General features: G+C 40.1%; 1 protein-coding gene and 1 pseudogene across 2 annotated transcripts; one reads left to right on the top strand and one right to left on the bottom strand.

The window, feature by feature from the left end:
* Window positions 1-4,455: 4,455 nt before the first annotated feature.
* LOC114308196 (uncharacterized) lies at window positions 4,456-5,678 on the bottom strand. The gene is made up of 3 exons (XM_082889559.1): window positions 5,231-5,678; window positions 4,889-5,005; window positions 4,456-4,814 (listed from the first exon to the last, which is right to left on the bottom strand). The coding sequence occupies exons 1-3, from the start codon at window positions 5,676-5,678 to the stop codon at window positions 4,456-4,458; spliced, it is 924 nt and encodes a 307-aa protein (XP_082745685.1).
* An 11,952-nt stretch (window positions 5,679-17,630) lies between these two features.
* On the top strand, window positions 17,631-56,368 carry LOC114308197 (alpha-farnesene synthase-like; annotated as a pseudogene). Its single transcript, XR_014341314.1, has 5 exons — window positions 17,631-17,993; window positions 20,020-20,236; window positions 20,620-20,764; window positions 54,543-54,794; window positions 55,741-56,368. The product of XR_014341314.1 is annotated as an alpha-farnesene synthase-like (transcript).
* Window positions 56,369-72,089: the final 15,721 nt, after the last annotated feature.

Here is a 72,089-nt window from a genome sequence, read left to right as displayed (position 1 = left end):
AATTTTTTGTTTTTATTTTCTTTTGGTCCTTTGTATCAGGGGCATATTTTCTAAACCTGTAGACTTTTTTTTTTTTTTTTTAATTTACAATTGGGGGGCCTAGGGGCCTTGAATAAGGAGAGTTAATTTTATTCTATGGCCCAATTTAGATTTATTATGGAATTTTTTTTTTTATAAGAAATATGATTTTAGTATATATGATTAAGACTTCTGCTAATGAAATATTTTTCCTATTCTAGATAATGAGAAGATTTATTAAATAAAAATTTACAGTCAAGAATTTAGACTTCATGGTTTGTCACTTGGTGGTCCTTCATAACTTTTTTAAAGCAAATGGCCCTCCATAAATTGTGTACCTAAATTTGTTTTTTTTATGTGTCATCGCGTTTCCCATTAGTTTGAATTTGTTAAAGTTATGTAAAATTGACGCATTGCGAGATTAATTTGTATTTATCTAAGTAATTTAAATTGTTCATCTTATATGATAAGTTGAAAAAAATATACATATAAAAATTAAATTAATCAGGCATAATTAATTATATGATTAAATCACAAATATATTATAACAAATAGATAATTTATTATTAAAAATATGTATGACATATTGATAAAAATAATTTGATGATATGATAATTTGTGTTGTATCAATTAATTTTTTTACATAGATAATTTTTTCAATTAAGTATATGAGATGGGATAATTTAGGAAAATGTTTTGGACCTTTTTTTGGGGAGACCTCCACTATTCTCACAGTGATATGAATCAATGATGTATTTATATTGTTTTTTTTTTTTCTTTCTCTTTCTTACTTGGACTAATCATAAGTGAGTAGAGATTGTTAAGGTACTATTTTGTGAGGATCTGAATCATTACTGTAAGATTTGGCAAATTAATCCCAAGTCAACTTGAACGTCAAATGAAGACTCATTTCTCACGTGGTCTCTTAGCTCATACATACCATCGAAATTGTAAACCTAGGATAAACTTACGTTTTAACTATAACGCGCTGATTACGTAATGCATGCATAATTGAAAAAAAACGTCATATTATAAGAATAATTATAAAAAAAAATGTACATGTAATATTTATTATTCAAATAATAAGGGTTTGCTTCATGAAACCTATGAACTTGGTACATTAACTACAGTAATATTTTGAAAAAAAATATATATAAGATATAAATGTGTCAACACCACCAACAATTTTCATTTTATATATTAAAATAAATATTAAAAAAAGTCATTATACGAATTGATCTGATCTTTTTACAATTACTGAATATTCATGTAATAATGAGAATCTGAATTCATGAGTCTAGTTCCAAGTTATATCAATTTCTCTCAGATAAAGGAAACATAATTTAAAACACAAAATATACATTTTGAAGTTGAGATTTATTTTAAATATAATCCACACACTTAATATTGATTTTAATTACACAATACATTTGTGTTTTTAATTTGTGCAATTAACATTATTGGTAGACAAAAATAAAAGTTAAAAATAAATAAATTAACATAAAAAAAAAAAAAAACTAGAGCGAGTCACTCTATGTTGGTGGGAGTGGGGTGCAAACCACTGTTGGTGATTCACAATGAGAAGCTTAAAAACACTGAACCAAGCTGAAATTTAATTCACTCAAAAATAAATTTTGAAAAACAAACAGAGCACTCTCTTCTTGTTTTCTCCCACACTCTCTTAACACCCTTGATACATTTAGCTATTTATAGATAACCTAGACAATGTAAAAGCATACAATAATACAGTGTGAAAGCCTACAATTTATGCAGCCATTTTTGACCATTTAGGAACCGTGTGTTCAGCATGGTGGCTGCCATCCACTTTCAACCATGGTGGCTGCCTACCTTCAAACATGGTAGCTGCCTAACATCAAGCTTACTTTCAACTTCCCCCCTTAAGCTTGATTCTCCGTGCTGCTTTATTCCCAGCATTATCTTCATTCTCTTAAATAGATCATTTTTCAATGGCTTTGTGAAAATGTCTGCAAGCTGATCTTGAGATTTGCAAGAAATTAATTCCACCTCTTTATTTTTCACATGCTCTCGGATGAAATGATAGCGGGTGTCAATATGCTTACTTCTTTCATGATAAACTGGATTCTTTGCCAATGCAATTGTTGAGCGATTATCAACATAGATCTCAGTGGATTTTTCTTGTGAAAATCCCAAATGCTTCAGCATATTCCGTAACCATATTGCATGGCACACAGTTAAGTTGGCTGCAACATACTCACCTTCACAAGTCGATAATGTCACAATGGCTTGCTTCTTGGATGACCATGTGAAAGTTGTATCTCCCATAAAGAAAGTAAACCCCGTAGTACTTTTTCATTCATTCAAGTCACGTCCCCTGTCGCTATCTGAGAAGCCAACAAGACTGAAATTATCAGTTGGTTTATAGAATAAACCATCATCGATTGTACCTTTGATGTAGCGAAGAATCCTCTTTGCTGCATAAAGGTGTGACTGATTCGGTGTTTCCATATATCTGCTGATCAGTTCTACTCCATAGAGTATGTCTGGCCTGGTGCAAGTAAGATATCAAAGACTTCTAACTAGGCTTTTGAAATAAGTTGGATCCACATCACCTGCCTTCGTACCTTTTCTGAGCTCTACTCCACTGTCTACAAGAGTGTTCACTGAATTGCAATTCTCTATTCCATATCTCTTGAGAATTTCTTTGGCATAGCCACTTTGGGAAATAAAAATTCCATCATTTCATTGTGCTACTTCAATGCCGAGAAAATGAGCCATCAATCCAATATCTGTCATTTCAAATTCTTAGACCATGCTTTTTTTAAAGTCTTTGAACATGGCTGGATTGTTTCCGGTGAAGATTAGATCATCAACATAGAGACAAGCAAGCAACATGCTTCCATTAGCTTCCTTCTTCAAATATAGTGCGTGCTCATATGGACATTTTTCAAAACCATTGTCATGAAAATACTGATCAATTTTAGTATTCCATGCACGCGGAGCTTGATTCAACCCATAAAGTGCTTTCTTCAATTTGTACACTTTGTCTTCATGTCCATTCTGAACATACCCCGAAGGTTGTTCAATATAGATTTCTTCTTCAAGGAAACCATTAAGAAATGCAGATTTCACATCAAGTTGATAAATCTGCCACTTGTGCTGGGCAGCCAAAGAAATCATTAGCCTGATAGTCTCCAATCGGGCAACTGGAGCAAACACCTCCCCATAGTCAATTCCAGCTCTCTGCTTGTAACCTTTTGCTACTAACCTTGTCTTATAGCATTGTACTTTGCCTTGTGCATTCCTCTTTGTCTTGTATACCCATTTCACTCCAATGGTTTTGTGCCCCTCTGGTAGATTGGTAAGCTTCCATGTGTCATTTTTCTCAATGGCATGAATTTCTTCATCCATTGCTTTCTTCCATTTATCTTCTTGGATGGCTTCTGAGAAGGTAAGTGGATCACTATCTGCGAGTAGGCAGAACAAATTCAGATTTGCTTCTTCTGTAGCTTCATATATCTCCTGCAAATTTCTCATTGGTCTTGGTTGTTTGAAAAAACTATCATCTGATGATGTTGACGATGATGATGATGCAGCACTTCCATGAGAGATTGGCGATCTAGGTGCAGGAATTCTATGTGGAGGAGTTTGTGGCTCATCTTGAACTTCTCTTGTGATTTCAACTAGAGCTTTTGATGTTTTATCTTCAAGAATGAGTTCTGCATCTTTGACAACTTCATCTTGATTCCAATTCCAAGCTTCTTCTTCTTCAAATATCACATCTCTACTCATGATCACCTTTCTGGTAATAGGATTATACAACTTGTATCACATTGTTCTATCTCCATATCCGACAATGATACATTTTTCTCCCTTATCATCGAGCTTGGTTCTTCTTGCTTCTGGAATCTTGGTGTACGCAACACACCCAAATATTCTGAGATGGTTGACACTTGGCTTATGTGAACTCCAAGCTTCTTCTGGAGTCATAGAATGAAGGCTCCTGGTTGGATATCTGTTCAACAAATACACAGCACATGATACAACTTCAGCCCAAAATTGCTTGGGCAGTCCCTTTCTTTTTAACGTGTTTCTTGCCATATCTAAGATTCTGCGATTCTTCCTTTCAGCAACACCATTCAGCTGTGGCGTATAGGATGGTGTTGTTTGATGCTTGATTCCCTACTTTTTGCAATAATTCTCGAAAGCATTTGATGTATATTCTCCACCTTGATCTGATTGCAATGTCTTGACGTAGTAGCCGCTTTGCTTCTCTACAAAAGCTTTGAATTCTTTGAAGATACTGAACACCTCCAATTTTGTTTTAAGAAAATACACCCATGTCTTCCGGCTATAATCATCAACGAAGGTGAGAAAATATCTATTTTGTCCATTTGACATTGGCTTTAATGGACCACACACATCAGTGTGCATTAGCTCCAGCGGCTTTGTTGCTCTCTACTTCACTTCTTTGGCAAAGCTAGTTCTGTGATGCTTGCCAAGAATGCAGCTTTCACAGACTTCATTAGTATGAGCAATATGAGGGAGCCCTTTCACCATATTCTTGCTTGACAACAACTTCAAGCTTCCAAAGTTGAGATATCCAAACCTCAAATGCCATAGCCAGTCTTTGTCTTTGATGATGGCACTTAAACACTTCGTAGCATCATGTTGGATGTTCAATACAAACATCCGATTCTTGGACATTCTCACCCGAGCGATCAAATTACTATGATTGTCTTTGATGGTAAGATGACAATCGTTCATGCTGATGTCGTATCCTTTCTCTAGGAGTTGTCCATACTCAAAATGTTGTTCTTCATGGCAGGAACATAATAAACATTGGAGATGTAATCATGATCTCCATTCTTGAGCTTGATCAGAATATTACCTCTTCTTTTCACTGGAGCCTTTGCAGAATCACTAAATGAGACTTGTGCTTGTACAGTCTCATCAAGCTCAATGAACAACTCTCTTTTACCACACATGTGATTACTGGCTTCCAAATCTAGATATCAAACATTGTTTTGGTTTTCAGTGTCTCCATGGTGAACAAACAGGACTACAGGTCCAACTATGTTTGTTTCCTCCACGGCAAAATTTGTTTGCTCTCCAGCGTCTGTTGTTGCTCTACTTCGGCATTCATTGCTGTAATGCCCGAACTTGTGGCATTGGTAACACTAAATATTGCTTTTGTCAAATCTTGGTCGGTTGTTGTAACCACCTCATCTACCTCTTGCTCTTCCTCTTGGAGCAAAGTGTGGTTGATTTCTTCCTTCTCTGGCTGGACCTCTTCCGTCTCTTCCTCGAAAAACAGAACTTCGGTTATTGTAACCACGACCTCTTCCTTGGCTTCTTTGTGATGTTCCCTCTTGCTCGTTTCTATCATCTCTGAATGACAACTTTGATTGAAGAGCTTGCTCTAGAGAACTTGAGGGAGTCTTCTTGTTGATCCTTTGTTCATGGATCTCAAGTGTGCCCATCAACTCATCAGTGGTCATGGCACTGAGATCCTTGGACTCTTCTATTGCTACAACCACGTGCTCGATCATTGGACTGAGTGATCGGAGAATCTTCTCTATCACTTGAAGAGATTCCATCTTTTCTCCATATCTTCTCATCTGATTAACAATGGTCAATATTCTGTTAAAGTACTCAGAAATTGACTCATTCTCATTCATGTGCAGCATCTCAAATTCGCCACATAACACCTGGAGTCGAACTCTGATCGTCTTCTCAATTCCACGGTGTGAATTTCGTAGAATACTCCATGTCTCTTTAGAGGTTGTTGCTACTAAAATCTTCTCAAAACTTGACTCATCAATGCCTTGATAGAGTAGATACAAGGCTTTTTTTATCTCTCTTCCTTGAATCTTTTAACGTCGTCTTCTAAGCATCATTTAAATTTCCTTCATCTTTGAGAGTAGCTGGCTCGTCATATCCTCAATCAACTAACTCCCACAAATCTTGTGAGGCTAGCAGGACTTGCATTTGAATACTCCAATTTTCATAGTCCTCCTTGCTGAGTTTTGGAAACTAGGGCTGAAAGAAGTTGTTTGTGTTTGCCATTGGTTGTCTTTAAAAATCTGCAAATGTTCAAAATGGAATTTTCAAATTCTGACCATACAGATGTGTCCGGAATACTCCAAATAGTTGGAAAGCACTATTGGATCACCAGAAACAGACTCCGAATGGCTCAGATCAAGCTAAAACAAGTTGAACGGTTCAGATCTGCAGCTGCACCTTAGCCGCGGCACACTAGATTAATCCTCTATGTGCTGATGTTAGCGGCTCAGGTCAACGTAGGCTCGGCTCACGCTCGGTCCGGTCAGCAGCTCAAGTCAACGGCGGGGTGGTTCGGCTCGGTCAAAGCTGCTCAGCGGCTAGATGACGTCAGTGGATGACATCGGCTCTGGTACGCGCGCGTGTGGCGCGTGTTGAGCGTGGAATCACGCGTCGTCTTCCTCTGGAAGCGCATGGTAGCGCGTGGGAGAGTGGGCGCGCGTGAGAACGACATTAGGAGGCGTATGGGGCCCTTATGGGGCCTTCTGATCTGATTTTTCAACGTGGTTTTCACGGTTGTGCTCGTCTCGTCAAGAGCTTCAAGCTAATGTGATCAAAAATTGATTTTGACCACTTTGATTTCTGGACAATTTTGAAAACACACTCTGTTCTTGAAAATTTTTCAGAATTTTTGCAAATTCAAGCTACCTTCGGTTTTGATACCACTGTTGATGGGAGTGGGGTGCAAACCATTGTTGGTGATTCACAATGAGAGGCTTAAAAACACTGAACCAAATTGAAATTTAATTCACTCAAAAATAAATTTTGAAAAACAAACAGAGCACTTTTTTCTTGTTTTCTTCCACACTCTCTTAACACTTTTGATACATTTAGCTATTTATAGATAACCTAGACAATGTAAAAGCATACAATAATACAATATGAAAGTCCACAATTTATGCAGCCGTTTTTTACCATTTAGGAACCATGTGTTCTGCATGGTGGCTGCCATCAACTTTCAACCATGGTGGCTGCCTACCTTCAAACATGGTAGCTGCCTACCATCAAGTTTACTTTCAACACTCTATAAGTGTTTTGTGCACTTTTCTGTGGTTGGTTTGTAAACTTATTCACCATGCTTGTTTCCACTTTTCAGAAAATTTTACTTTCTTATTTTTCGTGTTTTTTTTTTGTTTTTACTAAATTTTTTTAATATTTTAAGCAATTTTTTTACTTTTTAGACACACCTAATATAAATACACCTAAAAAGTAAAAAATTGTAAAAAAAAAATCTTTTAAAAATTCACTAAATACCAAAAATACAAAAAAAAAAGAAAAGAATTCAGTACATTTTTTGTATTTTTATGTATTTATTAATTTTTAAAAATATTTTTTCACAAATTTTTTACTTTTTAGATACATCTAAGTAAGGTGCATCTAAAAAAGTAAAAAAAAAATGTTTAAAATTTTAAAAATATTTACTAAAAACAAAAAAACGCGAAAACTAAAAAAGTCAATTTTCAAAAAATTTAATCTAGAAAACTCAAACCAAACACACTGATTGGTTGTGTTTTGGTATTATTTTTTTGTTTTTAAATTTTAAATTTTTATTGGAAAGTACAATTTTTTTTTTTTATAAAGATCGAAAATAAATATATCATACCAAGGGTATTTCCCAAGACAAAAAAAAAAAAAAAAAAGGGGTGAAAGCCATCCAGACATTAATAAATAAATAAATAAATCTATTGACAAAATCAAAAAAGTGAAACAAAAAAAGTGTTTCACAAACAACTTTCAAAAACAAATATTTCTAATTTAGTAACCATATTAACTAGTTCTTGCACTCTCATTATTTCTATTTCTCAAAACACCAAATGCAAAAACGAAAATAGAACCGAAAACAAATACCAAAATGTTGAAAACAATGTTTTGTCAGGACATCAACGTTTTTAACGTGGTAGACCATGTTTGTTCATGACATTTGCCTTTATAAATAGGCTCCTCAATTTCACTTAGATCACCACAACTTTCCCACCTCTTCTTCCCATTTTTTAGCAACCTTAAACATTGTTTTTTTTTTTTTTTTTTTTTTTTTTTTGTGTCATTGTTTTAAATTAGCAAAAAAAAGGCCATAATGAATTGTAGTAATGCCAAAGGAGGTCAGCCAATTACAAGCCAAACATTTGGAAATATGATCTTCTACAGTCTCTTACAACTCAATACAATGTGAGGATTATATTAAATCACTACAAGAAAAATCACCTTTGGCGATTAAATTTTTAGTCGCCAAAGGTCCATTTTTAGTCGCCGAAAGTCGAGTTTTTACTTTTCCCGACTAAAATTTTTAGTCGCCCGTTTTGTCGCGTATACATGGTCGCCAGTGGTATTGGCGACTAAAATTTTTTTAGTCGGCAAAAAACAGCTCTTTAGCGACCAACGTTTTAGTCGCTAATAGTGATTTACACTTTTTTAAATCACACATTTAGCGACTAATCTTTTAGTCGCCAATACTCACTGAATCGCCGACTAAACCATTTAGTCGCCAAAATAAACACTTTTGGCGACCAAAATTTTAGTCGCCAAAGGTGCTTCCGTGAAAAAAAAAAAAACCAACTTTTTTGCTTTTTTTGAAATTCGAACCACCAACCTATCCCACTTTCTAAACCTTTAGCAACACACTCCCTCCACTATGCCACTACAACACCACATGAATACATATGCAATATATATTATTTATATAGTATATTTTCGTCGTATTAATATAAAACTATATATATAAATATAATTATTTTTATTCAATATAATTTATGTAAAAAATAAATTATTTACTAAAAAAAATTGAGGCCACTTTTGGCGACTAAATCCATTATTTAGTCGCCAATTCTATAATTTTGGGCTACTAATTATTTTTAAGTCGCTAAAAAAATTCATTCCGCCTAAAACTAACCAGTTTTGGCGACTAAACTTGTTTTTAGTCGCCAAAAAGTCCCCTTTTGGCTACTAAACTGAACTTTAGTCGCCAATTGCCTGTTTTTGGCTATTAAATTTTTTTTAGTATCCAAAAAACTTCACTTTCAGCGACCAAACTGTTTTTAGTCGCCAAATCACGTAGAATCAGCGACCAAACTATTTTTTAGTCGCCAAAACCTATACTTTTGGCTACTAAAAAACCTTTAGTCGCTAAAACCCCTATATTCGGCAACTGAACTGACTTTTAGTCGCTAAAACCCTTATATTCGGTGACTAAACTCTTTTAGTCGGCAAAAGTGATCAATTTGGCGACTAATTCCATTTTAGTCGCCAATTCTACTACTTTCAGCGACGAAAAACCCAGTTTTAGTCGCGAAATCTGGTTTTTGTTGTAGTGAGACATCGTTTGGGGACAGGCTAATTTAGTAACTTATTGGCTATTTGGCTAAAATATGAGCTAAAAAAAACTAGTATGTTTGGGATAACTTTTTGACTTGTTACGAAAAGATGTGCAAAAAGTAGAGAGAAAAAAGAATCTTTGACTTTTTGATATGAGTTATTAGCTTTTTGGATAATTTAGTAACTTTTTGTCATTTTAGCTAAAAGGGAGGGTTCCCAAACGAGGCCTGAATATATATATATATATATCTTTGTAAATCAAAACACAAAAACATGCAGCGGAATAAAATGTTTAGATCATACCTTTTAGGATCTAAAACCTCGTGGATAAATCACGTGCTTCTTGAATCTAGTCAATCAACCCAGCAGTGGGGTGATATTACAATGGTGAACATCGCCCACACAAACCACAGTGCAAATGACTTTGATCGTTATTTTGGGAGAGAGTCAGTATCTTGGAAAAGAGAAAACAAACATACGTTGTTTTTTCCACTTAATCACCCATATCCCATATATCAGATATATAATCTATTTATCTCATTTATCCATTTGTTAAATGAGATAATATCTGATATCTATATCATCTATCCATATCATGATATGATAGATATATATCCTGAGTGGCTATCCAAATAGGTTTGAATTCAAATTCAAAACCCATTTGGATGAGGTTCAAAAGGTTCTAAGGGTCATGCCACATGGGCGCCCAATTTCTAACATCTCCCACTCGGACATGAGTTGGCATGACACTGCCACGTCTCAATCTCAATTTCCCCAAAAAATAAACAATCTCATACTAGCCACTGCACCGTGCGACTGCTGAGAACACCTGCATGTGGGAGCTCTATACTAGAAACTCAAAATGAGCCAGCATAGAGACATCAACCCAAAAAGAAAAGAAATAGTGTCTCATATACCCCAGACCCATCTAATTACACCGGTCCAAAAAACATCTCTAATCCCTCAAAAAGAGCATGTTTGACCCTCTCAATTCTTGCAATATATTCACACTCAATTCGCCTCTCATACAGAGCGATGTGAGTTGCCGGCAGTGAATATACAACAGTAGTGTAATACTAGATGATCTTCCCTTTGCACTCATGCCATTTAGTTTAGGATTGACCGCTTTCCCAGTGATGTCCCTTAAGGCCGAATCATGCATGACCGCAGGCAACATACCAAAGTAGCAGAACATCAACCCCTTACCTTATGACATAGTCAAAAGTCACAAAAGGGTACATAAATGAAAGTCATATCAATAATGACACGTAAGACTCACACGGTGAGGAAGCAGGGATCCATTCTCTCACCTCATTACTTGGTCGCCAAGCACATATAGTATGAATACATGCTACGGTGGAGTAACTCTTCCATAAAGAGTGACGTCATACTCGATACACCGTACAGATATTAGTCTAGTCGCTTTCTAGTGCCTAACCCGAATTCTCTATTTGCTCGCCTTCTAGGCGCCAAATGAGATCTCGAATCTGGCTAATCATAACAGGCACAACATGGAAAGTGGGTACTAACATCCATGTTTGGTCCTTAACACGACCTCATCTTGGTTATAACCAAGGCGACATACATAGTGGATGATTTAAGCCTCTCTTGGCTCCGAATAAAAATAAACCACCAGTCTCATCCTTGCTCGCTCCCAAGCGCCAAGGGCGATTGCTCGTGTGAGTGAGCCAATCTTGCCTGCTGACATCATCATCTGCTAATCATTATGACACAAACCATAATAGTGTCAACATCCCATCATCTCAAAATAAGTGATCGAATTAAAAAAAATTGACCACAGCTTGCGCAATTATATATCCCAAACATAAGCCTTATCAGCACCTCTTGCGATAAGTATATACAACGGAATCCACCATGTGCGCCTCACATGAAATGATTTAAGATCACTACCTCTTGCGCAATAACCTCTCTAAAGATATTTTTGGTGACCAATTTGCATTCATTCTTAATGCGCCCAACTAGCCCAGATGCGCCCAACTAGCGCATTGAATTTTACAAGGAGCAAATTAATATGCTTCTAATAAAGCATTTTATCCACAGTCTAATGAGCAAGGTCAATGTCTAAACAACTCAGTTGACCATTTACCAAAGATAACACTTATCATGCTGAATACGCCCACATAGCGTACTTTAGGCTCCCACAACAAAGAAAATCAAGGAATATAGGTCCTCCCAAAGACAATCCAAGGATGCACTCAATAGCTAAGGCTCTGGCTTTTACCGATAGGTAAGTCAATGGATTTGCAATTTTGCATCTAGAATCATTCTAGGATATTCTCTATGTAAGTCATCGAAGACAAACCGAGAATTTTCCTAAAACAATCCCTAAGGATCGTACATCCGAGCATATAAATTACATCACCCATGTCCATCATATCTAAAATAGAGGACTGCCCACCGTGGCTATCCAAATAGGTTTGAATTCAAATTCAAAACCCATTTGGATGAGGTTCAAAACACGCTTCCGCTGTGTATCGTAATCTATAAATGTGTCGAGATTGAGGTTTAGCTATCATACCCTCACACATATCTAGTCACAAATATCATAGTGGACTAAATGCGCCAATACAAATGACCTTCTACGGCTTTCCTACTTACTTGTGCGCACCCATTGCGAACAAAGTTACACATTCACATGAGAGCAGGATGTCATAAGCGAGTGGGCCCGAGAAGGCCTACTCAAACCATCGTGTCATCATCTCATTAATGTGATTAAGTATAATAAGCCACCGGTTCATGACCAATGTCATAAACTAATTCCAATCATCTTAATGTGTGAGTTCTCGAAGATAAGTTTAAAAGGTTTAGGCCCAACTAGGTAATGACTCAGGACTAATTCATATTCACTAGATCATAAAAGGATGTCATGGAGATATCAACTGCGCCTAAGTCGCAAATTTAACTAGTAAGTGCTAATCCCCTACACCTTCAAGTCAATTTTATTCTCCATACACTTTAATACATCTAGTTGAAAGATGACGATACTCCTCTTGCCATATCTATTTCTCGCTTCATAGTTACTTGCAATTAATTCTACTATCCACAAGAAGGAGAGAATAAGCTATCAACTATGACAGCTCCTGAAGTAACTTAAGCGCGAATTAGGCCAAAGAGTCTAATTCAACACAATGCTCTTACAAGCGATGCGTCAAATTCTTAGAGTCATAACAACCTTGTCAACCTTGATCTTTTCATTACTATGCTGCAACGTTTGCGCTTAGTGGTAAATGTTATTCAAAACGTTAGCCTAGTAAAGGAATCACACAAAGAAGCACCTCATCCATGTCTCACACTTAAGTGTGGAAACAAAGTGTCCAGACTTAGACAAGTTAGCAATGCTAATAGATTTTTCAGCCACTTGGTGCTAATCTTTTCACTTAGTGTTAATAGATTTTGCCGCTACTAAGCGCTAATCTTTTAATCTTCAAGTGATACTTCAACGCACACTATTATAGTGCATGAAATTTTGCTCCATCTAACTCCCAATAATTGGGTAGAGAGCAAAACACTGCTCATACTGGCTACTCGTCTTACACTTAATGACTAATTTATTTAAGCTCGCATTTCTAGGATAACGTGACTCTTGAATGTTACTTCATCCAATGATGTAACATTATTTACAAATCAAATTACAAAGTCAATCCGCGCAGCTCATTAGTCAAGATCATATACTGATCTATTGAGGTCTTACTAATTTCATAACTCCAAAACTCGCCAACCAAAACTACGTAGTATGCCGCTAACCATAATGCACACATTAGTTTTTATTGTGCCAAACAAGGCACCAAAACCACGACGACTTTGAGTCATGTTTCCTTACTTTGGCTCAATTAAGGTTTGACCTAAAGTCTCCAAGACTTTTGCTCATCTAAAGAATGGGATTAGTTTGTTCACATCTGAACATCTCTACTAAGTCTAGGTCAATCAAATTAACTTCCATAAGTTAAATCAATTTAGAGAGAAATTCGCATTGGGATTAATTTGATTAGCATAATATAATTTTGCCGCAAAAATCTAAATTAAATAGTGACAATATTACACAAGTCGCAAGATCGAAAATCTGCTATGCTCGTAATCATTTCTTGCGCCACAGGTGACAATTATCCAAAATTTAATTTAATTTATGCGCAAAATATTGGTTTTCGGGAGTTAACCTACAAAGATTTCTCTCAACCGAATAACTTTCCACTGATTATGGCATATACAAAGCATGATAAATTCCATACAATAGCATTTTAATGTAAATCTACAAATAACTCATGCTATATTTATTTAATAATGGAATTCTAATAAATAAATAAATAATCATGCTTCTTCTAATTACAATATATTACAAATCCAAAAAAAAAAATATGCTGTATTCAATATTCAGATTATGCCATAATTAAAGTGTACATCATTTTGGAATTTTCTGGAATTTTTCTGAAATATTCTAGAATTTTAAATAACTAATAAACACACATAAAAATTAGAAATAAAAAATTCAGAAACTGATAAACTGAGACAATATTACCAGTAGATAGTAAAACATATCAATAGTCTACAATAAAAAATTCAGCCCCAGAAATTTAATCATGCAACACCAGATGCATTTTAAAGCAAAAAAAATGCATTATTATTTCAGGAAAAATATTTTTTATTTTCATAAAATTTTCAAAATTTTACAGAATGTAGAAAAATTAATTCTGAGTCTAACGGTACCAACCATGCTTAAAACAAAGCTATAACGAATAAATTATGGCCAATTAACGTAATTCAGAATTAAAAACAAACAAACAGAGCTTTAGAGCCAAGCCAGCGCTGAAAAAACAGCCTGGCTCGGCTCGCCGCCGTTCAGCGCAACTCGGCGCGAGTCGGCTCAAGGAGCGGCTCGGCTCGCGGCTCAGCCTGCGGCTCGGTGCGGCTCGGCTCACGGCTCAAACGCGGCTCGGCACTCAGCTCCAGCACGCGGCGCGCGTGCGAGGTGCGGACGGCGCGCGTGCGTGGACAGCGCCGCCGATGCGCGCGTGATGGCGCGTGCAGGCGCGTCAGAAGGGCATCCGGCGCGTGGTGGCGCGTGGCGCTGCTGGGAGGCGTCATACAGCGCGTGAATCACACGCGCCGCCTTCCCGGGTGTTTTCTGGTCCGATTTTTGTACTGCCGGACTCCTTTTTTCAAAATTAAATCGTTTATGGTATGAAAAAAGACATTAATGAACATAAAAAAAATATTTATGCTCTTAATCTAATCAAAGTGGATTTTTTTTTTTCTTTACAAACATTCATGTATATAATGTAAACATACACATGTAAAAATATACACATGATTAAAGGAAACACGAAAATATCCATCAAAGGCTCTGATACCAATGTAAATCAAAACACAAAAACATGCAGCGGAATAAAATGTTTAGATCATACCTTTTAGGATCTAAAACCTCGTGGATAAATCACGTGCTTCTTGAATCTAGTCAATCAACCCAGCAGTGGGGTGATATTACAATGGTGAACATCACCCACACAAACCACAGTGCAAATGACTTTGATCGTTATTTTGGGAGAGAGTCAGTATCTTGGAAAAGAGAAAAAAAACATACGTTGTTTTTTCCACTTAATCACCCATATCCCATATATCAGATATATAATCTATTTATCTCATTTATCCATTTGTTAAATGAGATAATATCTGATATCTATATCATCTATCCATATCATGATATGATAGATATATATCCTGAGTGGCTATCCAAATAGGTTTGAATTCAAATTCAAAACCCATTTAGATGAGGTTCAAAAGGTTCTAAGGGTCATGCCACATGGGCGCCCAATTTCTAACAATCTTAAATGCGGTTTTTAGTTTTAAGAATGTACAAGTATTTTAAACATTTTAATTCTAAAAATTGTGACATTTAATCCCTCTAGTTTATGTATTGTTGCAATTTGTTTCTTTAGTTCTAATTGTAATGTCCTGAAGTTTTCATTTTATGTCTAGTTAGTCCAATAGATAAAAATGTCCATTTAAAACTAAACTGAAATCAAAAAGGGCAGAATAATCCACTTACTCTCCTCAAAGTGATTGAATGGTTGGCGTTCAATTTGAAACGGTCTATTCACTTTGAATGAACTATATTACTCTTCATTTTTATCCAAATTTTTAACATAAGTTATCAATTAGATTAAATTTGACACAAGAAACTACAAGTATAATTTTCTATATTATTTATTAAAAAAAATGAAAATGCTTATTATTTGTCAATGTGCAGGAAGAAGAATATAAAAGGCAAGTTGAGAAGCTAAAAGACGAAGTTATGTGCATGTTCATGGAAGCAGTGGACCTAGTAGCTAAGTTGGAGTTCATAGACAACATAGAAAAACTAGGTCTTGCCAACCTCTTTGAAATGGAAATCAAAGAAGCTCTAGATACCATTGTAGCTTTTAAGAACAACCATCCCATTACAGAAGAGGGTCTCTATGCTAATGCTCTATTCTTTAGGCTCCTTAGGCAGCATGGATTTAATATTTCTCAAGGTATACAACTTCATTTCAAAAGAAAAATAACACAAAATAGTAAATAAAAAGTTGAGAAAAGTGTCCAAACTATTAAGCTGGCGCCCTGCATTAATTTTGGATGTATTACTCTAAACTAAGATAAATGTAGTACTGTTTTGGACACTTTTCAACGAAAATTTTATAGTTTAGAACATTATTGAATAGAAGTCCACATTCTTCATTATGTTAACGCTTCATTTATTTTGGTAAAAACATTTCTTTTTTTTTTTTCTCTTTATTTTCATATTTTCTAGACTTCAGTATGATAGAAAACAAGTTTATTAGAATGAAAAATATTTTTTACAACCGCCACAATACACTAAAAGAAAAAGCACATTTGGCGACTAAATTTTTAGTCGCCAAAAGTCTGTTTTTTGTCGCCGAAAGTCGAGTTTTTACTTTCAGCGACTAATTTTTTTAGTCGCCCATTTTGTCGCGTATATATGGTCGCTGGAGGTATTGGCAACTAAAATTTTTTAGTCGGCAAAAAATAGCTCTTTAGCGACCAGCGATTTAGTCGCCAATAGTGATTTACAAGTTTTAAAATCACATATTTAGTGACTAATCTTTTAGTCGCCAATAGTCCATGAATTGCTGACTAAACCGTTTAGTCGCCCAAAATAAACACTTTTGCCGACTAAAATTTTAGTCGCCAAAGGTGCTTCCGTGAAAAAAAAAAAAACCAACTTTTTTGCTTTTTTTGAGATTCAAACTACCAACCTCTCCCACATTCTAAACCTTTAGCCACACACTCTCTCCACTATGCCACTACAACACCAATTAAATATATATGCAACATATATTATTTATATACTATATTGACCCGTATTAATATCTAGCTATATATATAAATAATTATTTTTATTCAATATAATTTATGTAAAAAATAAATTATTTACTAAAAAAAAATTAGATCACTTTTGGTGACTAAATCTATTTTTTAGTCGCCAATTGTATAGTTTTGGCTACTAATAATTATATTTTAGTCGCTAAAAAAATTCATTCCTGTCGAAAAACCTCCACTTTTGGCGATTAAACTGAAATTTAGTCGCCAAAACCTCTACTTTGGGCGACTAAACTGCATTTTAGTCGGCAATTCTTGACTTTTAGCTACTAAATTTTTTTTAGTAGCCAAAAGGCTTCACTTTTGACTACGAAATTGATTTCTGTCGGTAAAACACGTATAATCGGCGACCAAACTATTTTTTAGTCGCCAAAACCTATACTTTTGGCTACTAAATGTTTTTAGTCGCCAAAAACCTTCTCTTTGGCTACTAAAATTTTTTTAAGTCGTTAAAACCCCTATATTCGGCGACTAAATTGACTTTTAGTCGCTAAAACCCCTACATTTGGCTGCTAAATTGTTTTAGTCGCCAATTCTGCTACTTTCAGCTACGAAAAATCCATTTTTAGTCGCGAAATCTGCTTTTTCTTGTAGTGATAACTACCCTTCTCCCAACTAACCATTATCACCTACCATCATTGTTGCCACCATTATTACTATCACCACCACCACCACCACTACCACTCTGCTACCCCTACCACCACCAATAATACAATTATTATCACATTAGTTTTAAGGTCGCAACCAAATAGAAAAACACATTTCTACAATATTTTTTGCCAAAACAAAGTAACTTTATGTGCTAAGCAATTTTTTACTCTCCTATACCTAAAGTGCATATCTTTTAATTAAGATATATTTAGAGGCTTCACCAGCAAGATGGGTACATTCATCAAAACCACAAACTCTGATACTAAAGCAATGCTTGAGCTTCTTGAAGCCTCACATCTAGCATTAGAGGGTGAAAACATACTGATTGAAGCTAAAGCATTCTCTACTGGGATTCTGAAGAATATCACCAATTCAAAAAATGTAGAGAACAAAGTTACCAAACAATTGAGCCATGCTTTGGAGCTTCCATTGCAGTGGAGAGTACAGTGATATGATGTCAAGAGTCACATCCATGAGCTTGAAAACAATGACAACACAAACTCAGTTTTGCTCAAGTTAGCAAAGCTTAACTTCAACATGGTTCAAGCCACGCATCAAAATGATCTCAAGGAGATATCAAGGTAATGACAAAAATATGTATGATGATGTCTCCTGAGATGTGACTGTGTCCATTCAAAGAGATTTTGTCATTTTTTTTTATCAATTTTTATTTTTATTTTTTTTAAAATCATATAATTATTAGGCTCCTGTTATTAATTAGACACATCCGAATGAAATTTTCCAAAGACACCAAAAGGAAAACATAAAGAGAGTAGAGAGAGGGTGTGGACACACTTTTTTAATACATTTTGTTTTTCTATGTTTAACGGACGCACCGTGGACTACAATTTCACTTAATAAACACTTATGAGAAATGGGAAGGCGTTCGACGCACCATTTATATATATATATTTTTTATCGGCGAAAGTGAGTTATTAATTGTTAAATTAGTATTTACGAGAATTAATTTCTCTATTTTTTGCAAAGTATTAAGTGCTTGCCTCTTAAATTCAAATTTCTCTATTTTTTACAAAGTATTAAGTACTTGCCTCTTAAATTCAAAACCCCATAAGAAAAGTTAAACCCATGACCTCTCCCTCGAAACTAAGTCCTTAGAAAATCATTGTAACCAACTAGGTTCGACACACCCCTTATATGGTATATGATATGTATGACATGTATTTTTGTTATGTATTTTTTTTATATATGTCATATTGTTGTGAGAAATGTTATTAATTTTTTGGTTGAGCTATGAAATTTTTTAGTTCATAAATAAAATTACATATTTTTATGGTAGTGTTAAGCATTATTATGATAAGTAACACATTTTGTGATTCAAAAAAAATCGATTAAAAAATAGGTAACATCAATACAAAAATGCCTGACATTATCATAAAATATTAATTTTATTTTTGAACCACAAATTGATGTAACTCTGTCATGAAATTACATAACATTTGTTACAAAAATACGTAATATATCCCATAAAAATATATACACTATAGCATATAAGAGTTTTAGAAATCAAATTTCTTGGTCCCTATAAGTGAAAATTTTGTTGCAAAAGACATTTAGGAATCAATTTCTATCGGCGTGAGAATAGTCGCTAAAAGGTCATCCCCAAAAACAAAAAATAAGGCTTTTAGCTACAAAATTTTGAAAAGGTTACTAATAAATACACTTTTAGGGACAAAATAATTTGGACTAAAAACTATTTATTTTTTAAGATAAAAAATTTGGTCCCAAAAAGATAATATTTCATCACTAATACCCAATTTTCATTGTTAAAAATATAATAACGACACTTTTTATAATGAAAATATTTGATCCATAAAAAATAACTTCATGTCTAAATTTTAGTTTGAGCAAACATATATCCACTAAATTAACAGCATTTAAATCGTAAAAATAGGCTTTAATTTTCTCGCTTTTTACTTTTTCACACATACTTTAACACAATTTTGACCGATCCATTGAAAATGTTCTAATCGTAAAAATGTTCTGAGAGAATGGGCGGGCATGAGCTAGCAGAGGCGGCTCAAAATAGTTTGAAACCTAGAGAGACAATATAAAATAAAATATTAATATTTTTTAAAATTGCTGTAAATTTTTATTTAATGTTTTTTTTTGTTTTGTTTTGGTTTTTTTCAGATTTGGAGACACAAAATTAATAATTTAATTTTTATAATAATTTTTTCTAACATATCATATTTAATTCATTGTATAACTGATACACTTACTCTTGTGAAATATTTGATCTTAGGTAGATTTTTTTTTTTAATTTTGATTTTTTTTTTCTTTATGTAGAAATAACAATTACATGCATTGCTAACAATATTTTGTAAGTAATGCATGCATTTGAAAACAAATTTAATACTTTCATATAAGCAATGCATGCTAAAAAAAAAAAATTTATGATAAATAAAATATTAATTTTTTCCCAATAAAAAAAATAGAGCATTTTTCTCTAACTTTAAAATATCTTTTAAAATTTAATATTAATTTTGTTTCTCATTTGTAAATTTTTTTTTTTGTGTTTTATTTATGTATTATTAGGATTTTTTGAGTAAATTATAACCAAACATCTTATTATTTTGTGTGATTCAGGTGGTGGAAGAATCTGTGTCCAGTAGAAAACTTGAGTTTTACAAGGAATCGACTGGTCGAAAGTTATTTGTGGGCAGTGGGAGTTGCATTTGAGCCTCAACACAAGTTTTAGAAAATGGCTAACAAAAGCCCTAAATTTCGTCATAATAATAGATGATATTTATGATATTTATGGATCATTGGAAGAACTAGAGTGTTTCACCAATTCAGTTGAGAGGTTAGTCTTCACAAATATTCACCAAAGAGTAATTCTACATAATCAAAAAAAGGCAGGAAATCTTTTGTCTTAAATCCCTATGTCATTCTATCTCAGAATACTAATAGTAATTAAATTATGTCTTGAGATTTCAGTATTTCAAAATTCTTACATGATTTAATAGTTGTGAATTTTTTGGAACAAGAGGTCACAAAGGTCTGGGAACAGAAGATCTGTGGCCTTCAAAAAAGTATTTAGCTAGAAAATCATCGTGTACACGTTATATAGTGTTTTTTGGATGCTTATCTCGATACTTCTTTTTTGAAATTTTAAAATTACTCATAAAAGAACCATAGGCTACTTTTAATTGATGTTTAAGATTCTAATCAAAATCTTGATATGAGGTGGGATGACAAGGAAATTCAACAACTTGTAGAGTGCATGAAGATTTGCTTTCAAGCGCTCTACAACACTACTAATGAAGTTGCTCATGAAATTCAAAAAGAAAAGGGTTGGAAGAACTCAATATTACCTTATCTACACAAAGTGGTACTTTCATTTCTTCTTCTAATATTCATTCACTCGACATGATTTATGTTGCATTTGTTTCAACAGAAAATGTTTTCTTAAAAATGACAAAAAATGTTTTAATGTTTTCATATTTTTTGGTATTTAGAATGACAAAAAGCAAAAGACATTCAATAGAAAACAAGCTTCTTTATTTGAATTTTTTCCCCCCATATTCAATGGAAAATAAGCTTACTTAGGTGAAAAACATTTGGTGTAAGTCTTTCTAAGGTATGCTACCATCATTGATACCCTATGACTCATGTAGCCACCTTCACTACCTCTGCCACTACCACTATCCCACCCCCGTTACCTCTTCTTTTTTTTTTTTTTTTTGATTGGCAAAGAAGATCTTTATTGATGAAAGCATGCAAGAAGCTACAAAACATCAAGCTCCAAGCTCCAATTGGTGAGAAACCAACAAAGAAACAAGAAGAAAATCAAAACAGATCAGCAACCAACTCCGCAGATCAAACCATACTAGTCGTTACAAAATAGAATCAGACCATACTAGTCCAAACATAGCAGACCAACATTCAGCAGCCAACATCCAGCAGAACTTGAGCCTAAATCAGAGAGCAGACCAACAGATCAGGCCAACCCAGAAACCAATAGATCAGACCAACTCAGAAACCAACATCCAGCAACTGAAGACATGAGACTAAGCCAGAGAGCAGACCAACGGATCATATTCAGAACAGAACTGAAGCCTTCCAAACCCATCTGAATTCATAACAAAACATCTGACTCAACTCCTCTGCCTATCAACTGATCCCTACCAAATCCAGCTCAAAATAGATTCAAGAACATTAACACAGTACAACAGAACATCAGAAGACAACAAAACCAGAATTTGTACAGCAATTAACACACAGCCTTCCAAATCTGTCAAGGTAGAATAGAGCAGCAAAGCACAGAGCAGAACAACACAACAAACACAACTCCACCACTGCCAGCCAATCCACAAGTGATCACCTGGCACATAATCCAACCTTCTAGCATAGAATCCTCCTAACATGCTACAAATTTGACACCAGCTCCTGAACTAAGTAGAAACTATCCCTTGACTCAGCCTTAAACCATAAGATGACTCTTGTCTTAATCAGTTCCAACAACTCCCCCATCAAAGGTTGTTTCCCATTAAACACACACTCATTCCTCATCTTCCAAACAGACCATAGAGTGGCCAATGGGATGACCTTCCAGATTATGCCTTCAACTTTTCTCCATTTAAACCCTCTCCACCAATCTAGTAAACCTACAACACTTTGAGGTGAAACCCATTGCATCCCCCACCACTGTAGTAGATTTGACCATACTTGCCAAACAACAGGACATAATAGCATAACATGGTTCAAAGATTCTAAATCCTCATTACAAAAAACACAATCAGACCTGGTATTTTGATCAAGCAGCCCTAAGCTTTGTAGATATGCTCTTGATTTGATTCTACCTTTCCAAACAAGCCAGCAAAAAAATTTAACCTTTGGTGGTGACACGTTTTTCCAAATAAGCTCAGTGGCTGGTAAAACCTACCCAGAAGTAAGTTTATTGTAAGCAGCAGCAGTGCTGAACAACCCATTTGAAGAGGCCTTCCAAACCAAGGCATCAGCTTTCTCAGTCAAGCATGGGGTATTGCTATTTAACTTATCCATGAGTCTTACAACTTCAAGTTCCTCCCAAGCCCTCAATCTCCTCCTAAACTTCAGGTCCCACCTTGCTGTGATTCTTTTTCTTTCGACTAGATGAGATAGAGGAACCTCTTTCTCCAACGACAGCTCAAATAGCCTTGGATATTCCTCCTTGAAACACTTTTCACCCATCCAATGGTCTTCCCAAAATCTGATTCTAGTTCCATTCCCCACTTGAATTTCACAGTTTGCCACATAGAAACTGTAGAGCTGAGTGTTACTAACAGCCGTATTGAGAATATCACCCCAAATTTTCGAACTCTGCTGACCATCCTCAGTGAATGGAAGCCATTTTCCACTAGCACTACCATATTTGCTAATTAAGATAGACTTCCACAATGACCTATCTTCACAACCATATCTCCACCACCATTTAGCTAACAAACAGTCGTTTACCATTCTTAACTTCCTAATGCCCAAACCCCCAATGTCTTTGCTCTTTGAAACCTCCTCCCATTTGACCAAATGCAACTTCTTTTTTACCGTTGAGCCACCCCACAAGAATCTGGCCTGGATCCTGTCAAGTAGTCTTACTACACTCTCAGGCATTTTAAAAATTGAAAGATAAAAGATGGGTAGGGATGGCAACACTGCTTTAACAAGTGTTAATCTGCCTCCAAATGATAAAAGCTTCCTTTTCCAAGAAGCCAATTTAGCCTTGAATTTGTTAATTACAGGCAACCAAGTACTTCTCCTCCTTGGACTTGCACCCAATGGCAACCCAAGATACATAAATGGTAGTTTTTTACACAAACAATTCAGTTGTTTCGCATAAACTTCCCCAACATCCTCATTGACCCCAACCCCGCACACATGACGTTTATGAAAGTTAATCTTCAGCCCTGATATCACTTCAAAGCACCTCAAAATCCTTTTTATATTTTGAATCTCAAGCTCATCTGCTTCACAAAAAACTATTGTATCATCCGCAAATTAAAGGTGGGTAACATTGATTTCCCTATGTCCAATTGCAACTCCTTTTATGAAACCCAAAGATCTAGCTCTTTGGAAGAGCATATTCAGGCCTTCCACCAAAATGTTAAAAAGAAAAGGCGACAAGGGGTCCCCTTGTCTAAGACCCTTCTCTGGACTACACTCTGCCGTAGGAGAACCATTAACAAGAATTGAAACCCTTGTTGAGGATAAGCACTCTTGCATCCATCTAGTCCACTTATCTTGGAAGCCAAACTTAGACATGAAATCCAACAGACAGCCCCAATTAACGGTGTCATAAGCTTTTTCGAAATCCAATTTAAGAATTATCCCCTTCTTCTTTCTTTTCTTCCACCAATCAATTATCTCAGATTATAGGTGAAGCTTAATATGCCTTCATAGGTGGTAGGAACATTTTGGATGGAGTGTTGATATCAAATCTATTACAATCACTGTCATATTGTTTTTCAAAATATATTTTTTGTAAAAAAATGTGTACAAACTTTGAATTACTTTGAAAAACGTTTTTCACCACCACCACCATCATGGGTAGCTTAAGCTCAAAGCAAGTGAATCATTTGCGTTAAGCCTCATTGCTCTTCAAGGGGAACAACGGGGTGTGCTATGCTATAAGGCACAATATGGTGCTGTAAGGGCCCATGGGCCTTGTTCCAAGCCCATGTCGTTAATCCGAACAAATCATATTATAGAATTCTTTGGGTAGATAATTTCTAATAAAAAAATTAAATTAATTGAATGGTTGTAAACTCAAAACAAAACCACATTTGTTTTCAAAAAAATAAATAGTTAAAATAATTTTGATAATTTATTTTAAAACAGTTAACACTTGATCATGGGGTTACACATGCTTGATTACCTTGATTTTATTGTGTGGATAATATGTGTGGGGGTATATTTTCTGAGTGCCAACACGTGGCCAAGGTGACACTGACGTGTCAGCCGAGGTGCCACGTGTCCTGGTTGTGACACCGAGATGATCTCGGATAGGCCGAGGTTATCTCCGAAGATATCAGAATTCGGGATAAGCGGATAAGGGACAAGAGTCCTAGAATCAGGAAGGACTTTAGTCTGGATAAGGATAAAGCTCTAGGGAAGTGTATCTTTATCTATTAAAGAGACCAGGATAAGCACAAAGCTAAAGTCCAATGAAGTAAGGCTTCTATTGGGACTAGGATTGAGTTAACTATAAAAGAAAGGCACCCTCATGGGTCTAAGGTACACAATTTATATTATGAACTGTGAGTTAAGCACTTGATTTATCTTTGAGAGATAATTGACTTGATCGTCGAAGTGCCCCCGGATGGACGAACCACCGCCGGAATCTCTTCTTTCTGTTGCAGGTCAGTCAGGTGCCATCTATTCTGCTAGTGCTCTCCAGCTGAATACTGAGTTTGGCAGTGTGATCGGAAATTCACTCACACAATTTGGCGCCGTCTGTGGGAAAGAAAGAAGAATAGATGGCCAGCGACGGACAGAAGGATAAGATTGAGGGCGAAATCCTTGTTGGGAACGGTAAACATGTTGACCCAAACGTGGAGGAAGATAGTTGTAACGAAGAGACTGAGAACCAGAATCACGGTAAGAAAGACATCGGCCAGGAGGGCAACGTACCATAGAAGTCGAACCGAAGCGAGTATTACAATGAGAACGACCTCCAGGTATGGAAGGATAGATACCTGCGAAGGGATGAAGAGGTAAAAGAGATGGCAAACAAATTGGCTGACCTACAATCGGTCGTCAATTTTATGATGCAAAACAATGTCATGCAGCCACCGTTCCTGCTACAGGACTCATCGGTTCCAGCGGCCAAGGCATAGAAGGGAGGGCAGAAAACAATCCCTATAGCCCCCCAGCACACCAGGAGCGAAAGACACTCTCATCGGCCTTCAAGGGAGGTCGAGCGAGGAGAGTCGAGGAAGGAAGAATCTCAAAGGACACATCGCACCAAGAAGGCAGACCCCAAAGAACATCGACATATTCAAAGGTAGGCACTGTACTTTGACACAACTCATGAAGAAAGGTCGAAAAGGGCTCACAACGAAGCTGAAAGTAGTGCACCAAAAAGATTGAAATCAGGAGATAGCCGAGCTCCTGGGCAGACAAAGGAAGACTTAAGAGATTACCTCAAGAGGAAGCAACAAGATGCCGAGGTAACTTCCCCTATTAAGCCGAGAACACTCGGCAGAGTTGGACAAATTTGAGGCCCCAAAAAGATTCAGTATGTCAAGGTTCCAGATATACAACGGAAAGTAGGACCCCAACTTTCACGTCGGGTTATACCTAAACTCGATGGCACTATACACTGGGAACGAGCTGTTGCTCTGCAAGGTGTTCCCTTCATTCTTCGGGGAGATTACATGGGATTGGTTTCACAAATTGCCAAAGGGAAGTGTGAAGACCTGGGAAGGTCTGGCCGAGATGTTCGTGGCCAGGTTCGTGACAAACAAACTACAACCATTAAGGGTAGATGCTTTGATGGCTCTGAGAATCAGCAAGGATAAAGGCCTTAGGGCCTACGCAAAAAGGTACTATGAGGTGTTCAACCGAATACCCGAGTGCAACCAACAGGTGGCGGTCGTATCTTTCAAGAACGGCCTAAAAGATGACTGTCCGCTACGAAAATCTTTGGCAAAGACATTGCCAAAAAGCATGGAAGAGCTCATGGCCAGAATTGAGAAGTATGCCAGAGCCAAGGAAGACACGTCAGGAGCCAAGGAGACAAAGCAAGAGAAAGGAAACGGCTCGCCGAAGCGAGGCCGAGGTAACAATGGATCCAGCAAGCAAGAGATAGGACTGAGGGCGGCACAGACAGTAACAACTGTGTTCAGAATCCCGATTCACAAAGTCCTGGATAAAATTCGAACTCAGCCTTACTTTAGAGCACCAGCAAGGGTACCAAGAGAATTTATGGGAAGAAGCCTTGGTAAGCATTGTCCTTACCATAACAAAGATGAGCATATGGCTCAGGGTTGCAGAGCCCTAAAGGTACACCTGAAAGACTTGGTAAGGCAAGGCCATTTGAGGGACCTTGTAGATAAGGCCAGGACAAGGGAAGAGCAGGCAAGACTGCCTTAGGCACCAGTAGCTCCGCCTCCCCCAGCACAACAACCACAGGCAGGAGGACCTCAGGTAATTAATGTAATTCACTCGAAGGTTAACGAAAACGAAATAATGGGGGAGACCCAGAAGGTAAAACACTTGCAGCACATGTATCAAGTCAGGGAAAAACGACATCGGTCCGAGGAGCACCAAGGACCAACAGTGTCCTTTACTGAAGTCGACCTTGAGATGGTCTAACATCCCCATAACGATGCCTTGGTAGTATCCCTCCAGGTTGGGGAGTGCCAAGTGAAGCGCATCCTAATCGACCAAGGCAGCTCTTGTGACATCATGTATGTCAGGTGTTACAAGGAGCTTGGCCTTCACCTAGATGATATGGAGCAATGCAATGGCCTAATGGTCGGGTTCAATGGAATGTCGACGTGGCCACTGAGAGCAACAAGCTTGGAGGTGTAGGCTGGCACCAGGAAGATAAAGACAGAGTTCACCATAATCGATACACCCTCCCCTTACAATGCTATCCTGGGAAGGCTGTGGTTACATGCAATAAGGGCTGTTCCCTCAACATTGCATCAACTTTTGTGATTCCCAGCAGAGCATGGGATAGAGCAGGTCAGAGGAGATCAGCTACAGGCAAAGAATTGTTCCATGGCAGCAATGAAATCTACCTGCAGCATATGAGAACCAGAGAGGGCGAAAATTGAAGACGAGGACGTGGAGGTCCTAGAGGACGTCGGGAAGGAGCCAGCCGAGAAGAGTAAAGAAGCACTGAAGAAAATCCTCGTCCAAGAGGGGGATGAAGAACGCTTCTTCCTTCTCGGCTCGGGCTTAGCTGAAGAAGAGAAAAAAGAGTTGGAGGCTTTCTTGAGACCAAACATTGAGGTGTTTACCTGGACGCCTTACGAAATGCCTGGCATTGACCCCGAGGTCACTTGCCATAAACTGAACGTCGACATGACAGCCAAACCTGTAATCCAACGAGCAAGAAGACCGACATTAATGCACGTCGAGGTAGTGGAAGAGGAAGTAGACAGACTTCTGGAGGCCAGGGCCATTTGAGAGGTAGATTACCCGACATGGCTATCGAACACAGTGGTGGTAAAGAAAAAGAATGGTAAATGGAGGGTCTGCGTGGACTTCACCAGCCTAAACAAGGCCTGTCCCAAAGACAGTTTTTCTTTACCCAAGATTGACCAACTAGTAGATGCCACTTTAGGGCATGGAAGAATGCGCTTCCTAGATGCCTACAAGGGGTACCATTAGATAGCCATGTACCCCCCAGATGAGGAGAAGACTGTGTTTATCACCCCAAAAGGGCTATACTGTTACAGAGTGATGCCTTTTGGGTTGAAAAACGCAGGAGCAACCTACCAAAGGTTGGTAACCAAGATGTTCAGACACTTGATTGGCCGAATAGTTGAAGTTTACATCGATGATATGGTCGTGAAAACCAAGGAACCTGCAAGTCATCTGGCCGACCTAAAAGCAGTTTTTGATATCCTTAAAACATATCGACTCCGACTCAATGCATCGAAGTGTGCATTTGGAGTTGGATCTGGTAAGTTCTTGGGGTACCTGGTGACCAGAAGGGGCATTGAGGCCAGCCCAGATCAGATCAAGGCCATCCTAGAGTTGAAGAGCCCGACGTCGGCAAAACAGGTGCAAATGCTGACTGGAAGGGCTGCAGCCCTGAATAGGTTCATAAGCAAAAACTCAGACAAGTGTAAACCTTTCTTCAACTTAGTGAAGAAAGCTACAGACTTCTTATGGACCGAGGAGTGCGAAGCCTCCTTGGCCGACTTGAAGAAGTATCTGACCACAGCTCCAGTTCTTTCAAATCCAGAACTTAGAAAGGAGTTGTTCCTGTACTTGGCAGTTTCAGAACATGCGGTAAGTGCAATGGTAATCCGGAAAGAAAAAGGAGAACAAAGGGCTGTTTACTATGTAAGCAAAACCCTGGCTGATGCAAAAACTAGGTATTTACCCCTGGAGAAGTTGGCACTGGCTTTAGTAATGGCTTCAAAGAAGTTGAATCATTGCTTTTAAGCCCATAAAATTGTGGTGCTAACTGAACACCCTTTGAAGTCCCTATTGCAATAAGGGAATCTAACAGGAAGAATAGCCAGATGGGCAGTGGCCTTGGGCCAGTATGACCTGGAGTTCAGACCCAGAACAGCAATCAAAGGCCAAGTTTTGGCTGACTTCGTAGCCGAGTTCACGCTAGAATCCATCGAACATCGGGCTCCGTTGAGCCAAGGTGAACAATGTCAAAGCAAGCAAGGAGAAGCCCAGCCGAGGGCAACGGAACAAAAGCAGAAAAAAAAACTCAAACCCTGCAGCATTTACATCGGTGACTCCTTTCGACTGTTTGTCGATGAGAGTTCAAACCGACAAGGAGCGGGGGGCAGGAGTAGTACTGGTATCCCCTGATGGATAGATATTGGAACAGTCCATTCATTTGAGGTTCAAAGCCTCAAACAATGAAGCAGAGTATGAAGCACTAATTACATGACTCAAACTGACAGCAGTAGTAGAAGCAGATGAGGTGATAGTCTTCTACGACTCTCAGCTTATAGTCAACCAGACAACGGGCGAGTTTGTGGCCTGAGATGATAGGATGTTGGCCTACGCAAAGGAGGTCAGCCGCTTGGTGGCCTTGTTTCAGAATTGTCGACTGCATCAGGTTAGCCGAGATGATAACAGTCACGCTGATGCACTAGCCAACCTGGCTAGTGCAATACAACCTGGAAAAGCAAGGATGATAATGGTCGACTACTTATTGTGCCCGAGCATTGAACCACTGATGACAGAGCGTGAAGCAATGTGTGTGGACATGGGACCAAGCTGGATGGATGCAATAATAGCATTCCTGAAAGAAGAAAAACTGCCAGATGATCACAAAGAACCACACAAGATTAGATTGAAGTCACCAAGATTCAGTCTTACAGCAGAGGAACATCTCTACAGAAGATCCTTCACTGGACCCCTTTTGAGATGTGTACATCCTTCACAAGTTGAAGATTTTTTATATGAAATACATTAAGGAATATGTGGAAGCCACGCAGGAGGCAGATCACTTGCCCACAGGGCCATTACCCAAGGGTATTAGTGGCCCTACATGCAGAAAGATGCAGAAGCCTATGTCAAGAAATGTGAAAAGTGCCAAAGGTTTGCACCACTGATACACCAATCAGCAGCAGACCTGAACCCAGTCTCCAGTCCTTGGCCGTTTGCCCAATGGGGCATGGATCTTGTTGGAAAACTGCCCCAAGCAACTGGGCAAAGAAAGTACTTGCTAGTAGCAATGGATTACATCACCAAATGGATAGAAGCTGAACCCCTTGCCAAGATCCAAGACGTGGACATGAAGAATTTCATATGGAAAAACCTCATCACCAGATTTGGGATTCCAAGAGCAATAATTTCCGGCAATGGAACACAATTTGACAATAAGCTAATCAATAGCTTCTGTGCAAAATTCAAGATCAAAAATTACTTTTCAACCCCAAGATTTTCTCAAAGCAATGGACAAGTAGAAGTATTCAACAAAGTTATCTTGGATGGAATAAAGAAGAGGCTGCAGGCAGCAAAAGGAAAATGGGTGGATGAGTTACCCAGCGTACTCTGGGCATATCGGACTACGCCGAGAAGATCAATGGGGGAATCCCCCTTTGCCATGGCTTATGGCACAGAAGCAGTCATTCCTCTGGAAGTCGGCATCCCAGGAATCAGAGCCCAGGGAGTAAAAAATGGGACCAATGACGTATTATTAGCCTGAGATCTGGATCTACTAGAAGAAAGAAGGGAGAGAGCTGCAATTCAACTGGCAGCTTACAAGCAGCAGCTTGCCGGGGCCTATAATAAGAAGGTCAACACAAGGGAGTTTCAAATCGGTGACCTCGTCTTGAGAAAGGTCGTCAGCAACAAGAAAGATCCCAGAGAAGGCAAGCTTGGCCCAAATTGGGAGGGACCCTATAGAATCATCTCAGCGTTGGGCAATGGGGCATATCGGCTTGAAGATTTTAAGGGCAAAGAGTTGCCAAGACCCTGTAATACTTGCAATTTGAAATTTTTTTATCATTAGATTTTTGTATTTTTTGTCGTTTGCCGAAGTAATAAATAAAGTTTTTTCTTGATTTTTCTACACTTATGATTATACTTGATGAGGTTTCTGGAATACACGCATAATGAGAACCCAAGTGAACTTAAGTTCACATTAGGGGGCAAAGAGTTGGAAAATAGTTCCTGGAAAGAAAGAATATACAAGTTAAAATTAGTTTTAACACTTGTTGAAATTTGTGAAAAATTTACAGGTTGAAGTTAAACTAAGGTTATGTCTAACACTTATTAAAATTTGGAAAAAATTTACAAGTTGAAGTTTGACCGAGATCATGACTAACACTTGTTGAAATTTGAGAAAAATTTACAAGTTGAAGTTACACCGAGATCATGACTAACACTTGTTGAAATTTGAGAAAAATTTACAAGTTGAAGTTAGACCGAGATCATGTTTAACACTTGTTGAAATTTGTGAAAAATTTGCAAGTTGAAGTTAAACTAAGGTTATTGTAGACACCCCATTTTTGACCGCCTTTAAGACTTGGACGCGACTGATGGTTTTGGAAGTTGTGCAGTGCAAAGGGTCGATTTCTTCGGCAAAATGAGAGTCAAATCTCAACTTCATACCCCTTTTTGGACCAAAACAATCTTGATCAAAATATTTTAGACCTTAAAACCCTCTTTTTCAAAACGTTTTTGAAATAAAGTTTTTACGATGTTCTGTGGCTCGCATTTTGTCAAATGTTGCGCTTTTCGGTAAACCGAGCAAGGACAAAGTGGAAATGAACGAAAGAGAGATGAAATCTTTGAAAAATCTTTCAAAATACCTTGTCTAGGGGTTTGGAGTTGAAGAAAAGAGGAGAAGAGAAAGCAAAACTAGTTTGGGAGAAGTTCGGCATTAATACGGATAGGACCAAATCTGCGCGGCTTCACCGAAACGGGCATAACTCTTTGCACAAGAGGAATTTTAATGTGAGGTTGGCGCCATTGGAAAGCTAACTTCTGGGGCTTTAATATAGCCACATGGAACACCAGAAATCAGATGGCCGACCAGATTTTTTGGTCAAAAGTGGTTCAGCATGAATCCGGGAAGGAGAGAAAACATTTGCACGGCTTCACTGAAACGGGCATAACACTTTGTACAGGAGGAATTAAGATATAAGGCCACCACCATTGGAACGCTTACTTCCGGGGCTTCATTTGTCACTTGAGAATATCCTAAGGACAAGTCCGGGTGGGGGAGATATGGTTGGTTGAAGTCCGTTTGGACTGAATCTGCGCGGCTTCACCAAAACTGGCATAACTGTTTGCACAGGAGGAATTTTAATGCAAGGTTTGCGGCATTGGAAAGCTAACTTCAAGGGTTTCATGGACGACTAGCTTTGGGGCTTGAACCTTTTGACCCCTGGTCGGCCGACCAGGGGGAGTGGCCCGGCCACTTGAACTGGCCGGCCTGCTTCTTGCTTTTTGCCCTCTCTGAATACTTTACAGCTATGCCAGCTGGGGGGCATTTGGTGCATCCTCCATACACGTGTATGAAGGATCTTTGAAGCTTCCAAGAGAAGCTTTGACCTCTCTTCTCTATAAGAGAGGCCCTCCTCGTCATATCAAAGGGTTAGACATTTTTGCTTAAGGCTTATAACCTCCCTCCTCCATTGTCGCTATTCCAAGCTCCAAAACCCTAATTTTCTTGGCCCATTTGCACTACAACCCTTAGCACCACACCTCCATCATCCATTCCAGACCTTAGAAGTCATTTGCAGAGGTTGAAAGCTCACCAACTTGGTTCAAAAGCTGCTGGAGGTCGGCTCTTCAAGGGTAAGTATCTATTTCTCTTAAACTTGCATTTTTTTGCTTCATTACTTAGCTTCACTTGCAAGTATTTCTAGGCTTTTTCATAAACTATAAAGTGTCATATTTTGAGCTCCTCTTCAACTTTGTTTAAGGGCACTTTGTTGTTTGAGGTCATCTACTGCCCCTTACCCTCTATCTCTCTTTTAGGGCTATTTTTGCATCATACTTTAGCCTTACTTGTGAACATTTTTGAGATTTGTTATAAACTGGAAAAAGATTTTTTTTGACCTCCTCTTTAAGATTTCTTGAGGTCACTTTTCTGTTTGGAGTCATCTCCTTCCTTGCATGCTTCATTCCTTCATATTTAGGGCTATGCATTAGAGCATTTGCATTGGACTTGTTTTGGCCTCTTAGCCACTGAAATCCAAGGGATTTTTAGTGGCTTTGATGAGATTTTGAGCTTTGAAATCATAGAGGGGTGACCCTCTCACCCCTCATTTTCTTTACTAGCATCATTGGCTTTCCAAAGGGGCTCTATTTTGCATGCATTGAAGTCACTTTTTGGGCCCAATTTTTTGGGTTTTAAGGTCTTCCTTAGGTCTGTCTGGGGCCCTTTTGATCATATTTTATGTCTATAGTGCATGTGCAGAACAATTCCATTCAAGGCCTTTTGAGGGGGCCTTTCATCTTATGCTTCCTTGACTGATTTCAGGGCCAATTTTGTGAGTTTTATGGCTTTCATAACCTGTTTCCAGAGTTGGTTTGGTCATGCTAAGTGTCTATCTTGTATGTGCTTAACAACCCCTTGAATGGCCTTCCAAAGAAGCCCCTCATTTTTGCATGCATTGGCTGCATTTCAGTGATTATTTGGTCATATTTTGGCATGTTTTATTCACTGTTTTTGTCTGGTTTGATGAGTTCTCATTTGCTTCATATACGTGCCATGTAAACCATACTTGCTAGCCGAATTTGCATGCCATTTTAGTCCATCATGTCAGCACTTTTTGACCATGCTCAAAACTAGAAATGTGCATATTTTGGGACTTCCTTGGCTCTGTCTTTTGACTTCATGATCAAATAATGCTTGCTTTGTATACTTGTGGTTCAATGCATGTGCCTAGTATTGAGTTTCGGGGCTTATTCCAAGCATTGGGTGGCATATTTCCATGTTTTGGGATCATTTAGCATCATGTTTTAGTGCTGGAAATTACATGTTCATAGGCCATCTTTCATCCCTTGCCATGCTTTGGTAGAGTGGCATTTGATGCCATAGGTTCGGTCCTCGGTACGCGTGCATGTGTGCACGCATTTCGGTTGTCTCATTTTCATCTAATGGCCATTGATGTGAGTGTGGCTGAGGTCCACTCATGATTGGTGTAAGTCCATTATCCATTGTGTATGCCTTTCAATTCATAGCATTGCGTATGCTAGGTTGCGTGTTACAGCTTTGTGTATGCCATGTTACATCGAGCATTGTGTATGCCATTTCATAGCATTGCGTATGCTAGGTTGTATGTTAGTCGCATTGTGTATGCTATCTCATTTGCATTGTGTTTGGGATAGGAGTTAGCCTGAGCACGGGAAACGAGGGACGTTTCGTACTCCGAGTGACGGAACGTGTCTCAATTTCCCGTCACCGACACTCCAGATTACCCATGATGGAGTTTAGGTTTTGTTGTGTTTTTCATGTGCATTCATCTCATATTGAGTCGTGCAATTCAGCTCCTTGGCCATTATGCAGCGATATGTGTGATTGGTGGCACGAGGATCGATGACTACACTCCCTGAAGAGTAGTCATACATACATATGTGAAATACTTTGCCATGCCCCTTTGTTGCTCTCTGTTGCAGTAAATCAGAAATCAGCAGCCTTCTGGAGCGTTGCGCAATCTTTCGAAAACAATTGCAAACAGAGGCAAACCAGGGCAACGCAATGGATTTCCACGCCAGGCAACTCAAGCATGCATCTCCCATCATTCAGAACGGAGCTGAGGCAGTCCATAGGCTTGCATGCTAATTTACTCGCTTTCCTAGATTAATTTGTTAATTAATTAGGGTTTTGTAATATTTAATTATTCATTTCGGACTGTACTATTTATTCGGACTGTATTATTCTTTCGGACCCTCCGAGTGAGGGCATAATTGTAATAAGTGTGCGTGAGTGTGATGTATGTCTTCCAACCCCACGTCTTTCTCCCTTTTATTTACCAGCTTATGATGATTAGATTAGGACATGTTTCAATTAGCATACAGTATGATAGCATGTTTGCATCCATTCATCTGCCTTGCATGCACCGGGCTCGGCGCATCATACTAACTGCATTTGTATTTCAAATTCCAAATTGAATATGTGCTAGCTGTAGTATCATCATATGCCATGTTTAGAATAGTCGAGCCTATCTTAGTTGGATTTTGCATGTGTTGCATTAGGCATTTCCGCATAGTTAGGATCATGCATTGATTTCTAACATAGTTTCTATTTTGGCTTGGAGTACTAGGTAAGCTTTTATGCTTTAGCATCTTTGCATGTGTGTGAGTGTCTGCCATGATAGCATGCTTACCATGAGGCTATGTGTTTATATGATATATCTGCCTGAATGCCTGTGGGTGAAGGTTGGGTTATCCGAATTGGAACAATTCATTAAATGCGAGTTTTAAGCCCACTAGATAGTGGCAAATCATCTTGTTTTCTAAACCCACCTGAGGGTGGCAAATCCACGTCTTAGCCTACGTACGAGTAGCACCATCAAACCATTTTCAAATAAACAAACATGAAACGTTTTGTTCCAATTCAGGCGATTCAGTCTATACTTGTATGTTGTGCGCATCACATAGTAAATCTAGGCTAATAACCGGAATAAGAACGCATAATGTTTTCAAAACTAGATATCATGGTTAGTAGAGGCCGATCTTTGATCGAGCGAGCGGGGGTGCTCATGAAGTGACCTTCCCCAATCGTACCCAAGTTCCCGAGCCGAGGCAACTTTGGTGATGACGGACGCGTGGCCTTAGGCAACGAGTCAGGGTTTCCTAAATTTCTCAAAATAAAATATTTAGGTGGCGACTCTGTATCTGGTAAAGCAGTCCATGTTTGGCACTTCTTTCAAAAAATCCATTTTCAAAAACGATTTGCCGGATTTGGACTCTTTGATGATTTCATCGGTCTTGCATTGCACTCTGCGAGATTAGATACAGGATCGTGACATTGAGTCCTGAACTGTAGTGAACCCAATGAACAAAACGGAGGGGAATTTCCTCTCGGGACGTTCGGGGACGTCCACAGTTTCTGGCGACTCTGCTGGGGAATTTAGAGAGCTTGACTCGAACTTATGATATCTTGTTTTAATTACACTTATGTGTTTCTTTGCATTGCATTTGCATTGGTGCGCCTAGGACACCGTGTTTTCCGTATGCTATTCCTGAACGGTTTGCCGGAGGCTCGCTTTGCAAAGCGTGCCATAAGGCTGACCGGTTACGGGCTCTGCCAGTATGGGAACACAAACCCTGGTTTTACCGAGGTACCCTTTTGACCATTCGACCTAATGCATATTCGGAATCCATAGTGACCATTCCAAGCTAGGACAGGTTGCTTACCCGATAGGCTGTTTGAAACCGCTGTGTGCGTAGTGAAACCCTAGCTCCTGACAAAATAGGACAGGGAAACCCTACCCCAACATAGGGGTGTTTTGGCTCTTACTTACTTGCTATGTGCTGTCAGAGTGTGTCTCTACAGGTTGTGTGTATCAGTTTGCAAGTCTGAGTATCAGGCCTGCGGGCATCAGTATTTTGGGGCAATCAGTTTTACCTGAGGGAATCGGTTTACAGGAAGAATTTTGGGCAGAATTCAGTAGAGAGCACAGTCATTCAGCTTTGCTTATATCTGTTTCGGTGAAATCAGGCTGAGATGCTATCTGTTTTCTCTTTTGCTAGGTAGTCTGGGAACCATAGCTTCAGAAGGCTCCGATATCCCTCGGATACATTGGACTAGTGCTGATAGACTTTGTTAGGTCAGAAATTCAATTTAAGGGCAACCAGTGTTCTTTCTCTGAGGCAAGGCAAAGAAAGGCCAGTCGGGGCTCACCGGTTCATTTGATCCGTCAGTCGCCAGCCACATCACCTTTGTTCGAACTCAGCAGACTATGATGGCACAGGGTTCGGAAGAATTTGTGGCCGTGATAGCAGCGTTAAATCAGGGAACTGCCATGCAGGCCGAGACCAGTATTGAAACGCAGCGCCCATCTAGGGCATCTGCCTCACATCCAGCTTTGGGACCCCAGCCGAACTTTGACCCACTTCCGCCAGCTGAAGATTTGCAGGGTCCAGATCCTCGAGAAGGGTTGGGTCAAGCTCGAGTTTTTAGACCCCTGGTGCAGCCTAATGAGAGGCTTTATCCCCTTGATGTTAATGAGCTCGATCTGATCGCAGTGAAAATTACAAATCTTGAGAAGCAATTCAAAAAGGTACATGGCCTTAACTCCATTCCCGACATTGAGGATGGGTACACCGAGGTTGCCGTACGGCTCCCAGACAGATTCAAAATGCCACATATTGACCGTTTCGACGGGTCTGGAGATCATATGGTACATATCCGACTTTTCTTGGATATCTTGAAGCCGATGGGTCTGACTAAGCCACATAAATTCTTTCTGTATCGAAGAACCCTGTCGGGTGTAGCAGCCACTTAGTATGCCAAATTAGAGGAAACAGTGAAGCAAAACTGGGAAGAACTAGCTGAGGCCTTTGTCGATCAGTATTCCTACAATACCCAAGTTGAAATGACCATCCAAGAGCTTGAAGCAACTCGCCAGAACCTAACAGAGCCTTTTGTGGAATTCGTTGCGAGATGGAGAGCAAAGGCAGCACAAATGACAGATCGTCGCCCTTCTGAGAGGGATCAAGTGCAGATGATGGTGCGAAACCTCGAGCATGATATGTTGCAAAAGTTGATAGTTGCTCCGCTATTCACTTTCAAAAGTTTGCATGAACTGGGGGTTCAGATCGAGAATGCGTTCAATAGTGGGATCATTCCCAGAACAAGTGAAGCGACAAGGAGGGTGATTTCAGGGAGTGCCAATGCTGGTAGTAGCGCTATTCCCAAACCCGCAGAAATCAATACAATCGCCACAGCCAACCCTTTTGCCAATCCAAGCCTGCAAACCGCTGGCCCAGCCCGAGCTCAGGGCAGAACTTTCACCCCTCTCTATATGAGCCTGACTAACGCACTAAAAGTCTTGATGGAAAGAGGGTATCTCAAACCCCTCGATCCTCAACCTCTGCCTGACCCAATCCCAGCTAGACATAACCCCTCCAAGTACTGTGTGTACCATCAGCAGCGCGGTCATGGCACCGACCGTTGCTACCGCCTTCGTCACGAGGTCCAAAATCTCATCGACAACCGGACAATAGCTCCACCTTTAGACCCCAATGACCAAGTACCTCATCCACATCTCAATCTAATCCATACACTGGCCGTCCCTTACGACCCCAGCATATATATCACCCCAGTCCATCTACCCAAGCCTGAGGTGTTTATCCCAGAAAGCATGGACTTATGCATGATGGGTGCATCTGAACCCCAATCATCTCAAACTTGTGAGCCCACCATTTCTGAGTTGATGAGAACAATCGAAGATCTTCAGAGAACTGTGGCAGACTTAGCCTTTGGAATTTTGGCTCCATCATCGACCACATCACAGGCTAGAAGTTTCAATCCAAAAGGCTCCTTAATCTTGGAGCAAGCTGCAACTGAAAAGGGCCAACCTGAAGCCATCTCAGATCTGGGTGTTGGCGTGTCGACAACAACTGGGCTCCGCTCGGATATAGCGACCCGATCCTTTGATAAAGTGGAGGCCAGTGGTAAGAACAAGGTAGGGGTAGACATTGATCCCCATGAACACCTCATGTGGGCTGTTGAGGCTTTGAAAGCCGAAGGACTAAACAAACAACAAGTGATTGCAGTTGTTGCAAAGGCTGTGGATAACACTTTCGCTACTCAAGTTGGGGGCAGTCTGAATCAAAGGGAAAATCGGGAGAAGGGCCGTCATACCAGAGACGATCCTATTAGCTCTAATCCTCCACTCAAAAGAGATCAGCAAGCCAGGCCAGCACCTGCCAATCTTTTTTCTGGTGCGCCCAGCAAAAATCCACAAACCTTGAAGTACCAACCCCGAGGTCGAAGGGTCTTCCATGCCCTCTATATGCCTTTGTCCAAAACTCTCCAAATCTTTGTTGGACAAGGCCATCGCAAACCCCTTGAGCCTCGGCCTCTCCCGAACCCACTTCCGGCTACACATGATGTTACCCAATACTGCGCGTACCATCAGCAAACTGGCCATACTACCGACAACTGCTTTCGTCTTCGCCACGAAGTACAGGATCTGTTTGATAATGGGGTTGTCCTCCCGCCAAGCTCTGCAAAGTCTATCAGCACTGGATCGGTGAACTTGGGGGATAATGTGAGTATGTGATGGGGGGATGAACCAGCTGCGGGTGGCGCTCGATTAACTCCAGACATGGGAATGGCATGCACTGTTCTGAGCAATATGCAAATACCAATTTTTGTGCTTTCTAACTTGGGTATTGAGTCAGTCTTGTTGTTTTGTATAGAGTCAGTCTTTTTGTTTTGGGTCTGTCTTGTTGTATCGAGTCAGCCTTGTTTTGTTGGAGTCGGGTGATTTCGGGGGTGTTACCTCGGACATCACTTGCTTGTTTTGTGTTTGTCTTTTCGTTTTCTTTTGAGTCTGTTTCTGCCTTGGAGCCAGTTGTGCCAACAGATTCTGATTAAAATAGCAGTGATTTTCGCACTCTTGTGTTTGCTTCTGCCGTGTGCTAGTTGTGCCGGGATTTGAATGAAACGGCAGTGCATTCCACCTGCTCTCTTGTGCCTTGAAATTATTGCATTGACCTAAGTTTTTCAAAACTTTTTTTGAACACTACGGTGAAAACGAAGAGGAAGGAATTCCTCGGGTTTTGCAAAAATTTGATCAATTGAGGGAACGAGAGGGATGCTAAGCCCTTAATGAATGAAATCATGCTTGTTAGTATGAGTACTGGGAAGGATCCTGGCTTGATCCAAATTGGTTCTACACTGTCTTCAGCGCGAGCGACTGGTCGCTTTCTTAAAAGATTTCAAAAAAATGTTTTGCGTCGTCCTGCGAGGACCTGTGTGGAATCGCTCTTGAGATTGTGCAGGCTAGGATCGGTCTCAGCCTCGAGACTCGACCCCTTGCTTTCGAACCTCGAACTTAGATTCAGAATGTTCAATGGTCAACCACGATGTGAGGCCTGTGTGGCCAGATTTGAAGCAGCCCGCGAACTAGGGGCAAGAAAAGTCAGACCAAGAAGCTTGTGAAGCTAGATCAGGAGAACCCTCGACCTAGGGGCAGAAAAATGTCGGATGTGCTCGAAGAGTCAAAAAATTGGGATGTTTCTCAAGTTAACAAAAATCGACAAGAATGCCAAATCCCAGAAGGGAGGAAAGAAGAAAATATCGCTGAAGGATAACCGAGTTCCTATCCACAACAATAGGGGCAAATTCACATCCCAGATGGACGTCTACATCATCAGCGAACAGCGGCCACTCTCCTGGATACGGATGGCTTCGAAACCCTAAAACCATTTGGCATGGACTTGTTGCACTTTTACCCTTTAGGAGGCTCGCTAGGCCGAAAACCCGGAAGGGCGACCCAGACAAAAGTTAGAGCAAGAGAAAAATACAAAAAAAAAGAGAAAAAATGTAAAAGAAAAGAGAAGAGAAAAGATGAAAAGATTTGAAAAAGAAAAGGAACAAAAAAGATGAAAAAAAAAAGAAGAAGAAAAGAAATGAAAAGAAGAAAAACATAGCTCGCAAGGTTGAAAACCCGGAAAGGCGGCCTTGGCAAAAATTAGAGCGCAAAAGGAGAGGTTAATACACGAGCGTACCTTAGCCCGAACTACGTAAGGCTTGATTCCCATCTTTGGGATACGTAGGCAACTTCATTCTGAAGTCCAGCCGCAAAACACTTCAAATTTGACTATGTCCATGTGATGGTTCTGATCATCTTCTGTATCTGAGAGTCTGGTTGTGTTCGTCGCTCTAAGGACTGACTACAATGCGTTGCGGTGCCATTCAAACAAGGGGCAACTTTCTGTTGCCATACAATGTGTTGCGGTGTTATTCAAACAAGGGACAACTTTCTGTTGCCATGCAGTGTCCTTCAGATGAGCAGCAGTTTGCCATTGTTATGGATTTGAGGTTGTGCATCTCAAGAGTAGGTTTCGTGCTTGTTGAGTAGTGACCATTTGCAAAAACAGTTTTTGAAAATTTTTACTGAGGTTGACTAATTTTCTTGAAAATTATTCCATCTTTTTCTAAAATTGGACCTTTTTCTTGGATCCAAAAAAGGAAAATTTTCAGTGCTCATAACCTGACTTGCATGATTTCAAATCAAAAATCGAACAAGAATGTTAATCTAACCCTCATTTTGGTTAAAATTGTTTTAGCAGAAGCCAAAAACAAAAAATGGTCAAAATGATGAACTAGGGGCACAGTTGAGTCAGGTGTTCTGTCTTTTCCTCCATTGTCAACATACTTGCCAGAAAGGGCACTCTACTTGCCGGAAAGGGCACTGTATTTGCCAGAAATGGCACAACTGAAGCTAACACAAAGGGCAGAAAGCTCTCACATCCTCCATGCAACGAGGTATCAAGCCAAGTGCGAAGCACGAACTGAATGGGGCAAGATATTCCACTCCCTCATCTGGACAGATCTAATCATGCCCAAATTCCCCAACAAAGCATCGTCAACCGATGTCAGCTGCAGATTTGCTACATACCCAGTTGTAGCGCAATTCCTCTGTGGGAGGAATTCACTAGCTATGCGCAGAAGAAAGAGAATCTTGCAAAATGCTAGAGGCAAGAGCCCGCAACTTCTTGTTTATCAATCAACCACCCAGGGGAGGAATGAAAAAAATGTGAGATTAAAGAATAGAGAGATGTGCGCTGAAAGAAAAAGTGAGGAAAAGGATTTTGTGAGAAAAGCCAAGCCTGAGGGCCGAGTGATGTGAGAATCACAAATAAGAAAGGGTGGAAAACAATACCCGGAGAAACTGGCTCCTCGTGCACCGAGAGGTCTCTTGCCTTTGTAACACAACTGAGTGTTGTGTTTGTGCGTTTGTATTTGTCTCGATTTTTGTTTTGAATCGTTTGAGTGTCAACAGATGTGTTTAGGTCATTTTACCTTGTTTTTCCTTTGTTGAGTTGTGTTTAGGTTGTTCTACCTTTGTTTTCCATTGTTGAGTCATTTTGGTTGTGGTCAGTTATAGGCTCAATACCCGGTTGAGAACCCTTTTCTCATTTCAATTTCAAAAATCGTTTTGTGCTCTGAGTGCCGTGTCGTTCTCCACATTTGTGCAAAACCGGATTGGTTCTTTCATAAAGCCGCAGGGTTCAACCCAGGTCATGTCAGAATAGTAAAACAAGGATCTATCTGAAGCTATTTAGGTTCCGGACTGCAAAGCAAAAGAAAAGATTGAAAATTTGGAGCATCTTAGCATGTTTCAACTTTAGCAAAATCAGAGACTACATTCCAGGTGCACCTTCTCAGGCCTCGCCGTTTCTCTAGAGTATGAGTGTATCTCGACCCCAAGTGTAAGCCTGCTTCAAGTCAGAATGGCAGTCCAAGCAGCACTCGAGGGTTTCACGTGCAGATGTTATCTCTCGCCAATATGAACAAGGGGTGCCCTTTTTGAGCTGAGTGTGTTGCGAAGTCCTCTAAGAGGCAAATCAGAGGCACCAAAGTACATATTTGATGCTCCTCTATTGCATAGAATGTGCACTTTCATATACACTTCTATTACATGCGTGCCGCGCATCGTTATGATTCATGCATAGAATATGCTTGCTTTCGATTCTCCATAGAATATGCTTTCAATATTGCATAGAATATGCTCCTGTTTCTTGCATAGAAAATGCTCGTATCTTTTGCATAGAAAATGCACTCTTCCATACTTGCACAGAAAATGCACCTCATTTGCATAGAACATGCATTTTACCGTACTGTCTTGTGCATTTCAAATCACTCGCGCTGTTTAGCGTATCGCACTGTTTAGTGCATTTCAAATCACTCGCGCTGTTTAGCGTATCGCACTGTCTTATGCATTTCAAATCACTCGCGCTGTTTAGCGTATCGCACTGTTTAGTGCATTTCAAATCACTCGCACTGTTTAGCGTATCGCACTGTTTTGTGCATTTCAAATCACTCGCGCTGTTTAGCGTATCGCATTGTTTAGTGCATTTCAAATCAATCGCGTTGTTTAGCATATCGTACTGTTTTGTGTAGTTTATCATTCGCACTATTTTGCGCACCTCAATCGAACTGTTTTGTACAGTTTATCATTCGCGCTATTTTGCGCATCGTACTATTTTGTGCAGTTTACATTCGCGCTATTTTGCGCATCGCACTGTTTTGTGCAGTTTATCATTCGCGCTATTTTGCGCACCTCAATCGCATTGTTTTGTGCAGTTTACATTCGCGCTATTTTGCACACCTCAATCGCACTGTTTTGTGCAGTTTATCATTTGCGTTATTTTGCACACCTCAATCGCACTGTTTTGTGCAGTTTATCATTCACGCTATTTTGCGCACCTCAATCGCACTGTTTTGTGCAGTTTACATTTGCGCTATTTTGCACACCTCAATCGCACTGTTTTGTGCAGTTTATCATTTGCGCTATTTTGTGCACCTCAATCGCACTGTTTTGTACAGTTTATCATTCGCGCTATTTTGCGCATCGCACTGTTTTGTGCAGTTTACATTCGCGCTATTTTGCGTATCGCACTGTTTTGTGCAGTTTATCATTCGTGCTATTTTGCGCATCGCACTGTTTTGTGCAGTTTACATTCGCGCTATTTTGCGTATCGCACTGTTTTTTACAGTTTATCATTCGCGCTATTTTGCGCACCTCAATCGCACTGTTTTGTGCAGTTTATCATTCGCGCTATTTTACGCATCACACTGTTTTGTGAAGTTTACATTCGCGCTATTTTATGCACCTCAATCGCACTGTTTTGTGCAGTTTACATTCGTGCTATTTTGCGCACCTCAATCGCACTGTTTTGTGCAGTTTACATTCGCGCTATTTTGCGTATCGCACTGTTTTGTGCAGTTTATCATTCGCGCTATTTTGCGCATCGCACTATTTTGTGCAGTTTATATTCGCGCTATTTTACGCACCTCAATCGCACTATCTTATGCTTTGCATATCGCATTGCGCTATCTTGCGCACCTTACCTGCACTTGTTAGTGCATTGCATCGCGCTATCTTGCGCACCTTACCTGCACTTGTTAGTGCATTGCATCGCGCTATCTTGCGCACCTTATCTGTATCGCACTGTTTTGTGCATTCACCATGCTCGTACTGTTTTGTACACCTATAGCATCGCACTATTTTGTGCATCTTCTTAGCACTGTTTTGTACATTCACTCTGCATCGCACTGTCTTGTGCACCCTTTGGTCTAGGAGACCTTAAATCCTCTAAAGGTGTAATTCCTTTGGTGTTTGTCGTGCCCGAACGACTTGCAGTGGTCTGGTATAGCCACCTGCTTGTGTTTGAGGTAAGTTCCTAGGAGACTAACTGAGACGGTAGAAACTAGAGTTCAAATGGCTCGTACCTAGAACGCAAAGGTTCGGGATTTTCGAGACTGAAGTCTGGTTTAAATACCTAGGGATATATCATCGGCTTGAAATCTGTATGGCAGCCCCATAGATTGAGATAGCATATGTATGCACCTCAATTCTGGATACTGAATTAACCTAGTCTGTCACCCTGTTGGAGAATAGGGAAAGCTGCGACCATAGTCAGGGAGAAAAGTAGTACCTGTAGTTTAACAGAGAAGAAAAGAAAGATTCCCACATCAGCATGAGGTAGGGCATTGCCGAGGTAAGTCATTGCCAATTGCCCCTGTAAGGTACCTCCTTTTTTCTAGCTATCACATTGCATTTTAGTCATTATAGTGCATCGCATAAATCCTGAATTTTCAAACCGGCTTCGCGTAGCGTATAAGTCCAATTTTCAAACCGGCTTCGCGTAGCGTATAAGTCCAATTATCAAAATCTTTCTGCATATCATTTTGCATCCTACCCCTAAACTACGCTGATTTGATTCCTTGCAAAGGGATATGTAGGCAGCCTACGGGCACAACCATTTATTTATCTATATTTTGTTTGTTTGTCTAAGTCTTCGGCCTTGTCAAAAATGGGTCGTCTCTGGGCTTTGACACTCACTCCCGTCACTTCTTGACTTCCGAGTTCTGTCAAAGAGGGGCAACTGTAGACACCCCATTTTTGACCGCCTTTAAGACTTGGACGCGACTGATGGTTTTGGAAGTTGTGCAGTGCAAAAGGTCGATTTCTTCGGCAAGAGGAGAGTCAAATCTCAACTTCATACCCCTTTTTGGACCAAAACAATCTTGATCAAAAGATTTTAGACCTTAAAACCCTCTCTTTCAAAACGTTTTTGAAATAAAGTTTTTACGATGTTTCGAGGCTCGCATTTTGTCAAATGTTGCGCTTTTCGGTAAACCGAGCAAGGACAAAGTGGAAATGAATGAAAGAGAGATGAAATCTTTGAAAAATCTTTCCAAATACCTTGTCTAGGGGTTTAGAGTTGAAGAAAAGAGGAGAAGAGAAAGCAAAACTAGTTTGGGAGAAGTTCGGCATGAATCCGGATAGGACCAAATCTGCGGGGCTTCACCGAAACGGGCATAACTCTTTACACAGGAGGAATTTTAATGCGAGGTTGGAGCCATTGGAAAGATAACTTATGGGGCTTAAATGGGGTCACATGGAAAGCTAGAAACTCAGATAGCCGACCAGCTTTTTTGGTCAAAAGTGGTTCAGCATAAATCCGGGAAGGAGAGAAAACATCTGCGCGGCTTCACCGAAACGGGAATAACTCCTTGCACAGGAGGAATTAAGATATGAGGCCACCATCGTTGGAAAGATTACTTCTGGGGCTTCATTTTTCACGCAAGAATCTCCTAAGGACAAGTCCGTGTGGGGGAGATATGGTTGGTTGAAGTCTGTTTGGACCGAATCTGCGCGACTTCACCAAAACTGGCAAAACCTTTTGCACAGGAGGAATTTTAATGCAAGGTTTGCGTCATTGGAAAGCTAATTTCAAGGGCTTCATAGAAAACCAGCTTTGGGGCTTGAACCTTTTGACCCCTGGTCGGCCAACTAGGGGGAGTGGCCGGCCTGTTTCTTGCTTTTTGCCCTCTCTGAATACTTTACAGCTGTGCCAGCTGGGGGGCATTTGGTGCATCCTCCATACACGTGTATGGAGGATCTTTGAAGCTTCTAAGAGAAGCTTTGACCTCTCTTCTCTATAAGAGAGGCCCTCCTGTTCATATCAAAGGGTTAGACATTTTTGCTTAAGGCTTATGACCTCCCTCCTCCATTGTCACTATTCCAAGCTCCAAAACCCTAATTTTCTTGGTCCATTTGCACTACAACCCTTAGCACCACACCTCCATCATCCATTCCAGACCTTAGAAGTCATTTGCAGAGGTTGAAAGCTCACCAACTTGGTTCAAAAGCTGCTGGAGGTCGGCTCTTCAAGGGTAAGTATCTATTTCTCTTAAACTTGCATTTTTTTGCTTCATTACTTAGCTTCACTTGCAAGTATTTCTAGGCTTTTTCATAAACTATAAAGTGTCATATTTTGAGCTCCTCTTCAACTTTGTTTAAGGGCACTTTGTTGTTTGAGGTCATCTACTGCCCCTTACCCTCTATCTCTCTTTTAGGGCTATTTTTGCATCATACTTTAGCCTTACTTGTGAACATTTTTGAGATTTGTTATAAACTGGAAAAGGGTTTTTTTTTTAACCTCCTCTTTAAGTTTTCTTGAGGTCACTTTTCTGTTTGGAGTCATCTCCTTCCTTGCATGCTTCATTCCTTCATATTTAGGGCTATGCATTAGAGCATTTGCATTGAACTTGTTTTGGCCTCTTAGCCACTGAAATCCGTGGGATTTTTAGTGGCTTTGATGAGGTTTTGAGCTTTGAAATCATAGAGGGGTGACCCTCTCACCCCTCATTTTCTTTACTAGCATCATTGGCTTTCCAAAGGGGCTCTATTTTGCATGCATTGAAGTCACTTTTTAGGCCCAATTTTTTGGGTTTTAAGGTCTGCCTTAGGTCTGTCTGGGGCCCTTTTGATCATATTTTATGTCTATAGTGCATGTGTAGAACAATTCCATTCAAGGCCTTTTGAGGGGGCCTTTCATCGTATGCTTCCTTGACTGATTTCAGGGCCAATTTTGTGAGTTTTATGGCTTTCATAACTCGTTTCCAAAGTTGGTTTGATCATGCTAAGTGTCTATCTTATATGTGCTTAACAACCCCTTGAATGGCCTTCCAAAGAAGCCCCTCATTTTTGCATGCATTGGCTGCATTGCAGTGATTATTTGGTCATATTTTGGCATGTTTTATTCACTATTTTTGGCTAGTTTGATGAGTTCTCATTTGCTTCATATACATGCCATGTAAACCATGCTTGCTAGCCGAATTTGCATGCCATTTTAGTCCATCATGTCAGCACTTTTTGACCATGCTCTAAACTAGAAATATGCATATTTTGGGACTGCCTTGGCTTTGTCTTTTGACTTCATGATCAAATAATGCTTGCTTTGTATACTTGTGGTTCAATGCATGTGCCTAGTATTGAGTTTCGGGGCTTATTCCAAGCATCGGGTGGCATATTTCCATGTTTCAGGATCATTTAGCATCATGTTTTAGTGCTGGAAATTACATGTTCATAGGCCATCTTTCACCCCTTGCCATGCTTTGGTAGAGTGGCATTTGATGCCTTAGGTTCGGTCCTCGGTACACGTGCATGTGTGCATGCATTTCGGTTGTCTCATTTTCATCTAATGGCCACTGATGTGAGTGTGGCTGAGGTCCACTCATGATTGGTGTAAGTCCATTATCCATTGTGTATGCCTTTCAATTCATAGCATTGCGTATGCTAGGTTGCGTGTTACAACTTTGTGTATGCCATGTTACATCGAGCATTGTGTATGCCATTTCATAGCATTGCGTATGCTAGGTTATATGTTAGTCACATTGTGTATGCTATCTCATTTGCATTGTGTTTGGGATAGGAGTTAGCCCGAGCACGGGAAACGAGGGACGTTTCGTACTCCGAGTGACGGACGTGTCTCAATTCCTCGTTACCGACACTCCGGATTACCCATGATGGAGTTTAGGTTTTGTTGTGTTTTTCATGTGCATTCATCTCATATTGAGTCGTGCAATTCGGCTCCTTGGCCATTATGCATCGATATGCGTGATTGGTGGCACGAGGATCGAGGATTACACTCCCTGAAGAGTAGTCATACATACATATGTGAAATACTTTGCCATGCCCCTTTGTTGCTCTTTGTTGCAGTAAATCAGAAATCAGCGGCCTTCTGGAGTGTTGCGCAATCTTTCGAAAACAATTGCAAACAGAGGCAAACCGGGGCATCGCAATGGATTTCCATGCCAAGCAACTCAAGCATGCATCTCCAATCATTCGGAACAGAGCTGAGGCAGTCCATAGGCTTGCATGCTAATTTACTCGCTTTCCTAGATTAATTTGTTAATTAATTAGGGTTTTGTAATATTTAATTATTCATTTCGGACTGTACTATTTATTCGGATTGTATTATTCTTTCGGACCCTCCGAGTGAGGGCACAATTGTAATAAGTGTGCGTGAGTGTGATGTATGTCTTCCAACCCCACGTCTTTCTTCCTTTTATTTACCAGCTTATGATGGTTAGATTAGGACATGTTTCAATTAGCATACAGTATGATAGCATGTTTGCATCCATTCATCTGCCTTGCATGTACCGGGCTCGGCGCATCATACGAACTGCATTTGTATTTCAAATTCCAAATTGAATATGTGCTACCTGTAGCATCATCATATGCCACGTTTAGAATAGCCAAGCCTATCTTAGTTGCATTTTGCATGTGTTGCATTAGGCATTTCAGTATAGTTAGGATCATGCATTGATTTCTAACATAGTTTCTGTTTTGGCTTGGAGTACAAGGTAAGCTTTTATGTTTTAGCATCCTTGCATGTGTGTGAGTGACTGCCATGATAGCATGCTTACCATGAGGCTATGTGCTTATATGATATATCTGCCTAAATGCCTGTGGGTGAAGGTTGGGTTATCCGAATTGGAACAATTCATTAAATGCGAGTTTTAAGCCCACTAGATAGTGGCAAATCATCTTGTTTTCTAAACCCACCCGAGGATGGCAAATCCACGTCTTAGACTACTTACGAGTAGCACCATCAAACCATTTTCAAATAAACAAACATGAAATGTTTTGTTCCAATTCAGGCGATTCAGTCTATACTTGTATGCTGTGCGCATCACATAGTAAATCTAGGCTAATAACCGGAATAAGAACGCATAATGTTTTCAAAACTAGAAATCATGGTTAGTAAAGGCCGATCATTGATCGGGCGAGCGGGGGTGCTCACGAAGTGACCTTCCCCAATCGTACCCAAGTTTCCCAGCTGAGGCAACTTTGGTGATGACGGACACGTGGCCTTAGGCAACGAGTCAGGGTTTCCTAGATTTCCCAAAATAAAATATTTAGGTGGCGACTCTGTATCTGGCAAAGCAGTCCATGTTTGGCACTTCTTTCAAAAAATCCATTTTCAAAAACGATTTGCCGGATTTGGACTCTTTGATGATTTCATCGGTCTTGCATTGCACTCTGCGAGATTAGATACAGGACCGTGACATTGAGTCCTGAACTGTAGTGAGCCCAATGAACAAAACGGGGGAGAATTTCCTCCCGGGACGTTCGGGGACGTCTACAGTTATGTCTAACACTTGTTGAAATTTGAGAAAAATTTACAAGTTGAAGTTAGACCGAGATCATGTTTAACACTTGTTGAAATTTATGAAAATTTTACAAGTTGAAGTTAAACTAAGGTTATGTCTAACACTTGTTGAAATTTGAGAAAAATTTACAAGTTAAGGCCAAGGTTGTATTAAACTGAGTACTTATGTACTTGCCGATGTAAACCGTTGATGGGTATAGCCAAGGTATCTCACCCCGAGAAACTTACCCAGTTAGAGAGTACATTAAAGATATGCAAAATATTCTAAAGTATGGAATCATACAAGAGTAGCAAAGGAAAGACAAATATGCAAGCAAAACAAAGAAGTTGTATTTATAAGAAAACACATCAGCCACGTGAAGAGCTTACATTGTTTCAAAGGAAAACAAAAGTGCAAAGTACAAGAGCAAAAGAAAAAACATCGAAACTAAGACTCTTCTGCGTCTTGAGGAGGTTGGGCCTAGAGTTCAGAAGACTGTTGAGAAGACATCTCGGCGGCCTTCTCAGCCGCGAGCTCGGCATCTATCTCTTGAAGGGTCTTGTCAAGGCTCTTGTCGGCTATGAGCGCATCCGATGATGCCTTCTCTGGAGTAGTATCTTTGGGAACCTCCTCACCCTCCTCATCCTGAGTCATGTCCAGGACTTGCTCATTTGAAGTAGGGGACTTGGCCCCAGCAGCTTCTTTTGACTTCCTCACCAAAGCCTCCTCCTCAGATTCAGAATCGTTGTCGGATTGGCTTGGAGTTGGGGGGAATGACAGAGGAAAGACGTCGGTGTTCCTGAGGGAGGAGTCATCTGGGACTTCAAGCTTTTTCAGCAAAGTCATCCAACCAAGGGTGAACCCCTTGTTGCATGCTTGCTTGACCTGTTTCTCATAATCCGCCGTCACATCGGCCACCCCCTCATTGTATCCCTTCTCATCGGCGGCCTTGAGCTCAGCATCTTTGGTGGCCAAGGCATCTTGGAGTTCCTTTTGGACCTCGGCCGTCTTTTCCTCGGCCTCTTTTCTCTGGGCCTCAAGAACCTTCTTTATGGCATCAGCAGCCTCTGCCTTTTCCTCGGCCACATCTTTGGCTTTGACAGCAGCCTCGGCCTGATCTGCCAGAGTCTTCATTTTGGATTACAAGTTTTTGTTGGTCCTCTGCAGACTAGTAGCCTCCCTAGTCTTGTCAGCCAACGCCTTCTTTGTCTCAAAAGATTGCATTGAGAAAGAGTGGGCATGTTGGATTGCTTGAAGAAAATAGACAAAACAAAAGTTATTAGAATAATTTTCTAAGTGTAAAAAAGAAAAGAAAGACACCAAGTGTGAAGACTTACTTGAACACAGCGCTGGAGTATCAGAGCAAAGTTTTCATACTCGCTCATCTCAGTGTTTCGGCCGAGATCTCCAGGGAGGCACAAAGCGATACTAAGAGCGACGCCGACATTAACGTCATCGGCACTATCGCCAGCTCTGACTGGCCTGTCCTCCAGTGTAATTTAGGGGGCCTAAGGGGAACCAAACTTCATGGAGCCTAAAGCTGTTGCAGATTCGGACCTCGGCCTCTTTGACCGAGTGGATTCGGACGGTTGGGCCTCGGTGAGCCTCTTCTCGGCGGTAGAATGGGACTTATCGCTCTCAGCCGATTTGGAGATTGGCAAGGTGTTCTCAGTATCAACTTGAGTCACCGTTGCCTTTGGCTGAGCCTTCTTTATCCTTTTTTGTTTTGGCTTTGGCTGGGTTGGTGCTGGTTGAGCATCAACTGAGTCAGAAATATTGGCCAAAAGATCCTTAGCAACTACTTTCTGGCGGCCCATCTCAACAGCAAAAGCAGTTCGGCGTCGTCGATGGCGTTGAGATGGAGGGATCAGATATGGAACTGAGGTTGATGGCTGCTCTACTGGATCTGAGGTCGATCCTTGATCTGGCCGAGACGTGGAGGCAACTTGAGGAGTTGTGGCAGAAGGGGGAGATTGACTTTTCGGATTCTTCTTTAGAACGTCGGGGAGTACTGATTTGTATGTTGGGATAAAGTTGAGTACCAAAGGGGCTCTGCGCTTGTGGACTGGCAAATCCAAAAGCTTCTTCAAGTCTTTGCTGGGGAAGAAAGACTGGCGAAAGCCCTTTGGTGGCTGAGGGAGAACTGCAAAAAGAATTGCACAGACATTAGAACCAAGTATTGAAGACTTTAAAAAACAAGTAAGTATAAACACTAGGTTCTTACCATTACCCTCTACAAAAACTATTCAAGGAAGAGGGTAGAGGTGGAGGTCCTCATCTGGAGCGAACTCCCAGTTCCCCGAGGTAATGAAGTAATCATCCCCAGCTCCCTTGTTGGAGTCTGGGAGGTCGGCCACGATTTTATACTCTGTGGACCTCGGCTTGAGGTAGTAAATATAACCTTTCTCTTTTAGTGAAAGGCCGTACAAAGTATAACAGTATTGGATTTCGGCTAAGGTAACCCTAGCATTCTCTTGTCGGGCTAAAACTATTATGCCATTGATGACTCGATAGGAATTAATGGCGAGCTGCATCGGGTTCAACTTATAGTAATGGAGGACTTCTCGAAAAAAGATGTTAAGTGGAAGCCTAAGCCCACACTCGATAAAAGCTACAATGGGAAAGGGCATAGACTCAGTTGTAGGCATGATGGAGTCATTCTCCCCAACCAACCTCAGATAAATGTCGGCCGGGGTGTCAAACTCCTGCCTAAAGTGTTCTAACTTGATCAGGGTGTCTACCCTATGCTTCCATATACCCATGGCGTCGGCTTAGATTGAAGGAGTTGGATTTCAGAAAGAAGGGGTTTTTATAGAGGTTATAAGGGACCTCGGCAAAAACCTAAGATGTGAGTTGGGGTAAGAATTTGTGGGATCGTTTCAGTTCTTCTTAGAATTTAAAGGTTCTATAAACATGTCCCAAACCTAGATCTATGAAAACAAAGATTGGAGGCAAGAATCTGGAAAAAACACGGCAAACAGAAACAAGAACAACGATTCAGAGTCAAGAATAAGGGTGAATCATCAAGAATACTGTGACAGAGTGTGTGCCAAGATGTAAGGCCAAGAACAGTGGCAGAATGAACAAATATGAGGATATTTTGAGTGTTAAAGAATAGTTTGGGTAAAAAGCAAAATCATGAGAAAAATATGCTCAGAATACATGGTTGGACTCAATAAGACAAATGTGAACAACATAGCGATTATAGTATGCAGATAAAACAGTTTAAAAAGGAGTAAAAGACGAGACGAGGGAAACAGTTACTTACAATGGAAAAATTAGAGTCGCCGAGATCAGATGGTGGCTGCAACTAGAAAGGTGCAGCAAAAATCCTCGCCGGAAGGAAGTAAATGGAAGTAGTTGCAGAAAGCTTCGCGGGAGTAACAATGGCAGACTTGGGAAGTAAAGTTAAAGAGAGAGTTGAGAGCTTGAGAATGAGAATGCAAAAGTGAAGAGACGAAGAGAGAGAAATTGATTTTTGATCAAAACGGAAAAACGGCGGCAAAAAGGCCATTAATGTGCCTAAAAGAGCGTATGTGTCAGACAGCGCACGCGAAAAGAAAAAAAAAATTTCGACTTACAGGCGCGTAACAGATACAATCTAGTAAGGGGAAGACGCGTGTCCTAAACGGTTGAGTTACTATGCATAACAGCTCATACGCGTGAAGGAGCTCATGGAATTCATGTTCTATAGAAGACATGTCGGCCTGGAGGTGATCTCGGCTGAGGAATTTGAACAACCCTGGTTAGTGGTTCTAAAACATTGATAAAGAGTAGACTATAGGTCTTGGTCAAACTGAGTCAACGAGTTCTTACTTCGGCAGTGAATACAGAAGCGAGCTTAGCCAACATTCTAAAAGGTAGAACTGGTATAGGTTCCATCACCTTAGGATACCGAGGTAATAGAACCTAGGGGGCAGTTGTGGGGATATATTTTCTGAGTACCAACACGTGGCCAAGGTGACGCCGACGTGTCAGCCGAGGTACCACGTGTCCTGATCGTGACACCGAGGTGATCTCGGATAGGCCGAGGTTATCTCTGAAGATATCGGAATCTGGGATAAGCGGATAAGGGACAGGAGTCCTAGAATGAGGAAAGACTTTAGCCTGGATAATGATAAAGCTATAGAGGAGTGTATCTTTATCTATTGAAGAGTCCAAGATAAGCACAAAGCTAAAGTCCATTGAAGCAAGGCTTCTATTGGGATTAGGATTGAGTTAACTATAAAAGAAAGGCACCCCAATGGGTCTAAGGTATGCAATTTACATTCTGAACTGTGAGTTAAGCACTTGATTTATCTTTGAGAGATAATTGACTTGATCGTCGGAGTGCCTCCGGGTGGACGAACCACCGCCGAAATCTCTTCTTTCTGTTGCAGGTCAGTCAGGTGCCATCTATTCTGCCAGTGCTCTTCAATTGAATACTGAGTTTGGCAGTGTAGTCGGAAATTTACTCACACAATATGTTCAACAAAATTTACAATATGAACGATTCAAATAATCAAAATAAATATAAGACAAGTCTCCATTAAATCTCATAACATGTGTGTTGTGTCTCAAGACACAAGACGCTCCCTAGGTGCTCTTCAAAGCCCCATATTAAAACATGTTGTAAGCCAGTTAAAATTAAAAATAAAAATAAAGTCATTATAAAAGGAATAATAACAATAATAATACATTTACAAAAACAAGTAACCACTAAGCACATGCACTTCTTAACAAAGGCATGTGAAAGACCCTACAAAGGTTGGTGCAAAAATTTTGGACTAACTCTCGTCTAGAATTTCTTAAAGGCTATCAATTTTTTGAAAATTCCAAACTTTTATTCTTCGATTTTATTAACCAAACAAAACAATCTTCAAAATACCTAACAAAACAATAAACTCTCCTGGTCCTGAGGCTCGACACAAAAACAAATCTCTCTATCCAATGGGCAAAAAAATAAACATTATCAATGTCTATAGTCCCTCAATAGGTAATGATGAATATGATCCATTCTTTAGCCAAAGGTCGAGCAAGAATTTCTTCTTTTAATTTGAAAATCTAACAAAATAAAACTAATAATTAAACTCTGTGTGGCCCATCTTAATTACAAGAATATAAATATGAAGAAAAAATATTAATTAAATTAGTATATAAATATAAAATAGTGTCTACACCTACCATTTCCACCATCAACACCACTTCTGTCACAACCACTGTCATCTCATTTTCAAGCTCACAAAAAATAAAAATAAAAAGTTCTGTGTGGAGGTCATATTATGGGAAAATATTTTTCTAAGAAGCAAATTGAGTTTGAGTTTGTTAATGAAAAACCTTGTTTTTTTCCCCCTCTCAGTGGGCAGACTTTTGCAAAGCATTACTTGTGGAAGCAAGGCGGTACAACAAGAGTTACACACCAACCCTAGACGAGTATCTTGAAAATGGGTGGGTTTCATCATCTGGACCTGTTCTTTCTCTGCTTGCATTTTTCTCTGTTATGGAAGAGACAACAAGAGAAGAGCTTGTAGATCTTTTGGCAAAGAGTGATGTTCTTGGGCATTGTACATCAATGATCATTCGACTTTGCAATGACCTTGGAACTTCTGCGGTAATTATTCTCTTCGTTAAAATCTACTCGAATAATTTTCTAATCCTTGCCTTCATTCAGTTTTGATTAGAATAAAAAAATATTAGGGAATATGCATTTGGTTAAGATGAAATTTTTGTGAGAGAATTGTAATAAAATTTGGCATGTAAGCTACTTTCACGAGAAAAACAAAATATTTTCACCATCTATTTCTAAACAATTTTTTTGAACATTTTCAGAATGCACTAAAAATTTGTTTCGAAAACTATTTTAATGCAAAAATGAAAATGATATTTGAATTTTTCATTCTTTTGTCTTCAAGCCGCATGGAAGTTGGAACTGTTTGGTTACAATTTTGTTTTTGTTTTTTTGTTTTTTGTTTTGTTCTATTTATTTATTGATTTTTTGGTGTATTTGTTTTCAATTTTTTACGAACACAAACTTGTTTAGTATATTGTTTCTGAAAAAATAAAATAAAATAAAAAAATAATTGAAAACAATCGAGTTTTAAGTAACACGTTTCTTTGAAATTCAAAAAAAAAATTTGCAAAAAAAAAAAAAAAAAAAAAGAACTTGGTGGGTCTTTTCAAACCTTTTAATTGTTTTCCTTATGAAAATACAAAGAATTAAAATAAAAAAAGAAAAAAATTCCTATTTAAGTACAACCCATATCAACATGGTAATTTGAATTTTAATTTCTTGCCCACAATACTAATTTTGGGCTCTGAGTGAAATTGTTTCTTTTATAAGGAACTCACTATCTAATACTTATGATCAGCTATGTTTCTACGTGGTTAATTACATGATTACTTCTTCGTAGACTTATTACTTTCATATTAAACAGATACACAACATTTTTAGATTTTTATTCTTTTCCTGCACTTTTTCACCTCTTTCACCATAAATAAACTCTGTTTTTTTGGGATATTAGTGCCATGCTTTTGAACATTATCGATTTTAACTGCAGGCAGAACTAGGGAGAGGAGATGCTCCATCATCAATCCTTTGTTTCATGAGAGAAGCCAATGTCTCAGAGGAGATAGCCAGGAAGAAGATTAGAACCACAATAAAGGATACATGGAACAAAATTAACCATGAATTCATCACCCAATCTCCTTTTTTGCAACCATTTGTCAAATACACTGTCAACACAGCTAGAGTGGCTCATTTTATTTACCAACATGGAGATGGTTTTGGTAATCAAGATCGCGAGACTCGAGCCCAAGTCCTCTCTATGCTTATCGAACCTTTCAAGTTTAATTGAAATGGCAGTTTTTAGAGTAATTGCTCAATATTTGAGTAATTGCTCAAGTAGTTTCTGAGTACCAACTCAATATTTGAAGCAATTTAATGGTGCTTGTTTAATTAGAATAATCAACTTCTTTCTAGCTCGGGTATAGACCAGAGAGATTCAGTTCAACCTATTGGACCCCCATAGGTCTCACCAAATAATTTGAGTCTTTTTAGAGTAATTATTGAGTAGTTTTGAATAGTTTGAGTGTGTTTATTTAGTTTAAATTAATGCCAGATGTGCATATGTTTGCATAAGAAAAATGTGTGAGGGTCCGAAATCATTTGGCTCGAAATTGGCTTGAAATCCAAAACGATATCGTTTTGGGTTCCCTTACTGGTAATATGTAATAAAATTCTCTTACCAGTAAGATATATTACAATTCACTTACTCGTAAGATAATTCAAAAAGACGCCGTTTTGAATTCGGGGCAAATTCGAGCTTGAAAATTTCAGGCCCTGTAACAGCTCTGGTTTGCATAATAAATAAACATTGTGTTCCTGTCAAAAAAATAAAAAATAAACATTGTGTACGATTCTATAGTTTAATTATGTCCTAATAAAAAAAACTAATATCAGAAATTAAAGGAAAATAGGCGATCTCCTAGTAAAGCTGCATTCTCTCGTGGCCACTTCTCATTAATTTATTTGTGGTGTATTCATTTTTTACTCATATATCTCTTACATCAATAATGCTGTCTCCTTTGTCTAAAAAAAAATTAAAAATTTGAGATATGTTTGATACACACAATTTCCTCTCCCCCGATTTTCACAATTTCCTCTCCCCCGATTTTCACAAATGAAGTGGCCACATAATGCAATTTCTATACCAATTAGAATGTAGGTCAACATTTACATATTACTTGCCACCTCATTTGTAGGGATTGTGAGGGAGGAACTTGTGTGACTAAAACATGAGAAATTATTCAATAATCCCGAAACATTATGTGGTCATATTTTAAATCAATCACCAATTACTTAGCCCCATGTTATTCTCACATCCCCAACATAAATTATGGGCCCCTACCCCTCTCTACGAATTAAAACCTTATAAAACACCACGTCTCCATACTTCAGGAATATTGCATAAACACCCCTATAACATTGTTGTTAAAAATTGGCTACCAAATTTAAAGAATTAAACAAAGTGGTGAAAGTGTTGTTTTGTTTGGATATTAATAAAAGGACTAAATATTACAATATTTTCCTACTCACTGGTATGTCACTTATCCGATTGTTGAAGTTTTGCTTCAAATTTCAAAATTTATTTATTACATAACACGTCACTTAGAAAAAATAAAGTAAAATCCGTTCACATGTACGACTTTTTTTCTAATAAGAACATGCATTGGGCAACTATTGGATAACTATTTTTTTTTAATTGAATCCAACGACTGCTGTAAACAAGAGAAAATAAATTATCACATTGGTCTAAAAAATTACGTGAATGCCTAATCAAAGGTATTTCTTATAATTTGCTCACCATTATTTTTATTCTTTAACCATATAAACATATAATTCATTATTATTAGTTGAGCACACCCAACCAAAACAGTGTAATTTACTCATCATTGGTCATTGGTTTGAAGCATTGTTCTTAGTGTTGGGGGGAATTCATCTAGTAGAACTAGCAAAACAGTAACAGATGGACCAAATTAGAAAAATGAAAATAAAAAGATAAACAAATTATTTTTCCTGTATAGAGTACAAAATATTAGGTTGTCGTGATTAAACATTGCTATAACTTTATATGAAAAATTATGGGTTCGAGCATTAAGGAGTGGATCAATGGTTAAATATTCTATTTCTTTTTACATATCATGAGTTTAGGCTCAATAATAATTACTTGATATTATAAATGTAGAACAAAGAGATTATAGTACTCAAGAAAGTCAATTCCTAATCTTTTCAAAATAAAATTGAAGAGATTATGGTACTTGAGAAAGTCGATCCATATTCTTTCTGAAATAAAATTAAAGAAAAAAGAAACAAAAGAATACAAGATGAACCTCATTTACTATAAGACTTTGGTTTAAAGATTTGGAAATGAAAAAGGAAAAGATAGGTAAAACATGAATAAAATTTATTCACATTTTATCTATGATGTGTTTGGTTGAGAAATTTGGAAAGGGATTTAAAAAGAAAAAGAAAAAAGACGTGTGAAACTAAATATAAGTATATTTTATTTATATTTTATCTACATTTTCCCTTTCTTTTTCAAATCCTTTCTCAAATTTACCAACCAAACACAACGTTAATTTCACACATTTTACCTTCTTTTTTTTTTCTTTTTTTTAATTCCCTTTTCAAATATATAAATCAAACACAATCTAAATATATGGGCTAGGGTTTTGTATAAGACCGATCAAACCCCCGCTAGCCAACCCAAAACTAAGTCCAGGATCAGTACAACCCATTAATTGACAAACCGATCCAATTACTATGTATTAGGCTAATGAGGTCATAGACAACTACTCAACTTTTCACACACAAACAAAAGACGTTCTAAATAAGATTGGACTTCGCTTTTGTTTAAATTTGAGTTTGAAAAAACTTGTGAGACCCGTAAAGTTCACGATCATTCTTATTTTGATAATTTAAATAATTTATTTTATAAATTTTTTATGTTGTATTTAGTTGGAAGATTTAGAAAGAGATTTAGAAAATAAAAAAGAAAAGATATATAAAACTAAGTGAAATGTAAGTATATGTTATTCACATTTCATATATCTTTTCTTTTTTCCTTTCTAAATTTTTTCCCAAATCTATCAACCAAACATAGCGTAAGTGTATATCATATGTAAAAAAAAAAATTAAATTAGTCCAATAACCATAAGATTTTATTTTATCATATTTACCTTCGAAAAAATAGACAACAAATATATATGTTTTACAAAATAGATCATTTTTATTTTTAAGACAAACATAATAAAATGAAAAAACTAACACATTATATATATACATATTTTTTTTCCTGACTCATTCTAACCTAGATCTAAAAGTAAAAGAAAAGAAAATCACCCCTTGGCTACCTATGGGACTCGAACTTACAACATTAAGGTCTTATTTGGCAAGTGACTTTTTTAGTTAAAAAATCAAAAAATTACCAAAAAAACTAAAAAGCCAATAACTTATACCAAAAAGTCAAAGATTCATTTTTTCTTTCTATTTTTTGCATATCTTTTCGTAAAAAATTAAAAAGTCATCCCAAATATACTATTTTTTTCCCATCATATTTTAACCAAAAACTAAAAAATTGCTAGACAGTTCGTTCCCAAACGAGGCCTTACTATGAGAATTGGAAAACATACCACAATGACACTGACGAGGATTATTTACTTGAATTTGAATCTTGCTCTTACTATTGTTGCTTTCTTTTCTTATTGTTTTTTCATCGATTGTAAAAATAAGTGATGATTGTTGTAGACAACATAATAATTAAATAAGAATATGACAATGACAATTGTATGGAAAATTAAGGATTAATTAAAACACAATAACAAATTGCATCTAATGTGATTTATTGGAAAAGTTATATTCACACTTCGCCTTAACCTTTTAAATTCTCTTATTTTCTTTTCTCTTTTTTCTTTGTTTTGGGTGCCTCTTTGGTAGAGTGAGAGGAGTCAAAAGGTTCAGTCTAAATTTCGAGTTTTCAATTTATTAGTTGAAGGTGTTTCTCTCTAGGTGGTTGCCCATAGATTCTAGAAAAATTTACCCATAAATCCTATTTTCTAAAAAGTTGAACCATTTAGTCCTAAAAATTTTCTTTTGCACCATTTAGTCCCATTTTATTTTGATGATGTTGTTTATTCAATAATCATCATCAGCACCAACATTATGCATCAAACAAAGATCGAACATCACCAACATATATACTCATTTGAATGTTAAGACCCATTTATCAACACTATTCATCAAACATTGATAATCATTATTCATCAAACATTAAGATCCAGCGAACAATAAGCAATCTTATGGAAATCTTCATAAACTTTGATCTTAAACCAATCGCTCACCGTTTCTCTCCCAGGCTTCCCTTCGATCCCACCAGTCGTCACGATGTTCTTACCAGTCGATTGATCGGGCCTACCGAGCCTCCACACATTCGATTCGATGCAGACACTGTAAGCCCTAGGTGAGAACACGATGTTGAGATCTGTGGAGACACGAACTACGCTGTTTGGGAGAGGGAGGACGGTTACTACTGCGTTGATCTAAGGGACTGTTTGGCGAAGGTTGTCATGGTGATGATGATGTTTGATGATATTTTGTTAATGTTTGATGTTTGATGATTTGGATGTTTGATGTTTGATGATGAATCGGAAGATTGAATCGGATGTCTGATTTTTGATAATGTTTTTTTAGTAATGTTGGTGATGTAGTCGATGTCGTTGATGGTGATGAACACCAACCCAAAAAGTTGGGGTCTGGAGTTTTGGGTGATGGGTTTAAGGTGTTTGACGAAATGCCTGAAAGAAACCTTGTTTCTTGGACTCTGGTTATTTCGGGTGCAGTGAAAAATGGTTTGAGTGAAATGGCGCTGGAGGTGTATTTGGACATGACAAGAACTGGGTGGACTGCGAATGAGTTTGTCGTAGGTAGTGTTGTGAAGGTGTGTACTAGTATTGGGGCTGATGTGTTAGGGATGTGTGTACTAGCATTATTATTATACTATTGGCCCACTAACTTGAGTAAAGTTTCACTTTGGTATTCGTTGTTTCAATTTGAATAATTTGAACCTTACATTTTTAATTTTGGTACAATGTGATCTTTTTGTTATGTGTCATCAACATTTTCAAAGGAGAAACACTGCGTGCAAAACTAAGGTGACCAAAGTGGTATTCAAAAGAAATTATAAGGATCACTGGTGTAATTTATTCATTACACTGGTAATCTTTATAATTTTGTTTTGAATTCCATTTTTGTTTTCTAATTATGCATGTGGTCTTTCTCTATTCAAAAATTTTAACAGGTAATGATAGAGAGATTACATTGTAACAAAATTAAAAATATAGGATTCAAATTGTAATTATAAAAATTAAAATAATACTTCACTTAAATTACTGAAACTAATGATATAATTTATCCTAAATTTATTTTGGTATGTATGTTTCTTTTTTTTTTTTAAGAATAAAAAAATACATTTTATAATAAATTTATGTTTTTTTGTGCCAAACGGCCCGTTTTGGAAACCTTTCACCAATCATAAATGTATATGTCTGTATTGTTTCTCAAACACACAATATAAATGTAATGGATCATACTGTCAAAACTAATTACAATAATAAAACAAAAATGCTAAAAATCTCAAAAGTTTTATCAAAATTTTTACCAAATATCTCACATAAGTGTGGAATTTTTGTATGCGAGTAGAGTATATGTCATGCGATATTTTTTTATTATGAGTAATGGTAAAGACTTTAAAATTTCTACCGAATCTCATGTGGATCCTACATTCATATGAAACATTTGATAAAAATTTCGATAAAACTTTTAAAATTTTTATCATTACTCATAATAAAAAATATCACATGATATATACTCTACGTGCATACAAAAATTACTCCTAAACGACCCAATTTGACCGAATTCGTAGGCACGTGGGAAGATGACCTTGTTTCTCTCCAAGTCATAAAAGGCGGGCCATCGGCCCACAAGAGCAGCCTCACTTGATATTTTTGAGAGTTCATTCCAGCCCAACTCGTTTATTGATAAAATATTAATTATAATTTTATATTATTTTAATTATGCAATAATGCATATACACTTTTTTTTTTCTAAAGTTTAAATAAAAATATTTGTTAGAATTTATATTTTATTTTATCATCGAATTTTATTAACATTTTAAATTTAAATAATAAATAAAAAGATCTAAATAGTTTAATATCTATTGAAGCTAAAAATAAAAAATAAAAACTAATAGCTCATATCTAAGGGTTTTTTTGAGTCACATCTCTTTTTTACTTTTTTATATGTTTTTTCAAAAAAAAAAATGTCAAATTATATTAAATCCCATCAAACTATCGACCATTTACACTTTATCTCCATAATGTTTTAAACCTAACAATTATCCTGCTCAAACTATTTGAATTTAAACATTACATTTTTTTGTTAATTATATGTTAGATGTTTAGATGAAAAATTGTCTAGTGATGTGCATATAATGATTATATTAAATTTTATGACCAAATTACCTTATTTTATTTTTTGTAAAAATTTAATGTAATCATCATATGCACCACACTTGATAAGTTTTTATTGAAACATCTAACAGATGATTAACAAAAGGATTTAATGTTCAAATTCAAATAGTTTGAGTAGGGTAATTATTGGGTTTAAAATATTAGGGGAATATAGTGTAAATGGTCAATAGTTTGAAAGGGTTTAATATAATTTGCCCTAAAAAAATTAATAAATTAATTTTTAATTTACTTTCCAAAATAAGCTAATTGACCTATTTAATCTATTATTTTATATTATTATTATTATTATTATTATTATTATTATTATTATTTTGTAGTTTTTTAATTCCAACTAACTTCCAAAACGGGGACATAACAAATTTAGAATTAAAAGTTGGAAGACTTTCAAAATCAAAAGCTTAAAATGAGTGACCTCCTGATTGTCATTCCTGATTGTGATCCTCTCTATTTATAATTGAGAGGTTCCATTATATTATTCATAGTGCTTTGAGAAATTGGTAAAAAGTTAATTTTTTTAATTTTTTGGTGATTTTTTGGGCAAAAAACTAGATTATTTTGAGTAAAAAAGCTGACTTTAAAAAAGTTAAAAAGTCAAAAAATTAACTTTTTATCATTATTTCCAAAATGCTCCTCAATAGTGAGTATGATTATCTTTTTTAATTTAAAATAATTTTAAATTTATATTCATATTTCATATTTATCAAATATATAATGAAAATCTTCATTAGATACATGAAATGGAGAGAATCAAACACTATAAAAAAATTAAGATTTTAGAGACTAAAATTTAGTGACAAAATTAATTTTTAGGAATCAAATAATTTTGTTGCAAAAAGTGTCGTTATCATATTTTTAGCAACAAAAATTAGACATTAGTGATGAATTATTATTCTTTTGAAACCAAATTTTTTGTCTCAAAAAATAAATCATTTTGAGACAAAATTATTTTGTCCGAAATTGATCTCTAAATATCTTTTGTAACAAAATTTTCACTTTCAAAAATTAAAATATTTAGTCTCTAAAACTCTTATATGTTATAGTGGATAAATCCGGCCCTACTGGGCAGGTAATTGTGTTTCTCGCCGGGTGATCCCCATAGATTTTGTTAATAAATTTATTATCTATTTTATTTTTATTTATTTATCATTTTTGTTGAAATGTAGTTCACCTGATAAAAGAAAATGAAATTTTTTAGGCCACTTTTGTTATTCGTAATTAGTGTAAGCTTGTGTTTGGCCTTCGAGCTTTGCTATATATATATATATGTACAGAGAGGAGATATTCGTTGCTCTCCGTACTCCTTGCGTCCAAGCTCTGCTTTTATCCGATTAACCTGCGGACACAACGGCGGTGAGCTACTCGGCGGTGTGTTGCCGGAAAACTCCTACGACGGTCAAGTTAGCACACACTCAGAGATAGAGAGAGAGGAAGAGAGTTTCTGTCACCAGATGAAGTTCCATCCCCAGCATAGAGGGCGCAGTCATGCTTATATACTTTTTGCGCTCACCTCTGCATTCATTCGCTTATTAACACGTGGAACTGCTCTCCTATCTGTCAGCGCAAATTCAGCTAAACACCACCTAATCAAACTGCCAATTGGCATCGGCGGGAATAGGCAGCCCGGCGGAATTATCTCGGCCTCCTTCGACCGAGCTACTTAATGAGCCCAACAGTGCCACTCGCCGAGCTCCATCATAACCGAGCTCCGTAGCATTCCAGTACGGCTGAGCTCCAAACAAGTTAGGCTGGTCCAAGGGAGACCTTTCCGCCGAGCTACATGCGCGACCAATAAGCCTGGGTTGACAGACGATCATCTCGGCCGAATGGGCCCTGGACCTCAACCGAGCAAACCAACTTTGGATTAGCCCATGTTAGCTCGGCCCAAACGCGCTCGGACCTCTTTTTAGCCCGGTCATTACCACGGCCCAAAGCCAGATTATGAAATCTCCCTCACAATTGCCCCTTAATTCTGTCTGCATTTGCGTGACTGGAATTACATTACAAGGCCGAGGAAGTCTTTTTGCTCGGTGGTTCACTTTGCTCGGTCTACAAACCTCAAAGTTGGCAAACAAAGTCAGCTTGTCAACTCGCTTCTTGGCGAGTAAAATCAGCTCAGCAACTTCTTGAGCGAGCAAAATCAACTTGGCGAGGACCTTGAAAGTTAGCAAGGAAAGCCAGCTCAGCAACTTGCTTCTTGGCGAGCAAGATTAGCTCGGCTAGAAACTACAAGGTCAACGAGCAAGGTCCGCTCGACGACTTGTTTCTTATAGAGAAAGATCAGCTCGGCAAATAACTCCAACGTTGGCGAGCAAGGTCAGCTCGGCGACTTTCTTTTGAGCGAGGAAGATCAGCTCGGCAAGGACCTCCAAGATCGGCGAGCAAGGTCAGCTCGGCGACTTCCTTCTTGGCGAGCAAGATCAGATCGACAAGGAACTCGAAGGTCGACGAGCAAGGTCAGCTCCGCGAATTGCTTCTTGACGAGCAAGATCAGCTTTGCAAGGAACTCCAAGGTCCGCGAGCAAAGTCAGCTCGGCGACTTACTTCTTGGCGAGAAAGATCAGCTCCGCAAGGAACTCCAAGGTCGGCGAGCAAGGTCAGCTCCGCGACTTGCTTCTTGGTGAGCAAGATCAGCATGGCAAGAAACTCCAAGGTCCGCGAGCAAGGTCAGCTCAGCAACTTGCTTCTTGGTGAACAAGATCAGCTTGACAAGGAACTCCAAGGTCCGGGAGCAAGGTCCACTCGGCGACTTTCTTCTTGGCGAGCAAGATCAGCTCGGCAAGGAACTCAAAGGTCGGCGGGCAAGGTCCGCTCTGCGACTTGCTTCTTGGCGAGCAAGATTAGCTCGGCAAGGAACTTCATGGTCGACGAACACGGTTCGCTGGGTGAATTGCTTCTTGGCGAGCAAGATCAGCTCGGCAAGGAACTTCAAGGTTGGCGAGCAAGGTCAGCTCGGCAACTTTCTTCTTGGCGAATAAGATCAGCTCGGCAAGGAACTCCAAGGTCGGCGGGCAAGGTCCGCTCCGTACTTGTTTCTTATCGAGCAAGGTCAGCTCGGCAAATAACTCTAAGGTCGGCGAGCAAGGTCAGCTCGACAACTTTCTTCTTGGCGAGCAAGATCAGCTCGGCAAGGAACTCCAAGGTCCGCGAGCAAGGTCAGCTCTGCGACTTGCTTCTTGGCGAGCAAGATCAGCTTGGCAAGGAACTCCAAGGTCCGCTTAGCGACTTTCTTCTTGGCGAGCAAGATGAGTTCGGCAAGGAACTCCAAGGTCGGTGAGCAAAGTCCGCTCTGCGACTCGCTTCTTGGCGAGCAAGATCAGCTCGACATGGAACTCCAAGGTCCGCGAGCAAGGTCCACTCGGCGACTTTCTCCTTGGTGAGCAAGATCAGCTCAGCAAGGAACTCCAAGGTCGGCGAGAAAGGTCAGCTCGATGACTTGCTTCTTGGCGAGCAAGATTAGCTCGGCAAGGAACTCCATGGTCGACGAGCATGGTCCGCTCGGCGACTTCCTTCTTGGTGAGCAGAATCAGCTCAGCAAGGAACTACAAGGTTGGTGAGCAAGGTCAGCTCAGTGACTTTCTTCTTGGCGAGCAAGATCAGCTCGACAAGGAACTCCAAGGTTGGCGAGCAAGGTCAGCTCGGTAACTGTCTTCTTGGCGAGCAAGATCAGCTCGGCAAGGAACTCCAAGGTTGGCGAGCAAGGTCTGCTCGGCGACTTTCTTTTTGGTGAGCAAAATCAACTCGTCCAGGAACTCCAAGGTCGGCGGCAAGGTCCGTTCCGCAACTTGTTTCTTATCAAGCAAGATCAGCTCAGCAAATAACTCCAAGGTCGGCGAGCAAGGTCAGCTTGGTGACTTTTTTCTTAGCAAGCAAGATCAACTCGGCAAGAAACTCCAAGGTCAGTGAGCAAGGTCAGCTCGGTGACTTGCTTCTGGGTGAGCAAGATCAGCTCGACAAGGAACTCCAAGTTCGGCGAGCAAGGTCAGCTCCGCGACTTGCTTCTTGGTGAGCAGGATCAGCTTGGCAAGGAACTCCAAGGTCCGCTTGGCGACTTTTTTCTTGGCGAGCAAGATCAGCTTAGCAAGGAACTCCAAGGTAGCGAGCAAGGTCCGCTCAGCGACTTATTTCTTGGCGAGCAAGATCAGCTCGTAAAGGAGTTCCATGGTCAACGAGCAAGGTTCGCTCGATGACTTGCTTCTTAGCGAGCGAGATTAGCTCGGCAAGGAACTCTAAGGTCGGCGAGCAAGGTCAGCTCGGCAACTTTCTTCTTGGTGAGCAAGATCTGCTTGGCAAGGAAGTCCAAGGTCGCGAGCAAGGTCCGCTCGGCGACTTGTTTGCTGGCGAGCAAGACCAGCTCGGCAAGGAACTCCAAGGTCCGCGAGCAAGGTCTACCTGGTGACTTTCTTCTTGGCACGGAAGATCAGCTCGGCAGGGAACTCCAAGAAGGTCCGCTCGGTGACTTACTTCTTGGTGAGCAAGATCAACTCGGTAAGGAGCTCCATAGTCAACAAGCAAGGTCCGCTCGGCGACTTGCTTTTTTGTGAGAGAGATCAACTCAGCAAGGAACTCTAAGGTTGGTGAGTAAGTTCAACTCGGCAACTTTCTTCTTGGCGAGCCAGATCAGCTCGGCAAGAAACTCAAAGGTCACGAGCAATGTCCGCTCGGCGACTTGCTTCTTGGCGAGCAAGATCAGCTCGACAAGGAACTCCAAGGTCACGTGCAAGGTCCGCTCGGCGACATACTTCTTGGCGAGCAAGATCAGCTTGGCAAAGAGCTCTATTATCAAGGAGCAAGGTCCGCTCGGGGACTTGCTTCTTGGCGAGCAAGATCAGCTTGGCAAGGAACTCTAAGGTCAGCATGCAAGGTCAGCTCGGCGACTTTTTTCTTGGTGAGCAAGATCAGCTCGGCAAGGAACTCAAAGGTCGCGAGCAAGGTCCGCTCGGCGACTTGCTTCTTGGCGAGCAAGATAAGCTTGGCAAGAAACTCCAAGGTCCCCGAGCAAGGTCCGCTCGGTGACTTTCTTCTTGGAGAGCAAGATCTGCTCGGTAAGGAACTCCAAGGTCCGCTCGGCGACTTGCTTCTTGGCGAGCAAGATCAGCTCGGCAAGAAACACCAAGGTCCGCTCGGTGACTTTCTTCTTAGCGAGCGAGATCTGCTCGGCAAGGAACTCCGAGGTCCGCTCGGTGACTTGCTTCTTGGCAAGCAATACCTGCTCGGTATGGAACTCTAAGGTCCGCGAGCAAGGTCCGCTTGGCGACTTTCTTCTTGGCGAGCAAGATCAGCTCGGCAAGGAACTCTAAGGTTGCGAGCGAGGTCCGGTCGGCGACTTACTTCTTGGCGAGCAAGATCAGCTCGGAAAGGAACTCCAAGGTCGCAAGCAAGGTCCGCTCGGAGACTTGTTTCTTGGCGAGCAAAATCAGCTCGGCAAGGAACTCGAAGGTCCGCGAGCAAGGTCCGCTTGACGACTTCCTTCTTGCCGAGCAAGATCAGCTAAGCAAGGGACTCCAAGGTCGCGAGCAAGGTCCGCTTGACGACTTCCTTCTTGCCGGGCAAGATCAGCTAAGCGAGGGACTCCAAGGTCCCGAGCAAGGTCCGCTCGGCGACTTACTTCTTGGCGAGCAAGATCAGCTCGGTAAGGAGCTCCATGGTCAACGAGCAAGGTCCGCTCGACGACTTGCTTCTAGGCGAGCGAGATCAGCTTGGCAAGGAATTCTAAGGTCGACGAGCAAGGTCAGGTCGGCGACTTTCTTCTTGGCGAGCAAGATCAGCTCGGTAAGGAACTCAAAGGTCGTGAACAAGGTCCGCTCGGAGACTTACTTCTTGGCGAGGAAGATCAGCTCGGCAAGGAAATCCAAGGTCTGCAAGCAAGGTCCGCTTGACGAATTTCTTCTTGGCGAAGAAGATCAGCTCGGCAAGGAACTCCAAGGTCACGAGCAATGTCCGCTCGGTGACATGCTTCTTGGCGAGCAAGATCAGCTCGGCAAGGAGCTCCGTAGTTAACGAGCAAAGTCCGCTCGGTGACTTGCTTCTTGGCGAGCGAGATCAACTCGGCAAGGAACTCTAAGGTCGGCAAGCAAGGTCAGCTCAGCGAGTTTCTTCTTGGTGAGTAAGATCAGCTCGTCAAGGAACTCCAAGGTTGGCGAGCAAGGTCAGCTCGGCGACTTGCTTCTTGGCGAGCAAGATCAGCTCGGCAAGGAACTTCAAGGTTGGCGAGCAAGATCCGCTCGGCAACTTGCTTCTTGGCGAGCAAGATCAGCTCGGCAAGGAACTCCAAGATCCGTGAGCAAAGTCCGCTCGGCGACTTTTTTCTTGGCGAGCAATATCAGCTCGGCAAGGAACTCCAAGGTCGCGAGCAAGGTCCACTCGGCGACTTGCTTCTTGGCGAGCAATATCATCTCGGCAAGGAACTCCAAGGTCCGCGAGCAATGTCTGCTCAGTGACTTTCTTCTTGCCGAGCAACATCAGCTCAGCAAGGAACTCCAACGTCGCGAGCAAGGTCCGCTCGGCGACTTATTTCTTGGCGAGCAAGGTCAACTCGGCAAGGAGCTCCATGGTCAACGAGCAAGGTTCGCTCGACGACTTGCTTCTTAGCGAGCGAGATTAGCTCGGCAAAGAACTCTAAGGTCGGTGAGCAAGGTCAGCTCGGCAACTTTCTTCTTGGTGAGCAAGATCTGCTTGGCAAGGAACTCAAAGGTCGCGAGCAAGGTCTGCTCGGCAACTTGCTTGTTGGCGAGCAAGATCAGCTCGGAAAGAACTCCAAGGTCCGCGAGTAAGGTCCGCTCGGTGACTTTCTTCTTGGCGAGCAAGGCCAGCTCGGCAAGGAACTCCAAGGTCACGAGCAAGGTCCGCTCGGTGACTTACTTCTTGGTGAGCAAGATCAACTCGGCAAAGAGCTCCATAGTCAACGAGCAAGGTCTGCTCGGCGACTTGCTTTTTTGTGAGAGAGATCAAGTCAGCAAGGAACTCTAAGGTTGGCGAGCAAGGTCAACTCGGCAACTTTCTTCTTGGCGAGCCAGATCAGTTCGGCAAGAAACTCAAAGGTCACGAGCAAGGTCCGCTCGACGACTTGCTTCTTGGCGAGCAAGATCAGCTCAGCAAGGAACGCCAAGGTCCGCGAGGAAGGTTCGCTCGGCGACTTTCTTCTTGGCGAGCAAGATCAGCTCGGCATGGAACTCCAAGGTCACGAGCAAGGTCCGCTCGGCGACTTACTTCTTGGCGAGCAAGATCAGCTCGGCAAAGAGCTCTATTGTCGACGAACAAGCTCCGCTCGCGGACTTGCTTCTTGGCGAGCAAGATCAGCTCGGCAAGGAACTCTAAGGTCAGTGTGCAAGGTCAGCTCGGCGACTTTTTTCTTCACGAGTAAGATCAGCATGGCAAGAAACTCAAAGGTCGCGAGCAAGGTCCGATCGGCGACTTACTTCTTGGCGAGCAAGATCAGCTCGGCAAGGAACTCTAAGGTCGTGAGCAAGGTCCGGTCGGCGACTTACTTCTTGGCGAGCAAGATCAGCTCGGCAAGGAACTCCAAGGTCGCAAGCAAGGTCCGCTCGGCGACTTGTTTCTTGGCGAGCAAGATCAGCTCGGCAAGGAACTCCAAGGTCCGCGATCAAGGTCCGCTTGATGACTTCCTTCTGGCTGGGCAAGATCAGCTAAGCAAGGGACTCCAAGGTCGCGAGCAAGGTCCGCTCGGTGACTTACTTCTTGGCGAGCAAGATCAGCTCAGTAAGGAGCTCCATGGTCAACGAGCAAGGTCCGCTCGACGACTTGCTTCTGGGCAAGCGAAATGAGCTCAGCAAGGAATTCTAAGATCAACGAGCAAGGTCAGCTCGGTGACATTCTTCTTAGTGAGCAAGATCAGCTCGGTAAGGAAGTCAAAGGTCATGAGCAAGGTTCGCTCGAAGACTTACTTCTTGGCGAGGAAGATCAGCTCGGCAAGGAAATCCAAGGTCCGCAAGCAAGGTCCACTCGGAGAATTTCTTCTTGGCAAGGAAGATCAGCTCGGCAAGGAACTCCAAGGTCACGAGCAACATTCGCTCGGCGACATACTTCTTGGCGAGCAAGATCAGCTCGGCAAGGAGCTCCGTAGTTAACGAGCAAAGTCCGCTCAGCGACCTGCTTCTTGGCGAGCGAGATCAACTCGGCAAGGAACTCTAAGGTCGGCAAGCAAGGTCAACTTGGGGAGTTTCTTCTTGGTGAGCAAGATCAGCTCGGCATGGAACTCCAAGGTTGGCGAGCAAGGTCAGCTCGACGACTTGCTTTTTTGCGAGCAAGATCAGCTCGGCAAGGAACTCCAAGGTTGGCGAGCAAGATCAGCTCCGCGACTTGCTTCTTGGCGAGCAAGATCAGCTCGGCAAGGAACTCCAAGGTCCGTGAGCAAAGTCTGCTCGGCGACTTTTTTCTTGGCGAGCAATATCAGCTTGGCACGGAACTCCAAGGTCGCGAGCAAGGTCCGCTTGGCGAGCAAGATCATCTCGGCAAGGAACTCCACGGTCCACAGGCAATGTCCGCTCGGCGACTTTCTTCTTGCCGAGTAAGATCAGCTCAGCAAGGAACTCCAAGGTCGCGAGCAAGGTCCGCTCGGCGACTTATTTCTTGGCGGGCAGGATCTGCTCGACAAGGAGCTCCATGGTCAACGAACAAGGTTCGCTCAACCACTTGCTTCTTAGCGAGCGAGATTAGCTCGGCAAAGAACTCTAAGGTCGGTGAGCAAGGTCAACTCGGCAACTTTCTTCTTGGTGAGCAAGATCTGCTTGGCAAGGAACTCAAAGGTCACGAGCAAGGTCTGCTCGGCGACTTGCTTGTTGGCGAGCAAGATCAGCTCGGCAAGGAACTCCAACGTTCGCGAGTAAGGTCCGCTCGGTGACTTTCTTCTTGGCGAGCAAGATTAGCTCTGCAAGGAACTCCAAGGTCACGAGCAAGGTCCGCTCGGTGACTTACTTCTTGGTGAGCAAGATCAACTCGGCAAGGAGCTCTATAGTCAACGAGCAAGGTCTGCTCGGCGACTTGCTCTTTTGTGAGAGAGATCAAGTTAGCAAGGAACTCTAAGGTTGGCGAGCAAGGTCAACTCGGCAACTTTCTTCTTGGTGAGCCAGATCAGCTCAGCAAGAAACTCAAAGGTCACGAGCAAGGTCCACTCGGCGACTTCCTTCTTGGCGAACAAGATCAGCTCAGCAAGGAACTCCAAGGTCCGCAAGGAAGGTTCGCTTGGCGACTTTCTTCTTGGTAAGCAAGATCAGCTCGGCAAGGAACTCCAAGGTCACGAGCAAGGTCTGCTCGGCGACATACTTCTTGGCGAGCAAGATCAGCTCGGCAAAGAGCTCTATTGTTGACGAGCAAGGTCCGCTCGGGGACTTGCTTCTTGGCGAGCAAGATCAGCTCGACAAGGAACTGTAAGGTCAGCGTGCAAGGTCAGCTCGGCGACTTTTTTCTTGGCGAGCAAGATCAGCTCGGCAAGGAACTGAAAGGTCGCGAGCAAGGTTCGCTCGGCGACTTGCTTTTTGGCGAGCAAGATCAGCTTGGCAAGGAACTCAAAGGTCCCCGAGCAAGGTCTGCTCGGCGACTTTCTTCTTGAAAAGCAAGATCTGCTCGGTAAGGAACTCGAAGGTCCACTCGGCGACTTGCTTCTTGGCGAGCAAGATCAGCTCGGCAAGAAACTCCAAGGTCCGCTCAGCGACTTTCTTCTTGGCAAGCAAGATCTGCTCGGCAAGGAACTCCAAGGTCCGCTCGGTGACTTGCTTCTTGGCAAGCAAGATCTACTCGATAAGGAACTCCACGGTTCGCAAGCAAGGTCCGCTCGGCGACTTTCTTCTTGGCAAGCACGATCAGC

This window comes from Camellia sinensis, chromosome 9, assembly GCF_055761805.1.
Source record: "Camellia sinensis isolate YWXY chromosome 9, ASM5576180v1, whole genome shotgun sequence".
Classification (NCBI taxonomy): Eukaryota; Viridiplantae; Streptophyta; class Magnoliopsida; order Ericales; family Theaceae; genus Camellia; species Camellia sinensis.
Note: the sequence above shows the minus strand (reverse complement) of the source record. Positions and strands in the feature narration are given on the sequence as shown.

What these genes read in the sequence shown, in the direction of transcription:
- LOC114308196 (XM_082889559.1), bottom strand. Translation starts at nt 5,678, where the DNA reads ATGAATGAGAATGAGTCAATTTCTGAGTACTTTAACAGAATATTGACC. An exon ending in TCCAAGAGGAAGAGCAAGAG is followed by an intron (nt 5,006 to 5,230) that starts GTAGATGAGGTG and finishes TTTGATATCTAG; the next exon opens with ATTTGGAAGCCAGTAATCAC. An exon ending in GGCTCCAGTGAAAAGAAGAG is followed by an intron (nt 4,815 to 4,888) that starts GTAATATTCTGA and finishes CCTGCCATGAAG; the next exon opens with AACAACATTTTGAGTATGGA.